Consider the following 59,835-nt stretch of genomic DNA (forward strand, 5'->3'; position numbering starts at 1 on the left):
GCATTGCCCTACAGCTGGTCCCTGAATGTATATGCGAATAAGACCTTATGGATGGTAAAATATAATAAGTTACCTACCTCCTCGCTGAGTATTTGCTGTCTTTATGTAATTATAGTTTATTTTTTTAATATATTACACATATGTATAATATTTTAGACCTTAAGCTTTATACAAAAATAGTTAAACAAAAGTTGATATCGCCTACGCTTTTCTGTGGGTAATTTTTACCTTATATAATGTATAGAATAGTACCTAATAGATAAGTTTTTAACCGACTTCAAAAAGGAGGAGGTGCTCAATTCGATCGGGTTTTTTATGTACCTATGTACCTACACCGATTACTCTAAGATTTATGATCCGTTATACGTAGGTACCTAATTCTTCTTTAGTTCGATGCGAAATATCAAGATGCCATTTGGTCCCATAAATTTTTTACATAGTTAAGTAGTTTGGCCTAGTAGTTTTCATTTTATGAACATTTTTTATGAAAATTTTTGTCTACGTGGATGATATACTTGCTTTTTGTGTAAGTAGGTACGGATTTTTAGGAGTTTTCATTCAAGTTGACTATATTTTATTATTATTAACTGACACTAAAAAGTAAAAATTAAACTACGTTTAAAAAACCGACTTCAAAAACTGAGAAGTATCAAATAACTAAAAATTTAATTTAACACACCTGTTATGTAAACCTTTACGTTTAATATTTATAAAACACCTACAATTGTTTATATGTGGTGCCTATTGATAGGTCTTGTAAAGTCGTGTAGTATTTATATTCGTTGGTCGTGTCTAACACCATCTAGTGGCGAGATAAGGCACACAGGTAACAATCTAATATATATAAAATTTTCATATCGCGGTGTTTGTAGTTAAACTCCTTCGAAACGGCTTGATCGATTCTCATGAAAATTTGAGAGCATATTGCGAGGGTCTCAGAATCGGACAACATCTATTTTTCATCCCCCTAAATGTTAAGGGTGGTCAACGCCAAATTTAATTTTTAATTTTTTTGACATTTTTTTTAAATTTGTTTGATTATGAGTCAGCATTAAAAAGCACATACAACTAAAAATTTTCACCCATCTACGATCAACAGTTACTTTGTCCGCTAGTAATGCAATAATATAATAAGCCATATCTAATGTATCATAAATATTCGAAGACAGAACTTTTATGTAAGAAAATGATAGTTCAGCAAATACGACGTAGAAATAATTGAACAATCTGTGGTCAGTGAGGTATCAGAGTAAGCCCTCATGAAACGCAGTCATTCACAGAGTTTGATATTGCGCGTTCGAGAATCACTTGACCGCTTTTTAAAGTGCAGTTACTACTCTTCGTGTATGAAAATGAATATGATGTTATTTCTTTATCAATCTTTGTAATATGATATTGCTGTGGTTAATTTAAATGCTACTTTGATAAGGTGGCCGAGCAGTCTAATATCTTGGTGAGGGAGGCATGTGCTTACACTCCTCTAGACCACAGTCTGAACAAACAGAGGCGACCTCGACACGTACTAGTCGACCCGGACGACTATATTACGATCGTGAACGCGACACCAACACCATCACCAACACCGACACCAAACCAACCACACCGCCCTCGAAGACGTAGGCGCGGCCGTGTACATCAAACCGCTGCCACTCGTCACTTTGACGATTTCCAGCGGCCACAACCAAATATAATACGATTCACACACTTTGATGGAAGCCCGATGAGATAGTCCTCGTCCTATAATCGTTTAACACCACTCACACTCACATCACAAATCACACACCTACTTATTGTACACTACACACAAATAGTCACACACTTACATACACTCACACATATTTACATACATATATCACCGACTCGCCGGCGAGTGCGAAGTCTCTTCAAACCTAGAGTCAACTGGACTAACAGATATATTAGATCGTTAGTGATCTTCTCTCCATCCAGCCTAGTGATCAGGCGGTCCGAGGTTCGAGTCTCCTTCCAAGACGCTCCGCGCCTGTGAGCTACAAGTTCAGCCTCCAAGGCCCCCGCCCGTCTTCAATACGTAAATGTATTTTACTCCACTCGAAAAAAAAACAATTTAAAATTCACCCATGCGCAAAAGTCTGAAATATCTTCAATGGATCTAGACTGCTGAAAGATGAATATGTTATAGTAAAACTTTAACTAGGTTAAGAACTTATTATGTTATTACAATACGATAGCCTATACATACACTGGGTGATTTTTTATTTTATGGAAAAGGAGGACAAACGAGCGTACGGGTCACCTGGTGTTAAGTGATCACCGCCGCCCACATTCTCTTGCAACACCAGAGGAATCGCAGGAGCGTTGTCGGCCTCTGAGGAAAGTGTACGAGTATTTTTAGAATGTACCCATGGTCATGTCGTATCGTCTCGGAAACACCGCACAAGGAATTCACAGCTTTGTTATAAGTGGAAGAAAGTTTCTTGAAAACCGCATTGTGGAGGTTTAGGAGGCGCCAATAGTACTTAAGTTGTCATATAAAATTGAATTTTTTTTAAAACTGGTTTCTTAAGAAATTCCTTTATCAGTTAGCGACGCAACCGAGAGGAAAGAACTGTTGACTGACCCTACGACGCGACGCCCGGTCTCAGTAGAAAGGCTAGTAGAATTATTATTAATGATTAAAAAGCTCGTAAGCAGCGCCTGTCTGTGTACAACAATAGCAGTTACAGATTAGTAGTGAATAATGGGGATTGTAAGCATATAAACTGTTTTCCACCCAAGAATTTTGAAAATATTGGCTTTGTTACATAGATGGCGGGCCGGCAGGTCGCTGGCATTTAGTGTCGCCTTAAGAGAATAATCAATTGACGTCATTAATTAGTAACGTGTTCGAGCGCAGTTCATTACGTCAGAGTAAATCAGTGACGAAACTACAAGGAAAGAAAAAACAGGGATGTTAATAAGAAACAGTGATTTATATGCATCTTACCAATAAGTTTAAATTACGAACCAGTTTTTATATAAACTCGATTTATTTAACTGGCTTACATGCACAATATAAACCTTGTTACAAAATTTTGAAATATTCTACGTTCTTTATTTTTTCTGCATTCAAATATGGAACGCATTTGTTGTGTACATGGGGCGTTAATCTTATATCTTTAAACGAGCAATTCTTGTATATATATATATATATATATATATATATATATATATATATATATATATATAATCTGAATCTCGGAAACGGCTCCAACGATTTTAATGAAATTTAGTATACAGGTAGTTTCGGGGGCGATAAATCGATCTAGCTATATATCTAGGTTTCAATTTTAAAAAATGTAGTTTTATCCGTGTTTTAATGAGATACAGCTGCAATAACATTAGAATACAAAGGTAAATTTCGCCACTATATATGTATACAAGACTATAATAGCTCAGATGGGACATTGGGTGATCTGGAAATCAGAAGAAGCCCCGGTTCGGATCCAGATATCCTATTAGTTTATTTTGTTCAAGTTTTTTACCTTCTTAAAAATCCGAGCAAGGCTCGGTCGACCAGATATTAAATATTAACCGGTCACTAATATTGAATACAACTTGAACTTCTTGTATTTCTTCCGTATTCAAATTTGGAACGCATTGTGTATATGGAATGGGACATTAAGGCTGGGGACCGAGCCAACGGCCTTGAGCAATCGAGCGGAGCTAGGTTACCACTGCACAAGATCGCCATAGTTTAAATTCAGAATTAGAAGCATTTTGAATTTATTGTAAACATAATACGAATTGCTTTGTCATGTTAAATATTATTGGTAACCTGTTCATAATTTTTCATACAATTTTTATCTAGATTTAATGATTAGCATGGCTCCAGCTGTAAGACTACAGTACTTTGGTGATTTATTCTCGTAATGTCTCGTATGTCTAATAAAGATAGAAATGTAAACAAAAAATGAATTAACATCTCATATTGTGTAGACCTATAATTATTTTTTATAAAAATAAATGCTTTATATAAACCGTTAAGAAATGGTTTTAATTATGCGGTATTTTGGCGATCTCTCGGGATAGCGGTCTTTTCACTTCTGCCGGCACTCCCGGAATGCAACCCGTTATTTTTTATACGCTTTATATTAGCTTCACCTGTATGTTTGTATGTTTGTAACCGACTTCTTTGGGCGCGATTTTGACCCACTTTAAACGGCTAGATTTCGTTCAAACTTTGTAGATTTATCGAGGACCGATGACATTACACTAATGTGATAAAATTATTTAATTTTTTATTTGCAAAATATGATTTTTGTTAATTTATATGATTTTCATCTATAGTCGATAATTTTCTTTTATTAGTACAGTGTTTAGTATAAACTAGCTTTTTCTTCACTTCAATATTATTTATATCTTATATCTGCCATTTTAAATATTTTTTCAGCCTCATATTACATAGTTATCATGTATTATTATCATTCTTATATTGTCTCGTACTCATTCTACCTACCACAATATTATTGAGACAAGTTAAATACTATCTCACGAGCGACTCTCAGTAAACTAGCTGCATAGTTAGGGCATTCATTGTCTCATCTAGATTTCTATAAAGAACTACTCTCATCAAAGTCGAGTGGAGTGGCGATGTCTTTGTGTGGCCTTCTACGTCTTTTGTTATCTGTAAAGATGTTGCGCCTTTTTGGTTATTCGATGACGAACTACATGTAAGATGTTCTGAATGAAATTTATTTCAAGACCACGAATTAATAATATGTTAATTTATTTATTTAATCGGAAACTGAACAATCGCACACTTATATATAAACTATTTACATAAAATTTAAAATATATATAAGACACAGATAACTTACAGGGTTGCGCATTATTCATAAGCTGTTACCTTTCTTCTATAGGTATTATAATATAACTACTACTGTACCTATAATTAATAATATTGTTAGTAAAAATTTAGAGTGTATCAAAATATGTTAAATTTTATATTAAGTAACTCATCTCTTTAAAAAAAAACTACGTCAAAAATTCCGACTTCAAGAACTGAATAGTACAAAATAACCTAAAAAAATTAATTTAATACACATCTTATGCAAACCTTTACGCCCTTAAGATTAATAAAATACTATTATTTATATGTGCTACTTATTGATAGGTTTAGAGTCGGCTACGTAAGTTGGATCTTAGATCTCAGTGTACCCAGTTTCCCATTTACATTATAATTAATATAATATATTTGTGTTCTATCACATTCATCAAAACAAATCTTATAACTATATTTACAATACTATGATTGCATAAAATTAAAACTATCATTACGTGGAAGCTTACCAAGAATACTGGCAGCATTTCCACGTTGGATAGCAAGGCTGATCCGTTGATTGAAATAGCTGACAGCGCTTGGGTTTCCAGTAGCCCTATTGAGGCGAGAAGATAGTACTTTGTACATTCTCCGTGCCTCTGGGCCCCATGGGCCAAGTGTCTCGAAATTAATATTATATAAAAAGGCATTTACTTTCTCAAAATTGATTCCTTTAGAATTCTATGTGATGTCATTTCTAATATACTAGATACTACTACCGCTTCGGAAATAAATGGCGCAAGCATTCTTTTTTTTGCGCTCTTTTCAATAATAATATACAATATTGTAGAGTCATTTCTATCGCTATAAAATAATCATAATCTAGTCCCAGGCTGTCCGATCACTTAGATATTCAGCTGTGGAGTAATAGGATTTGCGACAGAGCCATTTTTTTATAAAACATTTAAATTTATTTATAGATAAAGCCTGAACAGTGGCTGGGACTTTATTATAAAAGTGTATACATTTGAAGTGTATACATAAGAATTGAATTTCTTACTTTTTATTTTCTTTCTTGGCTGGTACCAACTTTCAAATGTCGGAGAAAATATTTATATTGTTCCTCATAAGTGACCACGTTTCAAATACATTTTGTAAAAGTTTTGCAGAGTAGGACACGTAAAAACAGCAGGCACCTCTATAAAAACGCTAGCCATGAATAATACTGTAAAAAACACGTGTTTGTGAATCTTTCCTTCAGAACCCAGTCTAGACCTTTTCAATATATTGCATGATTGCAAATATTTTACGAGTCAGCGCATGTCTAAGTACTTACCTGAATCCCTATCGGCTGTATCCTCTTTATTGTTTATATCTTCTGTAATAAATTTATAAATATAAAGTTGCTATTATATAGACAGAGCCCAAATGATTGCGAAGCTGAAGTGAAAAGTCCTCGAATGGCAATCACGTACCGGAAGACGCAGTGTTGGTAGGTTGACAAGACCGACCGACGATCTGGTCAAGATCGCCGGAATATGTTGGATTAGGGCAGCGCAGTACCGATCGTCATGGAGACCCTTCGTCCAGTAGTAGAGGTCTTCCGGCTGATGATGATGATGAAAATCCGTTGCACAAATTACCATTTTATCGAAGTACGGAATAAAATAAAATAATTCACTAACTTATTTTTGAATTAATTTTTTTTACTAATTAATTCTGCCGTGAAGCAGTACCTAATGTATAAGCGTTACTGTGTTTCGGTCTGAAGGGCGCCGTAGCTAGTGAATCTACTAATCAAATGAGAATTTTCAAGAATCTTTAGCGGCACTGCATTGTAATGGGCAGGGCATTTGAACTACCAGCGGCCGAACGTCCTGCTCGTCTCGTCCCTTTTTTTTTATGAAAATAAGGGACGAGACTCGCAGGACGTACAGCTGATGGTAATTGATACGCCCTGCCCATTACAATGCAGTTCCGCTCAGGATTCTTGAAACCCCTAAAAATTCTGAGCGGCACTACAACTGCGCTCGTCACTTTGAGACAAGATGTTGAGTCTCATTTGCCCAGTAATTTCACTAGCTACGGCGCCCTTCAGACCGAAACACAGTAATGCTAACACATTACTGCTTCATGGCAGAAATAGGCGCCGTTGTGGTACCCTAAATCTAGCCGGAATTCTGTGCAAAGGAGCCTCCCACTGGATATTGTCATAAAAACATAAATGATTAAGAGTTGAGTGATTAAGAGAACATAGTTTTCATTGAATTAATATAAGTGTATCTCATTTGACTTGCATGTGGAACGAATGAAAGGAAAGAATTGATATTCGGTAATTTTCGAAGTGTAGGGATGGATACTTACTGTGTCGATGTTAGATGAAGAGTTCTACTTTTTTGGCAGATCTTGTCGAACGCTCAAGCTGAAAGGTTCTCTTGTAATTACAAATGTACATCAGTAGTAACTCAGCTACATAGTTAAGTTGTTTTTATGAAGAAAAGTTTGCTAAAGAGTGTAATAGTTGCGTTTATTACTGTGAGCAAGTATAAGTCCTTACATAGATAATTTCGTTGTACAAAATGTAAATAAAAGGACCTTTTAAAAAAGCTATTTCTCCTCATTATAAGATCACAGTCATATATACACATATCAGGAGTTCACTGACAAGTCTAATGTTTTGATATAAATTTTTTACAACGAGCTCAAATACGATGGAAATATTATCGATTGATAAAAACAACCGATATTTACGAATATGACACTGTCCATTTTCGCATTGCTGCATTTTTATCTTTTCGGTATAAATAAAGAAAAAATATTTAATACATATCTACTAAGTAGTACGTAATCTTTCGTGCGTCATCAATAATCTATATATATATAAATGAATTGCTGTTCGTTAGTCTCGCTAAAACTCGAAAACGGCTGGACCGATTTGGCTAATTTTGGTCTTGAATTATTTGTGGTCTAAGTCCAGGGAAGGTTTAAAAGGTGAATAAATATGAAAGTGTTCGGAATTAAATAAAAACAACAATTTTGTTTTTCCTTTGATGTGTCCCCCGTCGGCCGATATTTGTTTTGTATGGACATATTTTCTATGAGAGAATTTATTGACGCACGGTTTGACAGTTCTGCTGTGAAACAATTTCATTACAAAAACAGGGAGCATATTTTACGATATAATTGTTGATGTTATGATATATTATTGACAAATTAATAAAAAACATTATTTTATTAATTATATACAGAACAACGTCTGTCTGGTCAACTAGTAATAAATATAAATTTGTCATGATTCATTTCAGGAAGGCAAATTAAGTTTGACGTCACAGATACAATACATTTGATTGTTATGTTTACAAACAAGTAAATAATTGCAAAACATTACCTCAATTGATTATGTTGTTAGTTGTAATAATTGCCCTATTTACAACTCCGTAATATTGATCCTTATAACAATTAATAGGCATAAGAGGCATTTATTTTCTCAAAATTTATTCCTTTAGAATTATTTATGATACTACTACCGCTTCGAAAACAAATGACGCTCTGAGAGAGAAGCGGCACGAGAAACTCTCGCAGCATTCGTTTTTTTTGCTGTTTTTAATATTAATATTATAAAATATACAATATTTTACTGTCATGGGTATTGCTATATTTATCATATTTTAAACCCAGGCTGTCGGATCACTTAGATATTTAGCTGTGGAGTAGTAGGATACAGAGCCATTTCTTAATAAAACATTTAAATTTATTTATAGATAATACCTGAACAGTGGCTGGGACTGTTTTATAAAAGTATAAGTCCCTTAAAGCTATTATGTATCTTATAAAGCCTACTAGAATTAGTCACAAGCAATCCCTTATTTCTATTGTTATAATAATGAAAATCACTATTGCTAAGTGCAAAAAGGTGACAAAAAGGTGTAATTAAATAGCATAATCCTAGAGATTTAATTTTCGAAATACAGAGTATTTTTAATATACACAAACTCAGAATCTTTAGTACAGTATCCCGATATTTAAAAAAAAGAGTTGGCCGCGTACAACACATAACTAAATATGATTAGAGAATCACCGAGGATACAGTACTCTGTGAAGGCCACGCGACCACTTGGCGCTGCGTAGAAACGTCGCTTCGTTGTGTGTTCTCGCGCAAAAGTTATCACTTTACTTAATCTCTGCCACCGAATTACATCTTCGCCTCACACGCTTCATACTAAAATACCATCGTTACTTTTTTAGTTACGTTATTAGTTACTATATGGATGTATGGTGTTCCTCCACAGTGCGAATTCGAGGATGATACGATATTTACCTTCAAAAACATACACAAACGACAAGCACACGTGTGAACGCTGTGGTCTGCGATGATCTGGGGGTAAAGCTCGCCTGATCCCTTTTGTCCTTATCTTCCATTAAAAAAAGGATGACGCCTGGATAGTACCAGCATCTGGATGTGTGGCGTACCTCTACAGTGCGATTTTCAAGGGAATTTTTTACACGTTAAACCAATCTATGGCATGAGCTTCCTTGTGCATGCAGTGTTTCCAGGACGATACGACATGGGTACCTTCAAAAAAGCGTGTACACCTTTCTAAAGGCCGTCAACGCTCCTGTGATTCCTCTGGTATTGCAAGAGAATATGGAAGGCGCGGGTGATCAAATAACAGGGGCGTGCATTAGATTTTTAGCAAGGTAAGCATATATAGGTATATCTTACTAGTTACGACTAGTATTGAGTGTAGAGATTGATTGAGAGTAGTAGAGCTTTGGAATGTGCAACGTATAGATTGCTTACCGTAGGTATTTAGTATCCAGCGTGAGGAAAAATCTTATTAGATTGTTTAATGTTCGGTTATAAAATAACGGAACGAAATTAAACTAAATTAACTAAAACACTATATTTATTTAGGTTCATAACGAGGTAGGCACTGCCTTATTGCCTATATGATATTCACGTCTCTGTCAATTAGCATCAGGTGGTACGCTCGTTCGTCCTTCTCGTCCATAAAAAAACTGAAATATAATAATATAAAAGAGGACGATTCTCTTAAACTCATAAAAAAAATCCTGTAGAAAACTTGTCGCATATCTGCATCATAGTATGAAAATACGAAAGCAAACCCTAGTTTAAATAAACTTATTGAAAACTCATTTATTTTTAAGTCCGTTACTAACAAGATAGTAATAGGTTACTTGTGTCATAAGCCATGTTAAGAAACAACGTTTGAACTCGTTCAAAATGGGGTCACTTCAAAGACAATTAATGCGTAACAATCCGATTATCTGTTACTTTTTTCTAGAGCATAATATTTATTCTGTCGTAAAAACAAACGAAGAGATCTTTCATGAGAATTAGCCCATTCGAGTTTATTGTTTTGCTTAACTCAGTAGATAGATAATGAGAACTATTTCTGAAGATTTGGAAAGAATCTGATTAATAGAAACGGCCCATGCGATATTATTTAGATTTAAATTAAACTTACCGCAACAGGACATTGTTCCTCCACATCTCTCATCTGCTTCTTGCCTCATCATCATCAGCCGGAAGACGTCCACTGCTGGACAAAAGCCTCCCCTAAAGATTTCCACGACGAACGGTCCTGCGCTGTACTCATCCAACGTATTCCGGCCGACCAGATCGTCGGTTCATCTTGTGGGGAGCCTACCAACACTGCGTCTTCCGGGTACGTGATCGCCATTCGAGGACTTTACTGCCCCAACGGCCATCTGTCCGTCGAATTATGTGCCTTGCCCACTGCCAGTCAGTTTCGCAATCAATTGGACTATTGGCTTCTTACCTGCTGGTAGGTAATCACAGGAATATTATCATGTTGCTTTAGGTTAGGTGTTAATGTCTACGTGGAAGCACAGCAGTATTGCCCTACCAATACAAAATAGAGACAATGAAGCTAAGAGCATACTCGCTCAAAGTCCAGCAAAACATCTCTTGTCAAAGGTGTTTATTTCCCATGATGTGAGTCAACTAACTATTTTTCTATGGAAAAGTATTACAAACGAGCCCCAGGCGAGGATCGAACCGGTGGCACCGTGATAAGGAGCAACTATTCTGCCTATTGCACCACCGAAGCTAGTTTGATTTAATGATAGAAGGATGGTTAAACGTTGCAAAAGGGACATGTCGCCATCTTAATAATGACAAGTCCTAGCACACTTCAAGAATAGCCATTTAGAAAGTATCGTTTGCAATCTGCCGACTTTTTGCTGACTGTCGTCCAGCAAAATAACTTCGCAATAAACAGCGGTGGATTTCAGCGAATACTGGCTTTAAGGCGAAGAGTAAGCAGAAAACACGCAAACATGGCGTTTTTAGACAAGTTTTGTGGTGAAAGTATAGCATTTCGAGCTATGAACACTACTTAATCCTGTTACACATATCCTTAAGTCTTATTTGTAAGTTGCTAATGCTTGCTCTTGGTTATAGTTAACACTGCCGAGCCTTTTTGAATTACCACTTTTCTTTGAAGTTAAACAAGTTTTTTGGCATGGCGTGACGCATATTTTTCGTACTTCTCTCAGAAAAGTTATTCTTATAGCTTGTACTTTTTTGTGTAGGTTCATTTATTCAGATTAGTAGTGAATAACGAGGATTGTAAGCATATAAACTGCTTTCCACGCAAGAATTTTGAAAATATTGGTTTTGTTACATAGATGGCGGGCCGGCAGCCGTGAACTCATATCACTCAAGGTCGCTGGCATTTAGTGTCGCCTTAACAGTATTTAATCATTTCTGGTATTATTGCCTAGTTTTAGCATATTAAATACTTTTTATCTGTTCTGTAGGTATGTTCATAAGCACATTGAGGAATTTTCTAGAAACTGTGACATTCATTATGTTAACACGAGGAACAAACAAACTTGTTATGCCTACTACAAGGTTGGGTCGAGTTAGTAAGTCTTTTATTGGGCGATGTATATGCTTCTACAATATGATCCCAGATAATGTACAAAACAAATGTGTTACGAAATTTAAAATAATTGTTAAAAAACGTTTATGTGGGAAAGGTTACTATAGCATAAACGATTTTCTTAATGACACCACGGACTGGGAATAAAGCGAACACCCTCAGGCTCTTTTATTATAAATGTTTATTGTACGAAATCACATTGTAATACATAATTTTATATAAAAAAGACCGCTGAGTTTCTTGCGCCCATTCTTCTCAGGGCTGAGACAGTCTCTTTTGAATGGGTGGTAGTTTTTGACGTTTAATAAGTGATTTTGAATCCTATTTTGAATAAAAATTTTTGAATTTGAATCCATTGCGGGTGATTGTCATGTTAATAGACAATTCTTTCAATACATGCCGCTATTTTATCTTATCCTTATCAGCTCTGGTCATTAAGGTTATTACTTGTGCAATAGCAATCAAATAAATAAATACGATAAAAATTAAAATTATGCATTTAATCCTTAATATTATTTACAAAATATTTACACATAGCATTAACTTAAATATATTCAAAAGGTATATGACAAAACCTTCTTACGACTAGGAGGGGAAGTTGGGGCAGACATAGCACAAAGATTATTGCAAAAGGGCTGAAGAGTAAGATTGATCCGAGCCATGCAACCAAGAACCATGTCGGCAGAAAAGATATCTGTTCCATTTTATCGTCTCCCCTGTAGTACCATGTTAAACTATATCAAAGTAATACCCTAGGACTCTTACAGAAGTCGTATATAGAACTCGTTTCGTGTGCAATTATGATCGCCATCTGAAACACAAGAGAGCCTTTAATTATAATGGAAATAATATATAAACAAGTCACAGAGTTTCTTAAAGTTAACTGAGATGACGTCCACTCGAGGCGCTAGACAAAACACAACTAATATAGTTTAATGAAAAAAAAAATATCAAAAAGTTTAATGAGAATTTTTTATAAAAAAATTTAGCATTTCTCACAGTGGGCAATTGCATGACGCTAAATCTGGCCTATACGGAAGATGGTGTAACATTTGCACCCTATTTAATTTAAACAAGTTTAACACAACTTAATAACTTAATTTTAAAACAAGTTTACATTACATAGTTTCTTAAGGTTAACTGAAACAAAGCCCACGTAAGGTGCTAGATAAAATACGACTAATATAGTTAAATGAAAAAAAAAAATTACAAAAAGTTTCTTGACAACTTTGCAAAATATAGCCCTCCATCCCCAATCTACTTTTGCATTCGGGTGAACCAGCTTTCAATACATTTAAACTACGTATTTTGCCGGAGATCGAGAAATATTCGCCAAAACTCTTCGACGTCCTATAGTCGACGGTGCATGTTAAATTTTTGCCCGAAAAGCATGCTTCACAGTAGGCTACAAAATTGTATTACGCTAGATCTGGACTGTACAGAGGATGGGGTAATATTTGTACCCTCGAAGTTTCCAATGAGAACTTAGGTAAGTATATTTCAAAATATCGAGCGCAACTTTGGATTATTCAAGAAACCTGCGGTGCAATTCTGGTAATTTCAAAGTCGTTGAAGTTCAGTTTCGATCCTATCCAGGTTTTGCTCTACATTGGTACGCTCCTATCATTTCCCTACAACGTTGACTGAACTGTAACTGGATCGGAGTTGCGCGTCAACGACTTTTGAACGACAAGCTCGCTCGAAGTTACCAATATTGTTCTAAGAAAACTAAAATATTTATTTTAATATTTTTAGTAGTATAAAAAGGGTTATCTATGCTCTATTAGATAATATTTTAAGGTGTTAACTCAACCAAACGTTAAAATTTTGCAATATAAGCATCTCCCAATTGTTGTTACAAGAATTCGAAATTTAAATATAAAGTCGCTTCGATCCTATTCTCGTTTTGTTACGAGAATAGGCCTACTGAGAGTCACTGCATTGCAATATAGGCAGGGCGTAACTTTTCCTCACTTTTTCTTATAAAAAAAGCAGTGTGTTATCCTTGTTGAAAAGTAAGAAACAGACAGTGTACCTAGGGCGGATATTATTCACCTTTCCTCTTAGTGTTTGTTGTTATATTCTAACCAGAACAGAAGCCTATTCGATAGCAGTTTCTGAAATAAGCTAACACAAACGCACTGACAAACATTCTAAAGGTAATTGTTGCTAACAAATCATTGTTTCATTTCTCTCCTGATAAAACATCCCATTTACTAAAGAGCTCATCCCTACTAATATTATAAATGTGAATGTAAGTTTGTTTGTTACGCATTCACGCCTAAACCACCCAACTGATTTTGATGAAATCTAGAACAGAGACAGTCTAGAGCTTGAAAAAGAACATAGGCTAAATTTTATTGCAAAAAAAAAAAAAATGGAGGGGTTGAAATAGGGGATGGCAGTTTGTATAGAAATTCGTCATTATCGAAGATAAAACCATGAAACTATATTTAGGCTCTTGATAAGAAACATTTGATAAAAATTTGTTCGAGCATCTTTTTAACTTTGACCTACTTGGGGCTGAAATAGGAGATAAAAGTTCACAGGTAAATACTATTAAAGAGACTGTCCACAATGACAAGGAATATCCGCTGTATCATAGAAGAGCGCCACCAGCAGCGGATAGAGCAGTTTGTATGTGTATTATTTGAAAAGTATCCTAAAAAATAAAACAAAACTGCCCATGGTAACTATTCAACGCGGGCGAAGTCGCAGGTAAAAGCTAGTTGAAAATAAAAAACGTAAGAGACTGTAGAATCAGTTTTCGTCCTAGCAAGGATGCCAAACATAAAATGGAAACATTTCACTTCATATACTGCATTCCGTAGACTACGACTCTACAGAAAACTTGCTCAAAATAACCCACTAAGATTTTTCAAAACGCACACTCACACAAACACATCACACACGCACACTCACACATACTCTGTCAGATCACTACTCAAATCATAAATAAATATTTTGTACGTGCTTAAACACATAGATAATGGTTACTTATAACATATTACTTATATTAATTTTACTTTACTTCTATCAAATATTTTCAGAACTCATTTAAAAATTTAATTTGAAGCTCACTCATGAACCGATTTTGTAACTTAATTGTATTTGTATGTTCACTTGTTTTCCGCGATACAGGCATGTCTAGACCGGAAAGTGCTGCTAATTTTGTATTTTTATGTATCCATATTTGTCAATAAATATATTTTCTTACTTTCTTCTTTCACTCGCGATGCCAGCAGTGTGTGTGCACTCTGTGTGACTCGACAAATTCATTTTTATTGCAGAAACTTTTTGTTGCTCGTATACCGAATGCTAACTTTAAAACACGTTTCATTGAAGTATTCAATTAGCTCAATGACACTTTTGAAACTGATTTTTTTTTTTAATGAAAATAAGGTACGAGAACGACGCGTTCAGCTGACGGTAATTGATACGCCGTACCCAAAACAATGCAGTGCCGCTCATGATTTTTGAGTTTTTCAAATACAATTGCGCTCGTCACCTTGAGACATAAGATGTTAAGTCTCATTTGCCCAGTAATTTCACTAGCTTCGGCGCCCTTCAGACCGAAACACAGTAATGTTTACACATTACTGCTTCACGGCAAAAATAGGCGTCGTTAGGGCACCCATAATCTAGGCGGCATCCTATGCAAAGTAGCCACTGGTTCGAAGAACTCTACATTTTTAAAAATAATTTTATACTTTTGATTTTTTTTTAAATTATGTGGTATCAAAAATCATTTACATATCACAATAAGTGTTTGAAGTTAAAAAATAAACTGATTTTAACCTTCAACACTAACTTAGCTTAGAGGTCAACTTATGTTTACAATACATAGTAAGTCATACTGGTGATTAGAATTGCTAGTGGGTCCGTGCTCGAATATTGATTAGACAATGGTTTCCTTATTGTTAATTTAATCAAGTGTTTTTTTTATATAAAATAATACATTCAAGGTTTATCAGTGTTAATTCTGTTAAAGATATTAATGTAATATTAAATATCCAAATGATTTGAGTTTTCTTTAGTGTTAATTCCGCCAATATTTTGTTTTTAAACAATTCGACATGTGTTTCGCCTCTACACGAGGCAGCCTCAGGACGTGTTGACTCGCCAAAATCTGGCACGAGACACAAGAGTCTCGTGCCAAAAAAAAGTGTTTAAAGACAAAATATTGGCGGAATTAACACTAAAGAAAACTCAAATCATTTGGATAATTATGGATTTCCGCAAAGTAACGCCTACTTCAATAAATTTTCTAATATTAAATAGGCAAAGTAATATAAATGAATAAAAAGTGTAAAATTATCTACATGACATTCCTGTACCAACCATATTTATTGACCTATTTAAGTCGAGAAACAAAGAAAACTATTTACTCCAGACAGTTATTGAGATATTTTGCATTGTTATTAGATATCAGATTTTAAAGTCATATTAAAAGCGAATTTTACGGTTTTTAATATGATACAGTGATATAACTGTTTGAAGTGATACTGTTAAATAACTCTTTTTCCATGTTATTTTGTTAAGTTGTTGCTTTTTTATGTTTATAATAATTGATAATGGTTTTTAATTGTTTTGACCTTTACTTTATGTAAATGTTATTATCATTAATTATATAGATATATATTTTGAAGGATAAATTATTGTATTGGCAAAGTGTAAAAAAATCTATCTATCTATATATATAAAAGAGAATGTATGTTTGTATGTTCCCTAATAACTCCTAAACTATTCGACCGAACTCAATGAAATCTTTTGTAATAGATTCGTTGAAGCTCAAGGAAGGTTTACATATATAGTTTGTCGTATCACGAACCCACACACCCACTCAACCACGCAATGTCCAAGAAAGGGTCTAACTCTAAAAATAATTTATATGGCAAAACAACGTTTGCGGTGTCAGCTATTTATAAGTATATGAGACTTTGACTTTATGTTTGTATAAACAATAATAAATGTATATCCACTAAATAAATACACGTGGTTAAACAATCGCAAATAAGGAAACTAGTTTTATCGTTAATCTTTAAAGCAAACTATGACGATAACTTATCCATTTTAAATACTATTATTAAAAAAAACTGAAAAAGTCTATTAATTTAAGAATTCCGCATTTAAGTGAAGATAAGATAAATATTTTTGGCTAGTGACATATTTTATAGGATCATTAGAACTTCTTACACTTTTAAACATTAATTAGATTTATAATTTATGATATTTTAATAACTTTTAAAATAACAGTATCGACGTTATTTAACGATTATTGAAATATTAGGGAAACCGGTTCGTAATGAGTTGATGCTTAGTAATATAAACTAACATATTTTGATTGCAACACAATATTGTGTTCAATTGATTTGATTTACAATAATGTGTGCTAGACTTTACCAACTGTACCGCTTAAAGAAAAAGGAACATTTTGCTAAGAAATGATTAGAGGTATCAAATTGAAAATTAACGTAGGCAATAACCTGAAGGGCATATAACCATAAAGTTCAGACCTAAAATCATTAAGTTTGTACCTACCTAACTAGTTCTGGTAGTAAAGTCGGGCAACATCCATATAAATCTAATAGTTTTGCAATCAAACGTGGGTTGTTATTGCTAAGCCTATACATTATTATTGGTTAACCTAACATTTTAATAAACGTTAAATAACGTCAGCATGAAAGTAATTAAATTGACATAAATAAAAAAATATGCTATTCTTACATTACGAGTTTTTTGGAGTGTGAAATCACCAACAAAAATATTGATATAATGCAAGTGCAACTACATTGCATTATTTGATTAGGTTTTTGTATAATTAACCGTTTATTAACAAAACACGATGCACAAGTCAGTCACACTTGTCCACTTTTAGCGTCATGTTTTTATTACTGTATGTTAAACATTAATTAATGTTAAAAATAATTAGTAGCTAACCGAAACAACAGAAGTGATGACCGCAAATCCAGGGGTCACAATAACACGTGTTCGCTGCTATAATCACTGTCACTTTCAACTAATATTCACAATATTATTGAAGTGTGGTCCAAATGTGTACTGACTTGTACGCAGTGCAAAATAGCGTGGCGCGAACGCAAGCTAAGGTTTCGACATCTTGTGGCGAGGGCCGTCTACTTTACTCGCTCCGTCTCGTTCTCACATGTTGTTTTTGTATATACATGAGTGGGAGCACGATATATGCTCGATGCAGTTTAGGCATAACTGGTTGACCTTCTTGCACCATTATTGCTGTTAAGCTCACATTTTGCAATCGGCTCCGGACCCCTTCAAAACATTCCTTGAGCTATATAAAACATAACATCTTACATATGGTTTACCTTTTAAAATGTAGCAATTTTATTATTTATTACCCTTTTTTTTTGGTTACAGCCATTAGACCGTTACGGCTCATCATGTTACAGTTACCAGGAACTCAGAGTAAATAGGAAGGTTTGCCAATTGGAAGGAGGTATTGCAATGTGATCCATCGTGATTCCCTGGAGGGCTTCATGTACGTACGAGTCCGTGTTGATTATTCGTGCCTCTAAATAATCTAATCTAATTTTTATTTCAATTTGAACAAATATCAAGAAATTCAAATATAATTAGTAAGCGTTTTAAATCTTTAAAAAGTATTTTATTTAAATCTGTAGCAGTCGCGTTAATCAAAGAAAATACTAAATATTAGTACGTTTAATTTGTTAATTATTTACTACTTTTAAAACGATTTCTTTGTGTAAACAGAGATCAAAATAAATATAAAGTTTTTATTTTTTGTTTTCGAGTATGACCGAGATATTTTTGTTTTATAATCCCCGTGTGTTTAAATTAGGGTTGCCACCTTTTATTAGAAGATATAGAGTACTTTTTTTTAACGAAAATAAGGGATTAGACGAGCAGGACGTTCAGCTGATGGTAACTGATACGCCCTGCCAATTACAATGCAGTGCCACTCATCCTGAAAAACCTCAAAAATTCTGAATTGCACTACACTACTGCACTCGTCACCTTGAGACATAACATGTTAAGTCTCATGTGCCCAATAATTTCACTAGCTACGACGCCCTTCAGGCCGAAACACAGTAAAGCTTACACAATACTGCTTCACGGCAGAAATAGGCGCCGTGGATCTGATTTCAAAGGAGGTAAATAATGAGAACAGACTTCCAAAAAAGAGTACCATTTATTTTATATTTTTAAGAAGGTATTTTTTGTACTTTTTGCAGCACATAACAACTCTTCATGGTTTTTATAAGAATTGTGTTAAAAGGAGTGTTTTAGCATACTCTATTAGTGTTATAGATTATAGAGAACGCCTACATGATACAGAGAACTATACTCTATTTCAGAGTACGGTTGGCAAAATGGCAACCCTAGTTTTAACAGGAACAGGCCGCTATCTTATTGATGTCAGGTCCAAGCAGACACTTTATACCATCACCCAGTTTGCGAACTAACGACGGCCTGACGTCACACAAAAATTAATTACTACCTACACGCGAATATCCATGACCTGTTCTCATGACGTAGGAATTCCTTTCGAATACGTATATTCATAACTTTTAATTCCTACCACGTAATTCACAACTTAATACGCACTACTTTGCTCTTTTCAATTCGTCCTTGTGACGTTTTATTCCAAAAGTTATCGTGACGTCATCATCATCAGCCGGAAGACGTCCACTGCTGGACAAAGGCCTCCCCCAAAGATCTTCACGACGGTCTGTCCTGCGCTGCCTCATCCAACGTATTCCGGCGATCTTGACCAGATCGTTGGTCCATCTTGTGGGGGCCTACCAACACTGCGTCTTCCGGTACGTGGTCGCCATTCGAGGAGTTTACTGCCCTAACGGCCATCTACCACCACCTATCTATCGTGACGTCACGCAGCCTAAAATATGACAATTAGTGTAATATTAAACGACGTACGGGATTGCGTATGCTCCCGACGAACAATTGAATTTTGTTAATAATTAAAAAGTAACAAAAGGACTAATTTCGTAGCTTGATCCGTACAATAAAGTAATAAACCTGGCCTGTTTTCATCGGTTGTCTAGCAGCAAGAGGCTCTTATCTAGATGTATAAATTATTATCTTAGGTTGCAACTATTAAGCTTCGAACGCCTTACGTCAGGATAAGATAAAAAGATAATACTCACACGAGGCTTAGTGACAATCGGGTGACACACATATGAATTGTTAAGTTTATACAAATGCAAATTACATTAGACATTTTATCTATCTATATCGAAATGGGGTCAGTGGGTTGCAAATATAGCAAAACAAATGATGTGTTTGCAAAATAAATGGATTAAACACGATATTTATGTTGCGAGGGTATCAAATTCAAATATTTTTTTAAAATAGGATTCAAAATCAATTTTTGAACGTCAAAAACTACCACCTATTCAAAATAGACTGCCTCGGACCTGAGAAGAACGGCCGCAAGAAACTCAGCGGGCTTTTTTTAATAAAAATATGGATTAAAATTTAATATGGTACACATTTTTAATTAAAGAGCCTGAGGGTGTTCGCTTCATGCCCAGTCTGTGGTTAAAGGCATAAAAAGGCATAAAAGGCATTTATTTTCTCAAAATTGAATCCTTTAGAATTCTTTTTGATGTAATTTCTAATATACGAGATACTACTATCGTATCATTAAGAAAATCGTTTATGCTATAGAAACTTTTCCCACACAAATGTTTCTTAACAATTCTTTTAAATTTCGAAACACATTTATTTTGTACATTTTCATATTATAGAAGCATATACATCGCCCAATAAAAGACTTAACCGAGTAGTAGGCATAACAAGTTTATGTTTGTTCCTCGTGTTAACATTATGATTGTCACAGTTTTTAGCAAATTCCTCAATGTGCTTATGAACATATAGAACAAGAATATATTGAGAAGCAACATTCAAAATGTTTATTTCTTTAAATTTTTCTCTTAATGATTCTTTAGTACCTATCATACCCCATACCCGGCGGTTTCAGTCGTATACAATATTTTTTGTCTAAATACCTTTTTGCTGTTTATACATTATTATAAAGAGGCATATAATAGTTGCGTTTGTCGCGCAGGTTTGTCCGTTGCTTTATTGTTTTATAAAGAAGGCTATGGCTCTCCCGCTCATCGCTCATTTGTAATATCTCTATACTAAATAACTACTTACCAGAGCATATCTGGGTTTGGCGTTACAGTTGGTACATACAAAAAGATTGACGAAACAGACGGTGCGGCGCAACTAATTTACTCGCACATATTGGCGGCGTACGGCGTGGCACTCAGCAGTATTGTCTTCCCAAGATTGCTTAGCGGCCGTGTATATATATGGGTCAATCAACTATTCATGTCCTCATTACAAAAAAATAGAAATCTCCAAAATATGCAAAAAGTTTAAATATTTTATTACTATATAGTGAAGCTAGAATAGATAGCTGTATTATCTAATTTAAATTTGACCGAATCCATAACAAATACTTTTATTTTAGTGGTAACTTAGGGGATCTCATTACTTTCTCCATATAAAATCTCAGTGTCCCCACAGGCTCTGCTGTAAATTTTTATCGCATTGTTTCAAAAACTTTATGAAGCATGCCATTAAAGGCTAATATTATTAATCTACAATAGTTTTCCCTTTAATATCTAATAAATCGTAATAGAATTAAACGGAATAATATATTTTTATTAATTTTACAATTCTTGTCCCCAGCTTAGTACTAAAATCAATGTCCCTTCAGTAACCGTCCTTTTATTACGTACATCAAGTCATAGATGGCTCTAGTTGTGGTTACTCGAAGCAATGTCTTACTGGTACTCGTGTCACATGATTCCGCCATTTTGTTTTTTAAATCAGTCACCACTAGTTGCCCGCATGGCGTGTGATGACGTATATATATATTTATTCGTAAATAGATTAAATTATTTATAGTTGGCTTTCACAGAATGTGGGTTGACTGCAACTTGTTGCTATATGCGCAAACAAATATTGTGTTTGATTTGATGGGGGCCGTAATTTAATTTAATTAAAATATTTCTTAAAAATTACTGAATCTACCATATGTTCGGAAAAAGTAGAGCTCGTGGGAAGAACATATAAGAAACTCAACGGCCACTCTTTTCAAACAAATAGATTGTTTTACAATGGCTATGATAAACATAACAAATTAGTTGGTGTTGCATCCAATATATGAATCGTGTTTAAATAATATAAATTATTTCATAGAAAGTAATAAATAATATAACTATATAAATATAAATTATCGTATATTGGATTCATTATTTGTGTAAGGATGCTTCGTGAACATGATGGTCGTGATTACTGTCATAATAAGTATTTGCAATTTCTCTTCAAAAAGCTGCTACTTGAAATTCGTCTACGTGTTTTGCTATTACTGCACGCGAGTATCCATGACCTCTTGTTATGACGCACAAATTCCTTTCGATTAAGTACGTAAGTATATTTTTTTTAATTGCTTTCAGTTGACTTTCACTTATATATCAAGTTTCGCAGTCTATTTATTGACATTCTCTTTGTTCGTTGCGTGGTCTTTAGGGTATGTTCCGATATGCATTGCGACCACTGTACAGTGTGACGTCAATTTAGTATACTGTGAAGCCGTTCCTTTATAGCCAGTTATACTTGTTACTATTTAAAACGAAACGCAATCCCGTATACTGTCAGCCGCATTTTTTGACGCAGCATTCAAATGAGTGTATTAGTTTACTAGTTCATTAAAAAACCTTTTGTTGGAGTACTGTCAAATTAAAAATATTTTAATTAATATTTTAGGCACTCGAGTGGTTTTGACTGATCACGTGGTCAAAGTACTGCGAGTACCTTACCACGAAAACGCCAGTGCTCGCAGTAGAATATGGCGTCGATTTATGACGTCATATATTTCCCTAGGGTACTGCGACAGTGTATACTGGCAGTCCCTAACTGAACGAATTTTTCTACAGTGATAGCACTGTGCAGTGCTCGCAGTGCTAATCGGAACATACCCTTAATATTACTAAATGTATTAAAAAAGTATTATGAAATTATTCTTAGGAAGTGTTTAAATTCTCTTTGGTTATAACATAATATATGTCACAAATGTCAATGTCATCTTTGTTAGGTACAATGTGATTTTTTGTGTGGCCTTGCATTTAGTTAGAAGTCCGGACTTTTTAGTTGGTCTCGTGTAGATTTCATTTCACCTAAAAATTGAAGACTTTTTGATATACATATGTTGTTTCATTATTATATTCCATCTAATTGATCATAAAATCCGGAAAAGTTAGAGATCCGGACGAGAGTCTAAAATTCCGGATTAACCACCTTAGTACTAACAATTTTGAAACTTCGACTTAGATGTAATAAGAAACCGTAAGTTTTAAAGGAGTATGTTTATTTATTTAATTAAAGACCATTGCTTCGAATATCCGATATTTTCCCTTGTGATCTGGAAATACTTAAGAACAGATGAAACAGTAATAAATTACTTACTTCGATTATCTCCATAATACAATAATATATTAACAATTTAATTACAAAATTAAAGTTTTATGAAATTATTTTCAGGAGTTATAACATATAGATACAGACTTACACGTGTATATATGTATATACCTGAACACCACTATGTTCAGGTATAAAGGATGTAATAGTTGTGTGACCAGGCGATGATTTCGTAACTCTTACAGATATCAAAAAACGTGAAACTGATATCGAAAGTAAGTTACCTAATCACTTAAATGACATCAATAACGTTTTAAAAATCAAACGAGAAGTATTTTGATGTTAAACACTCCCATACATTTAGAATGAGATTTGTAGAAAGGCTTCAGTTTCCTAACAAGGCAACAAAACTATCTTTTAATCGAATAATTTTTACATGCTTTTTATTAACTTCACCTGTATGTATGTTTGTTTGTAACCGACTCATTTGGGCGCAATTTTGACCCACTTTAAACGGCCAGATGTCGTTCCAAACTTGGTAGATTTAACGAGGACTGATGGCAATACAGTAATTTGATAAAATTATTCCATTTTTCAATTTGCAAAAGAAGAATGATGTTAATTTATATAATTTTTTCATCTATCGTCGTTAAGGCATGAATTGATGTTAATTTTAAATTTCAACCAATATCTATTCAACCAAGGCATGTATTTAAGCTTTTTAAGGCGACACTAAATGCCGGCGACCTTGAGCGATATGAGTTCACGACTCCTATATAACAATGCCAATATTTTCAAAATTCTAGGGTCGAAAATGTAACATTTTAACAGGCGCAAACTGCTTAATTGCTTACAATCCTCATTATTGATTACTAATATGAATAAATGTACCTACAACAAAAAAGTAAAATCTATAAGGACAACTTTTATGATAGTAGTATACTAAACAAATGCTTGATGCCGAGAAAAAACTTGTTTAACTGCAAAGAAAACTGGTAGTTCATAATAGGTCTGGAGTGCTAACTTTTAAATTTAACCAACAATAAGCATTAGCAACCTACAAGTAAGACTTAAGGGTATGTGTAAAGGATAAAGTAGTGTTCATAGCTCCAAATCCTATATTTTTACCCAAAACTTGTCTAAAAACACCTTGTTTTCTGTTTACCCTTCGCCTTAAAAATATTTTTATTTTATTATTTCTTAGTAAGTACACAATTTTGTATACTTCTCGTTTGATTTTTAAAAAGTAAATGATGTCATTTTACTGATTCGGTAACGTACTTTCAATATCAGTTTAAAGTTTTTTGTTATCTGCAATGACGTTCTATACATATAGACAATCAAAGTCTAAATATGGCACATGCCACAAATGACACCATAATAACCTTCGACAGCTATGTCTATACATTTCTGCGTTTACTCCAGTTGTTTTAAATATTATTGGTCAATAGGCAGCAATGTAAACACCATTTCAGTTTCAGCTGCGTATTTTGAATTTAGAACCCGACTTGGACAGTGACATCAGTGGAGTAGCAGTTAGGTATTTTTTAAACCCATATTAAAAAGCGGGTTGCTATAACTTTTACGTTCGTCAGTCTGTCCCTATTTTCCGATCAAGATCTGTTCAGTCGGATGTTTTTTACGTTTCTAATCAAAAATCACACTCATATTATAAAGAGCAAAGTTTGTATTTTTACTTATTGGCTTGTGTTTATATTTGTTACTTCTTTACGTTCTAATCTGGATTTAATAAGTCAAGGTAACCTTTAAAGAGAGAAACTAATTCTCAAATAAATATATTTATATATCTCGTGTACGGGAAAGCTGAAAAATAGTAGGTTTTACATATTTGCGATGTAAATGAGTATCAACTATTATCACTTGGTAACGATTAACGTGTAAATAGCACTAGTATGTAAGTGTTCACGTTCTTGTAAGCCGTTCACAATACACAAAATACAATATTGCTAATAATTGTTCACTAGGTCTTTTAAAATAAATTTAACAATAAAACAACCGACTTCAAAAACACAATTCCAAAACAATAGATATAAGATGCACTAAAAGTATAAAAATAATTGCGTATTTTTATACAATCTAATTAATAAATACAATCTAAATCATAAATCTTCTTCTAGTAACGATTATTGTTATTTTTGAATTTTTATTTTTAGTGAATCTGAACTACACTATACAGCAATACTGCAATTTTATTACAGACAGTTCTGCAACAGATCGCACCCTTACTGCAAGTCGTTAAGGAGTTCCATTGAACATCATATTTTACTACGACAATAACTTGACCATAACGACGTTACGGTAGGTGACTCAAATATCCGGATAGCATAAAAAAGATTAAGCCTAGTATCGTCAATTTGGTCCTAAGAATTGAAGAGTTACAAGCAAAATTGCGATGTTATGTTCCTACAAAAATATTAGTTTTGGACAGGTTACAGTAAACACCAAGAAGAAATCCAAATTGAAAATATATAATAAATCGTTTTTGAAAAGAGCTGTTGTTTCGATAGTGCTTGAAATAATAGTAATAATTGTAGTGGTAGGTATATACATAGTTATATTACATAAGTAGGAGTTATTACATTAGTTTCCAGTATACAGAGTTATTTTAATATACATCGACCCGTAGATAATTATTGATAACAATTAAGTGACCTGAGTTCTAGCAGTTATAATGGTTAAGTTTAATGGGTTCAACTGTAATTATTGCACATACGTTATTCGTTAAGGAACCACATATATCTACAAAATAATAGTATTTAATATTAAAATACTACCTATGCCACTTATTTTCAACCGTGTTTAAAAAATGGAAGTAATGGATGGTCAAGAGGCTCCGCAAATAAGCCATTTAGTTGGGTCCATTTTGCATCCAGTGTTGGTCAGTTATTCCAACCAGCGCAGCTTCTTCCAGAAGTTGAGAAACCCCTGGGGTGTTCGCAGACTTCTCGAAGCGACTTTTTTAAAAAGGGAGGATATGAATTCCATTTTATTAAAAAGTACTTTTTATCCCATGTATTCAAAAGGTACTGTACCTAAATAGGTACTAAAATTGTTTTTAAATCCTTCGAGATTAAAAGTCATACGAATTCGGAATGAGGATGCGGATATTGTTTGTTAAAGTTTCAATCACATAGAAATCAGTAACGGAGATTGAATAAACAAGTTACAGGCTGAACGATAAGAAAACCAAACGCGAGCAAAACGAACGGATTCATTCTGAGTTCCGATTTCGATCGAAATTGTTTTCACAAATAGGGACTTTAGTTCATTTACAAATAAAAATAATCTTAAATTATATGGGTGTATTATATTAACTAACGATCTATCAATCTGTCAGTCTTTTACCTCTTGAACAATACAAGATAGCATAATATGACAATTTAATTCCTTAGAAATTGCAAATCTAATATATAAAATTCTCGTGTCATGGTGTTAAACATTGAACTCCAGCGAAGCGGCTTGACCGATTCTCATGAAATTTTGAGTGCATATTGGGTAGGTTTGAGAATCGGACAACATCTATTTTTCGTCCCCCTAAATAAGGGTGGTCCCTAAGGGTAAATTTTTATTGTTTAGTTTTTTTACACATTTTTTTAAATTTGTTTGATTATGAGTAAGCATTAAAAAATACATACAACTTCAAATTTTCACCCATCTACGATCAACAGTTACTTTGTATGGCGATTTTAATATCGGCAATACAACGTTTGCTGGGTCAGCTAGCAAATATATATAAATCTACAAATAATATTTATATATTGTGTAATCTGTATCGAAAGTAGTTATAAAGTTGTTAACTTTACACCTTCATGTATTATTTAATATTAACATAATCCTCTAATTATCTCTGTTTCTTATTATTGTCTTACTGTGTGTAAATACATTAACGTAACTCTACTTCATGAGTAACATTTACTAATTCTCCCAATAGTATAAAATATAGTATGTACCTACGTACACGGATATTTTAAGATAATTAAAAGAAACTAGTTTTAATCACTCCCCTTTACTGAACACACTTCTGAATGAAAAACAATCAAATAACAAACGCAGCAAATTTTGAACAATTCCCGGAAGTGATGCAAATCGCTAACTGTTTACAAAAATATCAAAAGTTCAGTTTTTTTTTTATGGAATAGATAGAGGACAAACGAGCGTACGGGTCACCTGTTGTTAAGTGATCACCGCCGCCCACAATCTCTTGCAACACCAGTGGAAACACAGGAGCGTTGCCGGCCTTTAAGGAAGGTGTACGCGCTTTTTTTGAAGGTACCCATGTCGTATCGTTCCGGAAACACCGCACAAGGAAGCTCATTCCACAGCTTTGTAGTACGTGGAAGAAAGCTCCTTGAAAACCGCACTGTGGAGGACCGCCACACATCCAGATGGTGGATCTAAGATGGACGTTGAATTGACGTTGACGTTGCCGTTAATCCCATCTAACTATTGATTGCAATCAGATACAGCCGACGGACAGACGATGGGAGTATTAGCTATAAAGTAGCCATAATATGTATGTAGCCGGTAATACTACAAATGCGAAAAATAAAGAAAATACAATAAGCCTGAAAACACAGACAAAATTGGAACACTGACTGATCCTAGCGTCACAATATAAGGCTAGAAACCGTAGAAACATAATAAACATATATATCATAAAGTTCCACTTACATCATCCAAAGATATTCATCATTATTTTTACTCGTCTGCCGCTGGAGTCCTCCAAGAGTACCTAAAAGATTAATAAGGTATTACACATCATTATTATTTACGTATTATTTATTTAATACATACAATAACAAACCAAGAAAACAACAGAATCAAACAGCATCATACAGGCTAATTTCCCTGCTTCCTGTAATGTCCAAGTTTTTTGAGAAGTTGCTACTTAAACGGCTAAATCTTATAATAGAGATTAAAAATCTGATTCCAGACCATCAGTTTGGTTTCCGAGAAAAACACTCAACTGCATCAAGTGTATAGAATTTTCAATATCAAAAAAAAGCTTTAGAAAACAAAGAGGTCTGCACCACAATATTTTTGGATCTAGCGCTGGCTTTACAAGCTAAGGATGACTTTACCAAAATCATTTGAAGATATTCTAAAAAACTTATATTACCAATAGATATTTAGGATTCGACAAAAGGATTTCTATTCAGAAATTAGGGAGATAAAAGCTGGATTGCCTCAGGGAAGTGTATTAGGTCAGGTCTTGTACCTACTATACACAAATGACAATCCTGAAATAGAAAATAACCCTGTTGCTATCTTTGCCGATAATAATGCTTTAATGGGCGTGGGTAGTACCCATAAAGAGGCAGCAAAGAAGGTTCAAAAAGCGGTTAACACAGTAGTTAAGTGGATTAAAAAATGGAGAATTAAACTTATTAAAAGTAAATATTTTGACAATCATAACAATTTACAAAATGTAGAAAAAAAAACAAACTTGATATGGCTACTACTCGGCTAAGTCGCGTTCGTAAGTTTTTTGTTGGGCGATGTACCTATGTGTGTGTATATATATGTATGGATATATACATATTTATTTATTTATAATCGCTTACAAAATGCTCACAGAATACCTTATTTATTTATTTAAGGTGTATGTGGATGATGCAGCTACTGTACTCAATAACTTTTGTATTAATTTACATTTACTTTTTTGACTTACTTGTGTAAGACATTGACTATTTGACGTTTGAGTGTGTCTGTTGCATCATTTTACATTTTACATATTATATTGTAATTTGAAATGATTTTTAAATCGATGTACTTAAATGTAAATCTTGATATAAAAGAGTGGCAATGAGTTTCTTGCTACTTCTTCTCATTAGCTCAACCCTCAACGAAGTAGCGGTAGATTCAATAAGAAAAATATTTTTTTTTGACATTCATAAGTTTCATTTCCGTGACCTACTCTACACTAGGTGTGGTAGGTAAACTGATTTTGATTTGATTTGCTTTTACAAAATGCTCCCAGAAAATGTTCAAAACAACTGTTTTAGGAAATTCAAAAGAATTGTTAAGAAACGTTCATGTTTTAAAGGTTACTATAACATAAATAACTTTCTTAATGATACCACAGATTGGCGGCGGTGATCACTTAACGCTCGTTTGGTCTACTATTCCATCAAAAAAGATTAGGGCGACCGCTGTCAGGCTATAAATTATATGTATCTGTAACAATTACAAAGACATGGCCTATTTTGGAATAACCCCTTTGATTGTTACGAAATTTTATAAAAATAGAAGGCTCCCGCTGAGTTTCTTGCACCCGTTCTTCTCAGGTCTGATACCTAAAACTTTCGAATGGGTGGTGGTTTTTTGACGTTCAAAAATATTTTTATTTGAATATTCTAAATATAAGAATATACATCAAATGATTTTCGAATGAAGAATGAATGAATTGTTTTAAAAGACCATGACTCATGTAAATTGAAGCTACACGTAAGAAAAGGTAAAAATACTCTAAAGCAGTTAAAGTTAAAAATCCATTATTAATTTTGTGAACAATAAAATTTGCAATTTCATGAAATAATATTCATTTTTAAGTTCATTAATTGGTCTTTACTTGCGTCTGGCTTGTGACAAGTTACTTTTAAGATTTTTTTTCTACTTCATCTTGAGAATTTATTGATAACTATTATCAATGCTTATATCAACTATATTTAAAATACTTAATATTTTTTCATGGCAGCAAGGGACGAGACAAGCAGGACGTTCAGCTGATGGTAATTGAAACACCCTGCCCATTACAATGTAGTGCTGCACATAATTCTTGAAAAACCCAAGAATTCTCAGTGGCACTACGATTGCGCTAGTCACCTTGAGACTTAAGATGTTAAAAATTTGTCCAGTAATTTCTCTAGCTATGGCGCCCTTCAGACCGATACACAATAATGCTTACACATTACTGCTTCACGGCAGAAAAAGACGCCGGAAGGTGCGGTGCAATCATTTATATGATGAATATGAATGTTTGTTTCTGAGTCATGGATGTTTATTTGTATATATGTATGTTTATGTAATTATATAGTATAATATAATATTGACACACTTTACACAAATTATTTTGCCCCAAGTTAAGCATATATAGTCTGTGTTATGGGTTACAAGACAATGATATATTTAATACAATATACTTACTTAAACATACATAAATTCATATAAACATACATAAATACATTAAAACATCCATGACTCGGAAACAAACATCCATATTCATCATATAAATGCTTGCACCTACCGGGATTCGAACCCGGGACCTCTAGCTTAGTAAGTAGGATCGCTAACCACTCTGCTATACAGGTCGTGAAAATATATATTTGTAATAAATATTGTTGTTGTTGTATGTTGTATTAAATATATAGTTGTCTTGTACCCATAGTACAGGCTCTGCCTAGTTTGAAGCAAGATAATTTGTGTAAGAGTGTGTCAATATTATTATTATAATAACATGACCTGTGACTAACGAGGTACAAGGAGTAGATCACTTAATGTTGAGTTAGGTAAGTGTTGCCCTTTCTATAATTAATATGACATCAACAAGCCAGTTACTGCTATTATAAATTATACGTTTTTACATTCTGCTAATCATGGACTTTGAATATAGCTTGTAAGCTAGTTCTTAGTTAGTTAAACATTTAAAATACTGAAGAGCTAATGCCTAGCGTGACTGACTGTGTACGACTTGTCAATTAAAATCGGTTACATTATCAAAAGATTTGCTTCTCTTTTCTATCTTTCTGTATCTCCTCTAGAGAGGTTCTTCTGTTTAGCAAACTTTGTTTGTCTATACGCTAGTATATTGTAAGACTATGCTGTTACCTGCATTTTTTGTAGAGCAAAGGCCGGAATGCATAACCACGGCGCTGCGCGGCGCAGCACAAAGCGTCAAAATATTATTTCTATCATTTTGAATGGTGCATGTCGCACCAGAGCAGTGCTGCAGAGTTTGCCGCGTCACTGCGCGTAGCGGCAGAGCTGCCTCCGAGAGAATATTTTGACGCGCATCAAGCGACGCGCCGCTTGCTGCGCGTCTGGTGCATGTCGCACCAGAGCAGTGCTGCAGAGTTTGCCGCGTCACTGCGCGTAGCGGCAGAGCTGCCTCCGAGAGAATATTTTGACGCGCATCAAGCGACGCGCCGCTTGCTGCGCGTCTGGTGCATGTCGCACCAGAGCAGTGCTGCAGAGTTTGCCGCGTCACTGCGCGTAGCGGCAGAGCTGCCTCCGAGAGAATATCTTGACGCGCATCAAGCGACGCGCCGCTTGCTGCGCGTCTGGTGCATGTCGCACCAGAGCAGTGCTGCAGAGTTTGCCGCGTCACTGCGCGTAGCGGCAGAGCTGCCTCCGAGAGAATATTTTGACGCGCATCAAGCGACGCGCCGCTTGCTGCGCTATAACTATATATAAGCTCGAAATTATAAAATTTATTTTTAATGTTCTGACACAATTAAATAAATAACTCTACTTTTTAATGTAGGTATTGCAATTTTTTCCCATGTTAAAATTGCGCGTACAGTTAGTTATCTAATTTTGTCACAACATAGATCATAACGGATAGATTTAGTAGTGTAAATATGCAAAATGGAACACGAGAGCTACATACATGCGCAAACGCTAGACAGACGTAGCCGCCATTTTATGACCAGTGGGCACTGGGATGTAACACAAAGAAGAAAGAAGCTGAAAGGTGTCAAAGCGAGTGACAGCTTCCAAAGCTTTCATTTTCGGGCCAACTAACAGATGGCACTACAGTCTTCTGAAAACGTCACTTTAAGGCGTCTGTCCCACCCCTGGTCTAGCGACGTGAAGCGACGTCAACCGCAACGCGACTGCGGTCCGGCTTTACTTTAGAGTAGCTTAGAACACTTCTACTTTTGAAAATTAATTAGGTTTACATACTAGTTTAAAATCAATGAAAATGTAAAAAAGATACGATTCATTGCGCGTAAACAATATCTACTCGAGACTTTATATATAAATACTTATTGATAATATTAGACAGATATAATGTCATTATGCCAAAACAAAATAAATTAGAGTTATAAATGAATATTACAAACTTGGTCATGTGGTAAAGCCAATATAGAATATTGACATAGATAATGGGTCGTGACTCGTGAGTTTAACAGACGCTCTGTGTCACGACTTTTAAATACATGTCTTTTACTTTTGGCTAGGGATGTTTATTTTGCTAACACAATACAATGGTGCAGATATAATTCGTTCCCGAAAATGTAACTTGAGGTTGACAGCTTTTATTAAAAGAAATAGAGAAGATCTGATTTTAAAAGAGGTAAATAAAGAGTACGGACTTCCAAAAAAGAGTATCATTTATTTTATATTTTTACTAGCTGACCCAGCAAACGTTGTATTACTGATATTAAAATCGCGATACAAAAGTAACTGTTGATCGTAGATGGGTGAAAGTTTGAAGTTGTGTGTATTTTTTAAAGCTGACTCACAATCAAACAAATTTAAAAAAATGTCGAAAAAATCAAAAAAAAAATCGTGTGGACCACCCTTAACATTTAGGGGGATAAAAAATAGATGTTGTCCGATTCTCAGACCTACCCAATATGCACTCATGAGAATCGGTCAAACCGTTTCGGAGGAGTTCAATGTTTAACACCATGACACGAGAATTTTATATGTTAGAGATAATTTTTTTTTTCTTTTTGCAGCACATAACAATTATTTATGGTTCTAAAAGAATTGTGTAAAAAAAAGTATTTTAGCATACTCTATTAATGTGAGATTAAAGAGTACATGATATACGGTAAAATACACTATTGTAGAGTACTAACTGGCAACTCTACTAACAGCCGTTGCCAATATTGAGTCTATCTCTTACTTGAGATAAAATCGTCACTATCGTTGACTTTTCTGCCCCAATAAATTTATCGACGGTAACTCACCTTATCCGTACACGCTGTCTGTCAATGGGACGACCGCGACGTACGCTTGCCAGCGATAGAAGTTTGTATGGAAATTTCAATTAACGCGTCTCAATATAAGGCAATAAGATTGACTATCGGGTATATTGGGATAGCTTCAGATTATTGACAGCTAAATACTGACAGTAGAAAGTAGTAATTTATCTCTATCTGTAGATAGTATATTGGGAACAGACGTTAGAGGATAGTTTCGTTCTTTTAATAGAAATCACCTTAGTGCTAAAAGATGAAATCAACACTATAATATTATAAAAGTCATTAGTTTTGTATATATCTCTCATACAACTCGTTTACTAACATTAAATTAATTATTTTTTTTTTCTTTCATCTAATTTGTAGAACATTTATAAAATATTTCATAATGTTTTGATACAATAAACCATTAGATTGATGATTAATTATACACAATTAACTAATTAACATAAGCTTGTAGCTATGCTTATAAAAATTAACGTTCAAGTTAAATAATTAATAGGTAAGTTGAAATTGTTGCTTTTATAATGCATAAATATAATGTTTATATTGGTTATTCAATAGTTTTCAGGAAATTCCATGAGTATCATTCCAGGAATTTAACGAATGAGTAAAAACGAGTTTTTTTTCTCATCCGTGTAGACATTAGACAGACAATATAAAATCTTAAAATTTGGTTTGTACTAAATTTATATTTTTTTAATTATTATATTAATATATTTGATATTTCTTTTTCTACAATGTATCTATTTATATTGTATATATGTAATGGTGACGAATGTAGTAGGTAGGTACCTACCCTTAATTTTGTATATCGTCTATAAAACATTATCTCGACATGTTTGTATTCACACTTGGGCACCTACTTATTACTTTTGTGGATTTAATAAAAAAATCATGTATAAATTCATAAAATTAATATTATTTTGACACCTACCCATCTATATATCATATATTTTTTTAACATTCGTTCCTATTGATTTATTATAAAAAAACATTGAAATATGTAATAACAAACCTAACTGAATACTTTATGACAAAGGAGGTATGATATTTTATTTATTAAGACATAATCAATCGAATAACCATTACCTAGTAACAGTTAGGTACCTATCTTTGTAAGAAGATTGACTTAAAAGACACAAATAAATTCAATCGAATTAATAAACAGGTCGCTTACCTGACTCCGTCGATGAATTAGAACAGTTTGATGAAACACTATTTTCACTTGTTGTCCTCTTCCTCGAGTTAAATAAATAACTCCACGAGTATCCAGTATTTGTTTTGTTCTGATCTTTCGCAACTTCTTTACTGGAATTCATGTTGCTTTAGAATATTCTAGATTTCTCTTTAAATCATAAGATTTAATATCTCTATAATACTTGTATCCTGAATGCTCAAACGTCTGTTAAATAATAATGCTATGGTCGTTGTATTGTGAAATATTATGCTGTGAATTGTGACTTGTTGCTCACGTAGTTTTGACTTTATTATGCCGGCGAGGCGAGCAAGCAAGCTTTGTTTTGATACGAAGACTCCCGAAGTTTGTCGGAAACATACGATTTTGTGTTTACTAACATTGGACTTTGGACCGCGGTCGTGGGTGTGGAGAGTGGACAAACGAGTGTTGGCGCCTTTAGCTCGTTTTCTTGAACAATTATGTATACATTAATAATTTAGAAATTTTAAATTTATTATGTATTTAATATAGTTCTTTCTATAAACAGACGAGTTATTTAGAGACGTAATAATATTTTAACACGTACTTATTGATATATAGCTACATATTCTTAAAATTTAATTTAATTTTGAGGGTAGTTAGACTTGAAAGGGTAGTTAACTTTGTAAAATCGTAGAAAATAGTGCCAATGAGTGTCATGCCACAAACAAATGGCAAAATATATCTATAATGATATTTCATTTGACCTTTGCGCTAATATATAACCAAATTTTAAAAATAAGTTGCCAAAATGAAAAGGACGTGCGAGTCTCCAAGTCTGATCAACTGATCACTGATGGCTATTGGAAAGTGAGCACCGCCCAAAGAATATAATTTTTACAATGACGAGGCACCGCCGCTCATTCTATCTTGCAAGACCGACAGAATCACAGGAGCGATCTCTCGTCGCTCTCTCATCAGTAAGAATCGTTGGCTGAGAATGCTATGATACAGCTTATGATCTGCCTCCATCAGTGCCTGTCCATTGCTTCTCTGACAACGAAGTAGAAATTACTTGAGGGTGGGGCCTTTCACTTGTTCGCTCCATCTGGTAGCGGACAATCCGTGGGCTCGTTTGCCTTCAGTGTTCCCAACTACGATCAGCTTTTCAAGGCACTCATGGACCATACAGGAGCGACACCTGCCTTTTATATTAGTAGGTGTCTGCTTTTTTCTTGTTTCGACCTGAAAACACGGCGCAAGTACTTACATCCCAGAGTTTGGTAGTACACAGAAGAAAATTTCTTGAAACCGGCACAACGGAGGATCATCCCACATCCTGATATAGATCAAGATATTTATATCTTGTTCACAAATCGAATGTTCCAATGCGGCAGACACTGTTCGTGTAGAACTTTAAAAGGTACACAATTCCACCATACATTATTATGTTCTATCTCAAAGGACATTGAGGAAGGAGGAAAGGAAAGGCATAGACAGCGTCTTCATTGAAAGCTCCCAGACGGCTTTTTTTTTACTAAACATCTAACAATTACAATTCATGTATAGAAAAATATATACAAAACCTTCACAATATTATATACCTTCCTGGAGAAGACGCTATCCATTTGTGATAACAGTATGAAAATCGGTGCTGTAGTTTTTGAGTTTATCGCTTGCAGACAGACGCGGCGGGGAGTTTGTTTTATAATATGTAGTGAAGTATTCTATCTACCTATATTGCTATAGTACTTGCAGGTATATTTAATATAGCTTACTTGGCCATCTTTTTATGTGAGATTTCGTTCTATCTCAAAAACCCCGAATATAATATTTATTTGAGATTAGAAGCTTAGGATAGACTTAGGATATACTATGATATATACGAACTACCAGCTCGATACTGCGTGATAATATTCGTCAATGTGTGTTTTACCTAGTGGATTAATATTCAAAATGCTAAGCTGCTAATGCCAGGCGTGGCTGAATGTTTACGACTTGCCAGTCAAATTCGGTGACAGTAACAATTAATTCGATTTCCCTTCCTATCTTTTTGTATCTCTGTTAGAGGTGTTCTTCTCTCTCTCACACTTTGTTTATCTTTACGCTAAAATATAGTATGTCTATGGATTAGATGAAATAATTTATGTCATAATAGTATCCTCCTTTCTAATAATGTCAGTCATAATGTCATCAATGTGACAACTTGATTCAAGCTATTTTTATCGCAACCTTCAAACAGTAGGTTTTTAAAGTTTATACATTATTAAAAGTAAATATTAAAAAAGTAGCAATATTTCTAGTATATTTTAAAATAAATTAAATCTACAAAGTTATAGCAAGATAAAAGATTTGAAAATGAAAATACCTTACGTTGTGTCCACAAATACAAGGCGAGCCTATTCAACGTCGCCTTTTATGAAATCTTCCCAACCGGAGGCGGAACGAAAAATCGTGGCCGAAGACTTTGAGTGGGATGACAATGTGACTCCTGCGCCTCTTACATACTTCGCAGCTTTGGAATTGTCTCGGAATTTTCATAGAATCAATCCTCTAAACGATATTCTTCAGAAGGATATAAATATGCTGATGGATTTATATCCAGCAAACATTCCTTTGAGAGATTGTGTTCCCAGCATTAAGGTAAAGTTTTTGAAAATTGAGGAATTGAAAAATAAATGTCTTTTTAGCCATCGATATAATTTATATAAGAAAATGTCGCGAGACTAGTAAGATGTTCCTGATTGTAAGTAATACGCCCTACCCATGGCAATGCTGTGTCGGTCAAGATTCTTAAAAAACTAAAAATTCTGTGTTGTATCGCATTTACGCTCGTCACTTGGAGACAAGTCTCATTAGCCCAGTAATTTCACTAGCTAAGGTGCTCTTCAAAGCAAAACTATGCATCAAATTCAAATTCTTCATCGCTCCTGCGCTGCGCTCATCCAACGTATTCCAGCGATCTTGACTAGATCATCGGTCCATCTTGTGGAGGCCTACCAACATACTGATTCGCGCCTTCCGATTCGTGGTCGCAATTCGAGGACTTTTCTACCCCATCAGCCCTCTGTCCTTCGAACTATGTGCCCTGCCTACTGCCACTTCAGTTTTGCAATCACTTGTGCTATGTCGGTAGCTTTGGTTCTCCTACGGATGTCCTCATTTATGATTCGAGCTCGCAGGGAAACTCCGAGCATAGCTCTCTGAGCGACCATGAGCTTTCTCATCAGGCCCATAGTTAGCGACCACGTCTGCGTATCGTGAGTCTTCACTGGCAACACACAAAACTATGTAATTCTTGCATATTACGGCAAAAAAAGCGCCGCCGTGGTACCCATCTAACTAGCCTCCCACTGGTAAAAATGGACATAAACACGAGATCAAAAAAACTCGAAGAAATATTTAACCCTAGTCGTATGTTATAAGTAAATGATCTTCAATCGACTCATTTGCAAAAATATTGTGAATATTTTGTACGAAACACAGAAGATGAAATTTTTTACTCTTTTTATATTTATTAATAGATATCATTAATAATATATTATACATTTTAATAAAATAGGATGAACAATTTTGGAAAAGGTCTTTTTACACAAAGTTTCCATCTCGAAAAGAAATGGGTGTAACATTCTGGAAGGGAAAATTTTTATCAGCATGTCTTCAAGATTATCTAGAAAACGTCAATCCAGATATTTACATTGAAAAAGATGCAGTTGAGCTTGCAGTACTGGTAAACTTGAATTTAATTCCATAACAATACTATATTAAACTATATAAATCATGTAAATTAATGTAAAGTTTTTGTAAACATCACAACTTTTCTAATAATATAATGTTTGTTAATCATTTATTTCGTTATGCATAATCAAGAGTATAAAAATATTTTTGATGTACCTAACAATACTCGCTATATTTTTTCGCAGGTTAGTCCATATATTTATCAATTGAGTCTCAATCAACTTCAAATAGTGCGACAGCCAACGCCTCCAGTGCCGTTTGAGGACAAAATCGAAGATACATGTGTCTTTAGCGTGCCAAAGTTGTACGATCACTTGCCACTAGAAGCACCTCTGGCCAAACTATACAATCTTCAAGAAATATCTCTTGTTTTTGGCATAAATAACGTGGAAGACGGCTACTTACCGAGATATTTTGAATTCTCTATAGCAGATTGTGAATCTCTTTGCAGAGGATTAGAGTATTTGACGAATCTCAAAATCTTCAGAATCAATCGCAGCAATTTAGATAGCTCAAAAGTGAAAGTAATTCTGCAGAATCTTGTAAAAAAAGATTGTATTGAAGAATTAGATTTTAATCATTGTAAAATCGGTGATTATGGCATGAAGGCCCTGGGTGGTTTTATATTTGTACATAAAAATGTGAAACGTGTTAGAATAGCTAACAATCGATTTAAAGAAGTTGGAGTACAGGGTATTGCTTACGCTTTACAAATGAATCCTGCAGCTCCGATTGAATTACTTGGTAAAAATATTTTATTTATTAACCTTTTTCCTTACATTAAGGATTGGTCTCTATTGAGCTCCAACTAGATACCGCAAGCGTAGTCGCAAAGTGCGGTAACTAATACTAAGCCCAACTGGGCGTACTGGAGCCAGTCCAGAACAATGTGTGACGTTGACGTACCACATGTTCTGTTAAACTAATATGCTGGGTTGCGTAGTAAAACTTTGTATAAAATAATACTACAAGAAACAAGAAAGACACTGGGATCACATATCATCAGTAAGTATTTTGTTTTTTATTAATTCAAAAAAATTTAATTAAATTCAATGCATAATAACACAAAAAGTATATAAGATACAAATTTTGAAAGATGACTATGTCACGTGATTCAAGTTGAGACCAATCCATAAGCCCTTTTGTATATTTTTCTAGCCATATATATTATATAAAAATCAGAAGGTTGTAGGTAAGGTCGAATATCGACTCCTTACTGCTTCAGGTCATATGGTACCATTACTATAACTGTTACTGCAGCGATCTATTATCCTTTACTCTCTTACTGTAAAATATTAAAAGATAATATTTTATAGATTAAATCTGTTCAATGTTCAATGCCTTTTAGCATTTTACACCCTCATTCACCTCGAAAGTAAGCCTTCACTTAAAAGATGAACACCTTGACCAACTTAGGGATTATTAAAGTTGGCAATGTCAATCGCTGTTTAAACAAGCGAAACATTTTAAACCGTCACGATATTTGATAGAATACTTTTCCTTGTAAAGATATCGATAAAACAATGAATAATTAGCTGATATTGGTTGTATTATACTCTTTTATATCATACTAGCTTTTACCCGCGACTTCGTCCGCGTTGAATAGTTACTTTGTGAAATTTTCTTTTGTTGAATACTTTTTTTTAATTAATTTAATTGGTACCTACTTAAATTTTACATCTCGCCAAACTGTTGCAACAGTTTGTTGGCGAGTTTACGCTCTTAGACAATACTATAATATTGTGCATCTTTAATAAAATATACCTAATTTGTAAGTTATCTACGCTATTACTAATGCACACATAATATATTACTTAGTTATTAATTCATAATATTCCTAAAAACATAGTTACCTGTATACATATAACAACTAAACTACACTCCTAATATAAATATATATAAATACTAATTAAATATTAAGACTTACGTGGAGACGTTAAGGAAGTGCTCTTTTAATTTTTTCTTAAGTACTCCTTTACAGTCTTCTTTATCCTCTCTTTACCATTCGCTACTGTTTAAAGTTTAGGTACAACATATTCCCTTAACATTTCCCCGTAATAATTACAAATTTTGGGTATTCTATACCCCATTTGTCGTATCGTCGCTCTTTGACAACACTTCCCTTAAAGCCTCGCCTAGTATCGGAATACTGGGTCTCGAAATCTCGAGCGATTGCCAATTTCGTGGTCATCTGGAGGGCAAACCCAAATCTCTGTGAACAGCTGGATCACTTGGCGTTGCGTAGAGACGTCGCTTCATTGTGTGTCTTCTACCGCATTTATCACGGGAGTGTTCCGAAGAGCTGTTTAACCTGATTCCTGCCGCCGAATTACACCTTCGCACGACACGCCACAAGTTAGGTTAGGATCTACCATCTGGATGTGTGGCGGTCCTCCACAGTGCGGTATTCAAGGAGCTTTCTTCCACTTACTATAAAGCTGTGGAATGAACTTCCTTGTGCGGTGTTTCCGGGACGATACGACATGGGTACCTTCAAAAAAAACCGCGTACACCTTCCTTAAAGGCCGGCAACGCTCTTGTGATTCCTCTGGTGTTGCAAGAGATTGTGGGCGGTGGTGATTACTTAACAACAGGTGAACCGTACGCTCGTTTGCCCTCCTATTCCATAAAAAAATCTATATTTATAGGTACACATACAAATTGCTCTTTCCGCGGCTGGCAGCGCTCTTCTATGATACAGCGCGTATCCCTTGTCATTTTTACAGTCTCTTTAATATTATTTCCCTATGAACTTTAATCTCTTATTTCATCCCCATGTAGGTCAAGTATCAAAAATGCTCGAATAAATGTTTATAAATTATTTCTTATCAAGTGCCTAAATACAAAGTTACATGTTTTATCTTCGATAGTGACGATTTTTCATACAAACTGCCATCCCCTATTTCAACCCCTCCATTTATTTCCTTGCATTAAAGGTAGTCTATATCCCTTTTCAAGCTCTGGTCTAACTTTGCACCAAATTTTAACAAATTCTGAACAAACTTACATTCAAATTCATAATATTAGTAGGGATACCATCGAATGTTTGAAATGGCAATATTTTTTACATCTTTGTTGGATTCTTTAACAATATAATCAAAGTTATGTACAAATCTATGGTGTTGTTTTAAGTCAAATGTAACTAATAATTTTATTTTATTTATAAGAAAACCAACAGCTCTAAAAACTTAAATGTTTTTAATGTTTCCACAATTAGTAAATGGCTTACCTATAAATACAATAATATTAATACATAGTTTTATTATAATCTCGTAGTATTTCCTTTGATCAACGCGACTGTTACACATTTAAATAAAATGTAACTTTTACGCAAAAATCGAATGTAAAAACACAGTTACAATTACACGCGTTTCAATCCTTTAAAAGTGTTTTATTTAATAATCTCGTATTTTAGATTTCAGCTTGAATCCAATGTCATTAGAATGTGCCACAATATTTGCTGCGGCATTTGTGCGATGTAAGGAGAAGCCGCAGACACTAATCGTCAACTCATGTGGATTCACTGGAGCATCTGCTGAGAAGGTCGACAACTCCACTTACCACAACCTTTAAGCGTACTTTGTCCTCATTGATTGATAGTAGCTGATTATTATCTGTAAATACAATAATATTAATACATAATCTTTGATAAGCACACGAGAATGTTCTAGATTTATCGACTGATAATAGAATTGATTTAGTACATCATAAAAGCTAGAGTATAGTCGCAGTATGAAATCGTATTTAGTAATAATAATATTGACACACTTAACACAAATTATCTTGCCCCAAACTAGGCATAGCCTGTACTATGGTTACAAGACAACGATAGGTATATTTAATACAATATACTTACTTAAACTTACATAAATACATATAAATATTCATGACTCGGAAACAAACACCCATATTCTTCATATAAATGATTGCACCTACCGGGTTTCGAACCCTGGACCTCTAGCTTAGAAGTCAGGGTCTAGCCATTCGGCTACTATATTATTAATTTTAGAAGAAGATAGGGATAGTATTTCAGACAAAGTAACTGAAAAGAATGATGCTGAAAATGTAATGGCAGGCAGTAGATATATCAACCCAGTGTTTCAATTCACTTTTGAATTGCCTAAACTTAGATTGCTGTCAACGATTGCCACAAGGAGACTGTTTTAAAATCTAAAAATATATTACAAATTAATAAAACAACTGTACTTAGGTAAGGTTAAGTACTTAGGTAATTCAAATTCAAATATTTTTATTCAAAATAGGATATGATATCACTTACTAATAGTAAAAAAACGAGCGCCCATTCGAAAAATATTGCTTCAGACCTGAGAAGAACGGGTGCAAGAAACTCAGGGCTTCTTTTTTTTATAATCTGTGGTATCATTAAGAAAGTCGTTTATATTATAGTAACCTTTACCATACAAATGCCTTTAACATTTTTTTTAATTTCGTGATGCAATTGTTTTGAACATTTTCTGGGATCTTGTTGTAAAAGCATATTCATCGCCCAACAAAAGACTTACTAATTCGACTTAGCCGAGTAGTAGGCATTACAAGTTAATATATGTTTCTGTTGTTAACATTATGGTTATAGCAAAGAATCTAAATATAGCAGCTTCTAGAAAATCCACTAATGTGCCTACGTACATATATTATACTAGCTGTGCCCCGCGGTTTCACCCGCGTTTTTCTCGTTTCCGTGGAAATACCGAGATAAAATATTGCCTATATTATAGCCTGTACATCATTTTGTTCTATTGTCAATAGTTTTTGCAGCGCACGCAAAAATAGGTTTTCGATTTTACACCTTGTGTTACAAAATAGCAATTTTATTACGGATCCCTAATTTTGAAAAAAAAAGCCTTCCTCGATAAATGGACTACCCAACACTGAAATAATCATTCAAATCGGACCAGTAGTACCAGAGATTAGCGCGTTCAAACAAACAAACAAACAAACAAACAAACACTGCAGCTTTATAATATTAGTATAGATTATCAAGAATATATTGAGACTTTTAATTTTGGTCTCAATAATTATTCATTAGGACCTAGGTTATAAATAGCGCGAATAGCCCTCTTCTGTAATAATACAATATAAAATAAGGCATTATTAAGTTACTATGAAGTAAGCACAATCTTAATCATTATAATTTTTTTGGGAAGGTTTTGACTACAGCTTGCCCGTTGTAGATCGCAGTATATGCTTATGAAAAACTAGCTGACCAGACAGACATTGTTCTGTTCATAATAAAAAAAAACTCTTGCGGGTGGAATTTTGGAAAATCCGTTCTTAGCTGCTCTCTACTCGGTGAAAAGAATCTTCCTACCAAATTTCAAGTCTAGCTCTAATGGTTCCAGAGATATCGTGATGTGACTATATACGTGGAAATCTCTTATATATATACAGATTAAATTCAAATTCAAATCATTTAACACCAATTACATAGTTTCATTGCCACTGGTTTTTTACTGAAAATTGATAACTTCTGTTCTCCTTTATTAGTGATCATCGATCTAATTCTTGTGACATTCTTCCAACCAGGTCTCTCACATTCAGCATTTGTTTCAGAGATGTTATTTTCATTTTTAAATTTTAGATGGCTGGCTTGCTAAGTCTCAATCGCGGCCTTACAAGGCTTGACATGGCGGCTAACAACTTATCAGGCGAAGCAGAAAAAACTCTGATTCGAGCTCTCGAGCAAAACAAGAAAGTTCTGAGAGTTGATTTACGTAAGACTTGTAAGTATAACTTTGTAATGCTCTTTTCTTGTAAATATTTCTTGCGTTTTTATGGCTGCCTCTTTGTTTTATTTTTACATTATTCGTACTCGTGAAAGGAGTTTACTGGAGTATAAAATTAAAGTTTTCCCTGCTTTTATAACTTCAAAATATAAAATTGAATGAAAGGTAAAACAAGTAAAATATATTCCAAAAACAATAATTTACGAAAAAGTTAAGTATTTTTGCCCTGTGCTGCCTCGGGGCGTAAAAAGAATAGGGTAGTCCCAGGTCCAAGGGTGTCGTAAGAGGCGACTACGGGCTTTTTGAAAGTGGGAGAGTCACGCTGCTGCCTTATGACGTCAGCACAATCGGGCCAGACTCGTCCGGGTTACTTACCACACTCGCACAGAATACCGGCGTGAAGTAGCGGCCTAGTGCCGCTATGTTTCGCATAGGTTAGTGTTGAGGACCGGAGGCCATTCCCCCCCGTCCTTCCCCCCCCCCCCAACAAAATATGAGAGCGGGCCTAAAAAATAAATTACCCCAGGAGGGTACCGGCTCTTGTAGAGCCGGAGAATCCCTCCCCGAGCATTCGCGCTCGGGCTGCCCCTCGTATTCTGGGGAGGGCACAGTACCGCGTATGTCACAGGACAAACAGGGCAGCAACACCACGGCACCCCGCTCCACGCTTAATGTGGACTTTTGTAACATCCGGGGAATTCACTCCAACTTAAACGCCGTCCACCACCACCTTGAGACGGCGCAGCCGGCCTTGTGTTTCCTTACCGAGACGCAGATATCTCGACCTAGCGATACGTCATATTTAACGTACCCCGGGTACAAAATTGAGCATAATTTCATGCCCCATGCCGGGGTATGTGTGTACGTTAGGGAGGATATCTGCTGTCGCCGTCTCGGCAATTTTGAGGGTAGGGGCCTGTCTACTCTCTGGCTCCGCGTAGATTTAGAGGACCGCGTCCGCATCTATGCGTGTGTCTACAGGTCCCATAGTGGTAACGCAGAAACGGATCACCTCATGGGCTGCGTTCAAGCGGCATTTGATGACGTGCTTGCTCAGATCCCCTCCGCTGAAATCGTATGAAATCGGCACAATGCCGAATGGCTTGGATCACGTACCACAGACTACGCAGGGCGATCTGTGCATGATTTTGCATTGGCGTATGGTCTGTCCCAATTGGTTGAGTCGCCGACGCGGCTCCCGGAAGTGGATAGCCACATGCCGTCCTTATTAGATCTTCTGCTGACTACACATCCCGATGGTTACCAGGTCTCTGTCGACGCCCCTCTCGGAACGTCCGACCATTGCCTGGTCAGGAGTGTAGTGCCTATCCGACGCCAACGTCGCAGACCACCAGCGACCCGCCGCGTTTGGCACTACAAGTCAGCAGAATGGGATAGGATGCGTTCCTTTTTTGCATCCTACCCTTGGGGCAGGGTTTGTTTCCTTTCAGATGATCCTAGTGCCTGCGCCGTTGCAGTAGCCGATGTGATACTGCAGGGCATGGATATTTTTATACCAAGCTCTGTAGTACCGATCGGTGGCAGATCACAGCCCTGGTTCGATGCGTCAGTTAAAGCAGCATCTGACTGCAAAAAACAGGCGTATCGAACTTGGGTTGCGGCGCTGGGCTCAAAGGATCCGAACTGCAAAGTTCTGAAGAGGAAATATAACCGTGCCTCCAGATTTTTTAAGCGGCAAATCGCCCGTGCGAAATCGAAGCACGTCGTCAAAATTGGCGAGCAGCTTTCCAGTTACCCGACCGGAACACGCAAGTTCTGGTCGTTGTCGAAAGCTGCTCTTGGTAACTTCAACCAGCCGTCCATGCCGCCGTTGCACATGAGGAATGACACCCTGGCCCATACGGCAAAAGAGAAAGCCGATCTCCTGTGCACTCTTTTTTCCTCCAACTCGACTCTTGACGACAACGGAAAAACACCGCCGACCATCCCGCGGTGTCAGAGCTCCATGCCTGAAGTACAGTTCCGACAGAAAACTGTTAGGCGAGCTCTGTTTTCGTTGGACGTCAGGAAGTCGAGCGGGCCGGATGGCATTTCTCCAATCGTGCTTAGAATGTGTGCCCCTGAGTTGACGCCGGTGCTAACGCGTTTATTCCGGCACTCTTATTCAAAAGGCGTAGTCCCTGATTCATGGAAGTCAGCCCTTGTCCATCCGATCCCAAAAAAAGGAGACAGTTCGGATCCGGCAAACTACAGGCCTATTGCTATTACCTCCCTACTCTCCAAAATTATGGAGAGCATAATTAACCGCCAGCTCTTGGTATACCTTGAGGGTCACCAGTTGATCAACGACCGGCAGTACGGCTTTCGCCATGGTCGGTCGACTGGCGATCGTCTGGTATACCTAACACACAGATGGGCGGCGGCTATTGAAAGCAAGGGGAAGGCCTGGCAGTTGGTCTGGATATAGCAAAGGCCTTTGATCGTGTATGGCACAAGGCGCTCCTCGCAAAACTTCCATCATTTGGGCTTCCCGAGAGCTTATGCAAGTGGACCTCCAGCTTCCTCACTCGGCGCAGCATACAGGTCGTTATCGACGGTTATTGCTCGAATCCCAAGCCCGTGAACGCTGGAGTGCCCCAAGGCTGTGTGCTATCTCCCACGCTGTTTCTTCTGCATATCAATGATATGTTGGACACCGCCAACATGCATTGCTATGCAGACGACAGCACTGGTGATGCCGTATACACGGGCCATGCAGGTCTCTCTCGGGAAAACGTCGACCAGTGCCGGGTGAAACTTGTGTCTTCTATCGAGTCCTCTCTCGAGAAGGTCGCGGAATGGGGTAAGTTGAACCTTGTCCAATTTAACCCCCAGAAGACTCAAGTTTGCGCGTTTACCACTAAAAAAACCCCTTTTGCCGTATCACCGCTCTTCGAGAACACTTCCCTTAAAGCCTCGCCTAGTATCGGAATACTGGGTCTCGAAATCTCGAGCAATTGCCAATTCCGTGGCCATCTGGAGGGCAAAGCCAAACTGGCTTCAAAGAAACTGGGTGTCATAAATAGAGCAAGGCAATACTTCAAGCCGGCCCACATTCTAGCGCTCTACAAAACGCAGGTCCGGCCTCACATGGAGTATTGCTGTCATCTCTGGTCTGGCGCACCCCAGTATCAGCTCGATCCATTTGACCGCGTGCAACGCAGAGCAGCTCGAATTGTGGGGGACCCAGTACTCTGTGAACGGCTGGATCACTTGGCGTTGCGTAGAGACGTCGCTTCATTGTGTGTCTTCTACCGCATTTATCACGGGGAGTGTTCCGAAGAGCTGTTCAACCTGATTCCTGCCGCCGAATTTCACCTTCGCACGACACGCCACAAGTTACGATATCATCCCCACCATCTGGATGTGTGGCGGTCCTCCACAGTGCGGTTTTCAAGGAGCTTTCTTCCTCGTACCACGAAGCTGTGGAATGAGCTTCCTTGTGCGGTGTTTCCGGGACGATACGACATGGGTACCTTCAAGAAAAGCGCGTACACCTTCCTTAAAGGCCGGCAACGCTCTTGTGATTCCTCTGGTGTTGCAGGAGAGTGTGGGCGGCGGTGATCACTTAACACCAGGTGACCCGTACGCTCGTTTGTCCTCCTATTCCATAAAAAAAAAAAAGAAGAATTTGTTTTTCTTTTCTGTTTAATCAGTCAACTATTTTATGCTCATGGCTCCTGGAAATCTATTACCAAAATCGAAAGCCGAAGTTTCGGTCCGAAACTAAAGAATACCGAACTTCGAATTAAATCTTATTTCTCAAGTACTTCGGATCCGAATAGTGTGGACGAATTTCGTTTCGGAACCATAGACATAACAATAAAAAGTGAAGTTGTAGGTCATAATAATGTTAAGTGACGAAAAAGTAAATGACAAGTGATTTCGGCAATAGCGTAAACGAAAGACAAAATGTCTAATCGCGAACTTCGTATCAGGAAATGTACTTTCAGGAAAATGTACGATCCGTCAACAGATATACTTCGTAATTCAATTTTGGTAATAGGGCTCCTGAAGATATTAATATGATATAGTTTCTAGTACACAGTAATCGATAAATCTTCTAGATATTTCTGATGAAACTCAAAAGAAGGTCGATGAATTGCTGGAACGTAATCGAAGTCTCGTTGGACAGGAAACAGAAGCAAGCGACGAAATACCAACACTGTACCTCAATGAACCCGAGTACTTGATTTGGGAATACAACCCCAATAATCCGGATTATATACCTGGACGATACCCCGAAAGAGTTCCCGAGATTTAGAATATTATACAAGTTCTTCAATTTTAGCATTCATTTGACTTCACCGTATTTTATTATTAGGTGTTGTTATATAGGTATGAACGTAATATGTTAAAATTCCTAAGTTCATTTATTTTGATTCTTCAACCTTTTTTGTTTGCATTTAAATTTCAGGTAGGCGGTTAACATGCAGATTAAAAAGTGAAATTAAGTGTTTTTTGTTATTTACTTTCAATAAATTTGTTAAGTCATTTGATCAGTGATAATTAGAATGAATGTTATAATTAATAATATAAATTATTGAAGAAAAAGTAATAAATAATTAACTGTATGAGTAGAAATTATTGTATAAGGATCCTTCGTCAACATGATGGTAGTGATTACTGTCACAATAAGTAATTGCTATAAACTATAACAGGTCGACCTGGCACCACAAGCAGCACCCGTTCACGAAATGACGCATGGACCAGCCATCGTTCCTCTCGGACATACTTGAGGGAAGGAGACGACCTGGCACACGACGCCTTTAGTCATATATGAGTTTTTAACTTAGCCTGATATGTAGTCTTAGCATAAAATATAAGGCGAGACTATACAGGCCGGCACACACTTACTAGCGCTCCAAAACCTGGCGGCCACATATGGACAAATATCAGGGATCCAGTTTTCTGTAAAGGTTCGATCGCCAGGCGTTGCGAAGACACGTTGCTTCATTGCGTGCCTTCTACCGCATCAATCACGTGATTGGTCTGAAAAGTGTTTTGATTTCCTGCTGGTGAATTCCCGATCCCTTACTATCAGATGACGTGCGTTGCAGTTAGTGGAAGCTCTGGCCGTGGTTGCAACTGACCGTGTGGTGCGCTAATTTATAATCCATCGGACACCTCATTCTGCTGAACAGTTGACCGAAGAAAATGAAAAATTTAAATAAATAAATATTATTACTGTTCTTTGGCAGAACATTTATAAAAATTAAATAAACGTCCACAAAAATCGTCACCTTTTTGCCCTGAATAGTGATTATCATTATTATAACTAATTCTAGTAGGCTTCATAAGATACATAATAGCTTTAATGGTAAATGTATATACTTTTATAATAAAGTCCCAGCCACTGTTCCAGCATAATCTATAAATAAATTTAAATGTTTTATTAAAATTCTGTGGTATATCCTACTACTCCACAGCTGAATATATAAGTGATCGGACAGCCTGGGACCAGATTATGATTGTTTTATAGCAATAGCAAAGACAGTACAATATTGTATATTTTATTTAAAAGAGCGGAAAAAAAGTATGCTAAGAGAGTTTCTTACTCCGCTTCTCTCTCACAGCGCCATTTGTTTCCGAAGCGGTAGTAGTATCTAGTATATTAAAAATTACATGATAAATAATTCTGAAGGAATTAATTTTGAGTATATAAATGCCTTTTTTCATAGGGTCGAATAACCCTGCATATGAATTCGAAAACCCAAAATACATCATCTAATAGAATATGAGGTATACGAAATACAAGTATGATCACCGAGCGAGTTGACTGTACTCTAATGCGCGTAACGGCTAAATCTCAATCAGTAACCATAAAACGAAATGCTCAGCGCGCTAAAGACTTATTCACTTCAGAAAATCATATTACTCCCAATTATATAAATAAGTATATATAAACGTTCCACACACTGTTTCCCATTCCAAATCTCTTTTCAAGATCTCATCTAACTGACATTCAACAAGTTATAACGAGCGGCGGACTTGTAGCTCAAGTTCTCTTTAACTTTAACGAAATACAGAATGCTATAAATGCAGTTATCATAACACATTGACAACAACTATAATAATTATTAAACTTTACTGTCGTAACTATCTACTTAATATACTAATAAATGGCGCCGGTTTTTTCCTTCGGTTATATTGCGAAAACTACTGAACCGATCGGAAAAATACTTATACCATAAGATGGAGCGTGTTTAGGAGAAGGTTTTAGTATATATGTTGGTATATTTATCTAGAACCGAGATTTTTTTGACTTAGAAATACCTATACATTCGCAAAACAAATAATTCAGTACATTTCGTTACATATGAATTCAACCTCTAATAGTTGATGCATCCAATATACGATAATTTTTATTTATATAGTTAATTCTTTATTACTTTTCATGAAATAATTTACATTATTTAAACACGATTCATATATTGGATACAGCACGTTACAAACTAATTTGTTTTGTATATTACAGCCATTGTAAATTATTACTCTATTTGATTGACAATAGTGGCCGTTGAGTTTCTTATAGGTTCTTCTCACGAGCTCAACTTTTTACGAACATAATATGGTAAACTCAGTAATTTAAGAGTAATATTTGTAGTGACGCTTACTTTTACTGTGACAATTCATTCAATGAGCGGGCACGGGGTACTTTGTTTGCCGGGTAAGCAATTGTTTCATAATAATTTCTTTTCATTACATCGAATCTCAGATATCTTCTTCTTTTTCCTACATCCAATCTCAGATTCTAGTTATATCTCGTGTGTTTCCTTATTTTTCGTTCTATATTTATGAATGTTGAGATTGCCTTTTTTTAACCGACTTCAAAAAAGGAGGAGGTTCTCAATTCGTCAGTATGTTTTTTTTATGTTTGTTACCTCAGAACTTTCGACTGGATGTACCGATTGTGATAATTTTTTTTTTATTTGAAAGTGTTGGCCGTGTGGGTTCGGGTTCCATTGCAATTTGGTCAATGGCATCCGTGAGAAAACTACAAAAGTCTCAAATTTGCTATAAGTATGTGCGCGTCAAATTTGCGAATAACTCTATATCGCGCCAGCCGATTTTGATGATCCTTTTTTTATTGGAAAGGATATACTTCAAAGGTACCAAAAATTCTTCGATTCTAAGGAGCAAACCAACGATACTCGGCCAAATCATCTTTTCTGCTATCCGGATATTTGAGTCACCTACCGTAACGTTGTTATCGCGAAGTAATTTTCGTAGTCGAGTATGATGATCAATGGAACTCTAATGACTTATAGTAACTGTGGCAGAATTTCTCACTTTCTGCAATTAAATTGAATCTAAAAATAACAAAATAAATACCCGACTTCAAAAACACTATTCCAAAATAATCGATATAATATGCACTAAAAAGTATAAACATAATTGCGTATTTTTATACAATCTAATTAATTAATAGTTGTGATAAATATTTATAATTTATTACTCAGCACCGCGACGTGAAGCGTCAAACGGGAGCTACTGAAAATCAGTGCTGTGACCAATTGTCACAGGTAACCTGAGTAGCATCCCTTTTGATACACACTGCCACACAGCTGCTATGTTATAATATCTTGGTAAAGTTATTTATTTATTCTTTGTAAAATATGTTCTAGGTTAGTTTTAGTTATAATTTTTGTTTTTTCTTATTCTTATTTTGTAGCAATGTAATGTTTCATGTGTGTGTCAAATAAAAGATATTATTATTATTATAATCTAATTCTAGTGAACATTGTTATTTTTGGAGACTGTGTCGGCCATGATAGGTTCTCACATACATATTATTATGTGAGACGTGCTTGAGACGCACGCGCGACATGAGGTGGCGAGAGGCGATAGAGGAGCCGGGGCCCTAGAATATTTTATGTCGTTTCTAACGCTACCACCGCTTTGGAAACAAATGGAGATCTGAAAGAGAAGAAGTGGCGCAAGAAACTCTCCCAGCATTTTTTTTGCGCTCTTTTTAATAGAATATATATTATTGTACTGTAATTGTTATTGGTATAAAATAATCATAATCTAGGCCCAGGCTGTCCGATCATGGTTCAAGACAGATCATCAGGATTTAAGACAGAGCCATTTGTTAATAAAATATTTAAATTTTTTCGAATTCTATATGCAGGGTTATTCGACCCTATGAAAAAAGGCATTTATATACTCAAAATTGATTCCTTCAGAATTATTTATCATGTAATTTTTAATATACTAGATACTACTACCACTTCGGAAACAAATGGCGCTGTGAGAGAGAAGCGGAGTAAGAAACTCTCTCAGAATACTTTTTTTCCGCTCTTTTAAATGAAATATAAAATATTGTACTGTCTTTGCTATTGCTTTAAACCAATCATAATCTGGTCCCAGGCTGTTCGATCACTTAGATATTCAGCTGTGGAGTAGTAGGATTTACGACAGAATTTTAATAAACCATTTAAATTTATTTATAGATAATGCCGAAACAGTAGCTATAAGAATTACTTACAAGCAATCCCTTATTTCTTGTGGTAAATTAATTAAAATCACTATTTAGAGCAAAAAGTTGACTATTATTGTGAACTTATATCATATTTTCATTAACGTACTGACAATGAACAGTTATAAAATATATTTTTTAATTTCTCTTTGAGTGACTGTCTATAACCAAGATATATATAGCACGACCAGTTCTCTATTGCAGAGCACACACTATATCAATGTCAGCAGCATGACCCCACAGAAAAAATACTATACGTCATCATGCTGTGAAAATATCTGAAGTAGCAATAGCAATATTCGTGTACTCTCTAATCTTTCTAACGGAGTATGCCGCAGAGGTGAGTCTTATCTGCTAGTTGGGCAATATGTGGACGAGACTGAAATCTTTTTAACTACCCTGATAATTCCAATCTCTGGTCTTTTTTTTAAGTACGTTGGTTTGTACCTCCGCTGTGTTTGGTATAATGAAACGTAGACACTTTATTTTTTTACTGTTTAAGTGCAGCTTATTCATCTGAAACCAACGCACTATCTTTGAGAGCGCATTGTGTACCTCACAAATATTTGCACGTCACTTTACTTTAAAAATAAGTGAAGTAACATCAGCAAACAATACAATATCATGGCTATCATCTACCACAAAAGTTAAATAGTTAATATATCTAATAAACAAGAAAGGACTGCGAATAGAACCCTATGGAACACCTAATCCTACAGGTTTACCCGAAGTCCGTTTGCCGTTTACGTCGACTATCTCTTCTCTATCTAACCCTTTCGCATAAATATGATATTTTAACTGATTTAGGGCTGAGTTTTTTACTCTATACTGCTATAATTTTAGTAGTAAAGTTTCATGGTGGACGCAGTCAAACGCTTTGGAAGAACCACAAAAAATGTCTAATGCATCCTTGACTCCGCAATATCCGTGACTCTTCCCAGGCGTCAATGATATTATGTGCAATAAGCCTGCATTAATTGTTGATAAGCCCCTAGTGAAACCAAAAATGTTCAAAAATTTACAAAAATGCTATTGTAGCTGCTGAAGCAAAAATTTTTCAAAAATTTTACTAAAAAAGGTAGTACTGAAATAGGGCTTACATTAGCAGGGTCAAAAAAAGTGCCCGATTTAATCAAAGTCCCGTTTAAAACTTTGCTATATTTCATGAGGTTAGGGAACGCACCCTCATCAACTCATTCGTTAATTATTATTGCTAATTCAGGTGCTATAACGTCAATTATGTTTTTTACAATATAAGTCAAATGGCTCTATAGGTTCTTTGTATTTTTTAGGTTAATTGATTTGAAGATTTTTAGTATATCCGCTATGTTTAACATACTTAAATTTGAAATGAAAAGGTTGGTATATATGCAATAATTCAATTTAACAAGTTATATTATTAATTGAATTTTTGAATTGAGTTAATTATTTTATATTGTTTGAGATAGTTGCGAATCTGAATTCGAAGTCACCGCATCGCATGTTATGTAAAGTTTCGACATCAGGATCCGGCAGTTGGGTGTGATATTGCTGCATTTCAAATATTTGACAGTTACTCACAAATGATAAGTATGTTCTTGATAGATTTTCGATAGACTTTCGTCGAAAAGGTAATTTCTGCGACTCAAAAGGGCCTTTATCTACGCACAAAAGGAAGCAATAATTCTCGGTACAGTAGTTAGAGGTATAATGATTCGGATATCGAGATTCACAAAAGAATTTATCGTCATTTACATTACGTCGTTCAATAGAAGGCCATGATGCTTGATAAATTAGGGTTGGCAGTAACATATTAGGGGTTAGAGTATAAAATTGCCGTTTTGTACTCAATGATGTTATAGTATTAACATTTTTTTGTACTGCTACATTCATACATTGTGTTGCAAGGTAAAATATATTTATTTGAACAAAGTATTCACCTTCATTGTACTCTTATTTGACACGTAAATATCATTTATGACTAACCGGACTCTGGGCACCTTGGCTCAATGAATTCGGTAAAGGCTTGCGATGAAAATTTAATACCATGTAAAAAATTATCTAAATTGCAGAAAAATTTAAATTATTGCTAGCTGTTCCAGCTGCATTCCTTCCATTAAATATATGAGTAATCATACAATATAATATTTACCATATTTAATTTATTGTACTAATTAAACATGTTGCATTATGTATTATACCTACTAATTTGGAGGATGTAGGAATTCCAATTTTTTTCGAGCGTCCCTTTGTGCAAATGTCAAACATAAAACTAATTTCCTGTCATAAAGTTACTGTTATTCTACCTTTCAAAGTCAAAGTTATCGATACTTCAAATTTAAAAAACGATTAGATGGCCCGACCTTTATATTATTTTATGATAATAACGAGACGAACAGGACGTTCAGCTGATGGTAATTGATACGCCATGCCCATTACAATGCAGTGCCGCTCAGGATTCTCAAAAATCCCAAAAATTCTGTGCGGCACTACAATTGAGCTCGTCAACTTGAGACATAAGATGTTAAGCCTCATTTGCCCAGTAATTTCACTAGCTACGGCGCCCTTCAGACCGAAACACAGTAATGCTTACACATTACTGTTTCACGGCAGAAATAGGCGCCGTTGTGGTACCCATAATCTAGCTTCCTGTGCAAAGGAGCCTCCCATTGGTAAATATATATGCATATATATTATATATGCATGTGGCAACATTGGAACACCAACTGATATGGTTGGTTACTCTGGTAAACGCGGATGAAGTCGCGGCTTAAAGCTAGTATTAAATAAATTGCTTGCTCTAACGTTGTGCTAAACTGATTTTCATTTCATTAATTTAAAGTGAGAAAAGAAAATAGTTCTAACAATAGAAATAATATGACCTGCAGTTTCTCGTAACGAGTTATGCGAAATGGGTCAGGTTAGCAGCCATATTTTTTTATGGAATGTAGTTTGAATTAAAATGGAAATGTTAGAAAATACTTTAGATTTACAAGTGTTAATATCGAGCCGTTAGAAGGTTCAACACGTGACAGTTTTCGTACGAGTGTATTCTGCAAACTTCCACAAGTAGCAACGCAGTCTGCACTTATATTATAATGAGAAATTTAATAGTTTTTTTTATGGAGGACAAACTACCGTACGGGTCACCTGGTTTTCTGTCTGAACTGTACTTCAGGCATAGAGCTCTGGCACCGCGGGATGGTCGGCGGTGTTTTTTCGTTGTCGTCAAGATTGTCGTATGGCCAGGGTGTCATTCCTCATGTGCAACGGCGGCAGGGACGGCTGGCTAAAGTTCCTAAAAGCAGCTTCCGACAACGACCAGATCTTGCGTGTTCCAGTCGGGTAACTGGAAAGCTGCTCGCCGAATTGCTTGACAACGTGCTTTGATTTCTCACGGGCGACTTGCCGCTTAAAGAATCTGGAGGCACGGTTATATGTCCGCTTTAGAACTTTGCAATTCGGATCCTTTGAGCCCATCGCCGCAACCATATATACCCAATAGTTTGTATATAATACAAAGAGCGAAAACTAGGAAGAAACTCTCCACACAATTAAAAATATTTTATTTAGAGAAAGATTTTTTATAAATTATTACATATGTGAACGGCATAACCTTCATTATTAACTGTGCATGTAGAATTAAGACATCAGAATCAGAGCGCTTTCCCACTACGTCCGATCAGAGTCCGATCCGTACCGATGATAACACGGTCCGAAGTAATCGTAGAACTGTTTGTACGGTTGACGGAAAGAAATCAGTTTTTTTTTATGAAAATAAGGGACGAGAGGAGCAGGGCATTCAGCTGATGGTAATTGAAACGCCCTGCCCATTACAATGCAGTGCCGCTCAGTATTTACGAAAAACCCAAAAATTTTGAGTAGAACTACAACTGCTCTCGTCACCTTGAGACATAAGTTGTCAAGTCTCATTTGCCCAGTAATTTGACAAGCTACGGCGCCCTTTAGACCGAAACACAATAATTCTTACACATTACTGCTTCACAGCAGAAATAGACGCCGTTGTGGTACTCATAATCTAGCCGGCATCCGGCGCAAAAAGGGCCTCCTACAGGTCCACTAGGATGACGGACGCTGGATCTAGTGCGTAAACTACCATAGAAATAGTTCTTTGATTACTCCGGACCGAGTTATCACGGATACGGATCGGACTCTGATCGGACATAGTGCGAAAGCGCTCTTATGCGTATATACGCAAAACATTTGCTTTAATCTACTCAATTATTACTTATTTAGCCCCATTTTAAGCATACAGCATAATGTGCCTTATTTATTTAGGCTAGATTGCATCATATTGGCTGTTATAGTTCAATTCAATTCAATTTGAGTGATATGGCGTGTGGCTGCACCAGTCGGGCGCAAATTATTTCGCTAATGACAAGTGGAATTGAAGAGACACGCTGTGATTGGTTGATGATAGCTGGAAATTTTGTATGACTTTTAAATATTTTAATTTGGATATTTAATTATAAGTGGCAGGTTAGTGTACTGCGTATATTATATTTTATAGGGTTAGTAAAATTTAAGTTTAAGGTTGACAGTAACACTGACTTTAACATAGGCTGCAGATTGTGTTGTACCATCGTATTCCTTGGAAAAGTTAAAGTAAAAAAGTGTCAAAAAAATTTGCATCAATATCAATCGAACATTTACCTGAAACTTTTGACAGGTTGCTCTGTACCTATTTATCATTAACAATAGCTTTAACCAATAACGATGGCAATACCAATACTCTTCATATATAGGACGGAGGTTTTTAGTCAATCAAAGTTTAATTGAACCACTTTAATACCTACTCATTAGAGGTGGAGGTGGATGGAATGTTTAATAAATAATCAATCAATAATAAGCCTTGCTATCCAACGCGGTAATGATAGTTTTAATTTTATGTAGTCGTAGTATTGTAAATAAAGTTATAACATTTGTTTTGTTTGAACCAATCAATTATAATCGATATGGGATTGCAACACCCAAAACATGTGTACACTGTGATTCTGGAGAGTTAAGTAGGACAAACTAGCCGTTGTAGGACTTTGGATATCGTCATTGAGAAATCGCTTTATAACCAGCCGTAACTCCCTTGTGAATTGACGACTGCATAAAAGTTTTTTTGCAATTGGCGTAGCCATAGGACTAATACATAGGCTGCATTAAAAGTATCGGGAATTGAATATTTCCACTGTTCCTGTCATATTAAAATCTTTTTAATTGAAAACTCCTTGGTTTTAAAAATCGAATACCATTTATTTATTTAAAAAAAGATTCTCAGTCTTGTCACAAGGTCTTGTTAAACTTGTTTAGTCGTTGAGAAAATGGAATTGACTCGAGAAAATTCTAGAGCGATGATTTATTATGACTTTCGAAGTGGTTTAACACAAAACCAGGGTGTTGACCGGATGATTCCTGCATTTGGTGATGAAGCCCTATCCAAAACCACAATTTATGGCTGGTTTGCTGAATTTCAACGTGGACGTGTCAAGCTCAGTGATGATCCCCGTCAAGGTCATCAAAAACTGCAGTCACCAAAGAAAACGTTGATGCTGATTGAGGAAGATCGACATGTGACATACCGCGAAATTCAGGCAACTTTAGACATTGGCATGAGTCAAATACAAATAATCTTGCATGAACAATTAGGTGTAAAAAAGTTGTTTTCCCGATGGATACCGCATTTGCTCTGTGAAGAGCAAAAAGCGGCTCTCGTTACTTGGTGCGTCAGAACTGTCGGAAGATTCCACGCAGGATCCTCAAATGCTGTATACAACATATAACGTATCAGGTGACGAATCCTGGATATACGCGTACGAACCCGAAACAAAAAACCAGTCACGAGTTTGGGTGTTCGAAAATGAGTTAAAGCCAACAAAAATTGTTCGTTCACGGAGTGTTGCAAAAAAATAGTGGCCACGTTTGTCTCCAAAACCGGTCATTTTGCGACTATTCCTCTTGCGGGAAAAATAAAGGTTAATGCAAAATGGTATGCTAGCATTTGTTTGCCACAGGTCGTTTCTGAACTCCGTAAAGAGAACTGCAAACGCCGCATCATCCTCCATCACGACAATACGAGTTCTCACACCGCGCATAGAACAAAAGAGTTTTTAGACCAAGATAACATAGAATTATTAGACCATCCGCCGTACAGCCCCTACCTAAGCCCTTATGATTTCTATACTTTCCCTAAAATAAAGAATAAATTCCGTGGTCAGAGATTTTCATCACCTGAAGAAGCTGTGGACGCCTACAAAACGGCCATTTTGGAGACCCCAACTTCCGAATGGAATGGTTGCTTCAATGATTGGTTCCATCGTATGGAAAAATGTGTCAAATTTCGCAGAGAATACTTCGAAAAGCAATAAATACATTTTTAAATAGTAATGTTGTGTCACTTCCTTGATTCCCGAAATTTTCACTGGTAAGTTCAGAAAAGATAATCTTGGGCATATAAATTGGGTATATTCAATAGTATACTAACTGACCCGACAGATGTTTTTTTGTACATCTTTATATATAAAAATAAACGTCTGTCTGTATGTCCTTCATAAAATTTTTTATTTTTATTTATCTATCCTTCAAATTTATTTTAGTGGAGTAGCAACGCGTGCAGGGTACTGCTAGTAATAAATAAAATACTGTTTTTTTTATGACTTAGACAATAATATTTCATAACATCAAGATTTATTTCCTAAAATATGCTCCCTGTTGTTATAATGAAATTATAATTCACAGCAGAACTGTCCAACCGCGCGTCAATAAATTCTCTCATAGAAAATATGTCCATACAAAACAAATATTGGAAATAAAACTAATTTTGGGTTCCAAATCGAAATAAAAACTATCCTATCTCTCAAGTTGCGCTTCATGAAGTAATCCCCATTCAAATTCGCTCAGAGCACTGAACTTATATATATTATCCCCCTTATTCATAATGGTCCGCTAACTTTAAACAACCGCTTAGGAGTGTTTTTTCTCAATCTGACTTAGGTCAACAGAAGAAGACAGAGTGAGAATTAGCAATGCTTTAAGTTAGCAGACTATTATGAATAAGGGGGTAAGAAGATAAACATTCATGCCGCTCAATCCCATAATGCGGTACCTTCTGTAGTGGTTTTAGCATTAAAACCAAAGCTACTAAGACGCGGGGTCGTGGGGAGAAGTGGTCAATTCTAAGATTTTGCAAATCATGTGACAATTGTGAGGCTACACGTCTTTCAGAGAGTATTCTGACTGTGTGACCTTGAATGTCTCTGGCCACGATTGTATTGGCCACTAGCAGAATCCCAATGCATTCTGCCTGGTATACAGTTAAGCTTACCCAAGGATTCGTATATGCTGATATTTAGATCTTCTGAGAAGACGCCCGTGACTTAGCCCAAATAGGTCTTCAAACCATCTGTGTCTTGCTCATGATGTGTAAGGAATCTGTAGTTACCTTCCACGAGCTTTACTCTTTATTTGTTGTCAAAAATGAATGTCCGCTCTATTTTATCACTAGCAGCTTCCACAAGTGGCATTTATAACATACAGTACATCTCATTTGGATTACTGTTATAACTCAAATACAAATTTGAGTTTTTTACTGTAATATTACCTCTATATTTCTCC

At 35.6% G+C, this 59,835-nt stretch overlaps 1 protein-coding gene and 1 long non-coding RNA gene across 4 annotated transcripts; one reads left to right on the forward strand and one right to left on the reverse strand.

The window, feature by feature from the left end:
* Positions 1 to 12,190: 12,190 nt before the first annotated feature.
* LOC126966623 (uncharacterized) lies at positions 12,191 to 34,595 on the reverse strand. The gene is made up of 3 exons (XR_007729761.1): positions 34,291 to 34,595; positions 27,850 to 27,910; positions 12,191 to 12,520 (listed from the first exon to the last, which is right to left on the reverse strand). It is a non-coding gene; the product is annotated as an uncharacterized LOC126966623 (long non-coding RNA).
* A 1,912-nt stretch (positions 34,596 to 36,507) lies between these two features.
* LOC126966589 (dynein regulatory complex subunit 5) lies at positions 36,508 to 48,250 on the forward strand. Of its 3 annotated transcripts, XR_007729760.1 has the most exons (7): positions 36,508 to 36,912; positions 37,832 to 37,999; positions 38,193 to 38,751; positions 41,423 to 41,550; positions 43,607 to 43,748; positions 47,819 to 48,089; positions 48,169 to 48,202. XR_007729760.1 is itself a non-coding variant. In XM_050810734.1 (6 exons), exons 1-6 carry the CDS (start codon positions 36,628 to 36,630, stop codon positions 48,013 to 48,015), a joined length of 1,479 nt encoding a protein of 492 aa, XP_050666691.1. In that variant the 5' UTR covers positions 36,508 to 36,627; the 3' UTR covers positions 48,016 to 48,250. The 3 variants fall into 3 exon arrangements, 2 of the variants coding, with proteins under 2 accessions (XP_050666691.1, XP_050666692.1); XM_050810734.1 differs by having other exon boundaries at positions 47,819 to 48,250; XM_050810735.1 differs by lacking the exons at positions 47,819 to 48,089; positions 48,169 to 48,202 and having other exon boundaries at positions 41,423 to 41,623; positions 43,607 to 43,737.
* Positions 48,251 to 59,835: the final 11,585 nt, after the last annotated feature.

This window comes from Leptidea sinapis, chromosome 10 (genome assembly GCF_905404315.1).
Source record: "Leptidea sinapis chromosome 10, ilLepSina1.1, whole genome shotgun sequence".
Taxonomy (NCBI): Eukaryota; Metazoa; Arthropoda; class Insecta; order Lepidoptera; family Pieridae; genus Leptidea; species Leptidea sinapis.

Excerpts from the sequence above, each read along its gene's own strand:
- LOC126966589 (XM_050810734.1), top strand. The coding sequence starts at position 36,628 with ATGAAAATACCTTACGTTGTGTCCACAAATACAAGGCGAGCCTATTCA. Across the intron at positions 38,752-41,422 it reads AGCTCCGATTGAATTACTTG|ATTTCAGCTTGAATCCAATG; the intron begins GTAAAAATATTT and ends CTCGTATTTTAG. Across the intron at positions 43,749-47,818 it reads AGTTGATTTACGTAAGACTT|ATATTTCTGATGAAACTCAA; the intron begins GTAAGTATAACT and ends TAAATCTTCTAG.